This window comes from Ochotona curzoniae, unplaced genomic scaffold (assembly GCF_017591425.1).
Source record: "Ochotona curzoniae isolate NIBS_2020 unplaced genomic scaffold, NIBS_Ocur_1.0 scaffold_3208, whole genome shotgun sequence".
In the NCBI taxonomy this organism is placed as follows: domain Eukaryota; kingdom Metazoa; phylum Chordata; class Mammalia; order Lagomorpha; family Ochotonidae; genus Ochotona; species Ochotona curzoniae.
This window is the reverse complement of record NW_024467106.1, coordinates 24,052,979-24,125,067: the sequence shown is the minus strand read 5'-3', so window position 1 is coordinate 24,125,067 and position 72,089 is coordinate 24,052,979.

Here is a 72,089-nt window from a genome sequence, read left to right as displayed (position 1 = left end):
GGGAAGGCCTCTTTAGTAAATGTTGTTGGGACAACTGGCTGATAGCCTGTAGAAACAAAAGGATAGACCCACATCTATCACCATACACTAAGATCCAATCTACATGGATAAAAGACCTAAACCTACATCCAGAAACCTTCAAACTCTTGCAAGAAAATGTAGGAAATACACTGCAAGACCTAGGAGTAGGTTCCGACTTTCTAAGAAGGACACCAAAAGCAATAGCAGTTGAGAACAGAATAAACAAATGGGACCTCATCAAACTAAGAAGCTTCTGTACAGCAAGGGAAACAATCAACAAAGTAAAAAAGCAACCCACAGAGTGGGAGAAGATCTTTGCACACGATATAGGCGATAGGGGGCTAATTTCCAGGATATACAAAGAACTTCAAAACAACCAAAAAACCAAAACAAACAAGCCACTCAAGAAATGGGCAAGGGAAATGGGCAAACATTTCACAAAGGAGCAAGTCCAAATGGCAAACAAACATATGAAAAAATGTTCCAGCTCCCTAGCAATAAGGGAAATCCAAATTAAAACATCGATGAGGTACCACCTAACACCAGTAAGATTGGCCCACATAAACAAGAACACCAACGACGCTTGCTGGCGAGGATGCGGGGAAAAGGGAACCCTACTCCACTGCTGGTGGAACTGCAAATTGGTACAGCCTTTATGGAAATCAGTCTGGAGAACACTCAAACAACTCGGAATCTGCATGCCATATGACCCAGCAATAGCACTCCTAGGAATATATCCAAAACACCTGTTTTACGACAAACCAACATGCATCCCCATGTTCATTGCAGCACAATCAGTAATTGCAAAAACATGGAAGCAACCGAAATGCCCATCAATAGAAGATTGGATAAGAAAGCTTTGGTTCATCTACTCCATGGAATACTACTCAGCTGTTAAAAAAAACAAAATACAGTTCTTTGTGGCTAAATGGGCACAACTGGAAACTATAATGCTAAGGGAAATGAGTGAATCCCAAAAGATTAGATACCACATGTTCGCCTTGATTTAACCTGTAATTTATTGTTTGGTTGTTTGTTATTTTTTGAACGTGTCATTGATGCTGTCTCAACCCAGATGTTTCGAAGAATGGAACTTGCATTATTTTTAACATATTGTTTACCCAATACTATGTCAATTAATTCCATAATGTTGTATATTGATACTGAGGCCTTGTTGGGGCTTTTAACCGACCGGATCTTTACTCTGTTAGACCTATCTTCAGACCATAGAAGGTCTCCCCAGGAGGCCACTGAACTTATCTGGACAATAAGACGCTGAACTTTATGCTAGGCATGTGTTTGCAAGCAATGAATCTCAACTGAACTTGAACTATGGTTATGCAGCAAGGTGGAGGAATCCACCATGGGGGGAGGGGTATGGGGAGGGGTGGGGGGAATCCCCAGCGCCTATAAAACTGTACTACACAATACAGTGTAAGCAACAATAAAAAAAAAAAAAAAAATAAAAAAAAAAAAATAAAATAAAAAAAAAAAAATAAAAATAGAATTTGTCCCAATTTTAATATTCCATGAATTTTTGATGTTTTATTTGATTAAGTAAAATAATTGCACGAAAGTGAATTTTGAGCTATTGAAAATATTGTACACCAAAGTACTGAAGATAAATTTTGTCAAATTTTTAAGTGATCTCAAGTTTTAGGACATGGTTTTAAATGTTGTTGTCTCATTTACATGGTTCAATAAGGTGATTAAGGTATTTGGATTCAGGTACTTTCAACATTTTCAATAATGTTCTAATTATAAAACTCCTTCATAATGTGAAAGGTATGTTTTAGTATTAGAAATTGTAGTAGATACTTGCAAATAGTATTTTATAAATCATATACTAAAATTTAAATATGAAAATTCTGCTTATATACATAGCAGGAAAATTAAAGAATAAAGTACAAAAATATACAGAGCTGGGTGTTGAAATAAAGAAGGGGGGGCTGGCATTGTCACATATAGCAGGTTAAGTCTGTCTGTGATGCTGGCATCCCATACATGGGTGCCAATTTGAGAGCTGCTTGCAATACTTCCCATCCAGCTCCCCGATAATATACCTGGGAAAGCAGCAGAAAATGGGCCAAGTGCTTGGGCCCCTACACCTGTATGGGAAACCCAAAAGAAGCTCCAGGTTTTTGGCTTCAGCCCGGCCCATCCTTGGCTGTTCAGGCCATCTGGGGAGTGAACCAGCAGAATCAGCAAATCAGAATCTTTCTCTGACCCTCCCTTTACTTACTTACTTTTTCTCTCTCTCTCTTTTGCTCTGTTCTTACCCCATTCCCTCTTCTTCGCCTCTCTAACTGCATTACAAAAAAAAAAAAAAAAAGAAAATAAATCTGCGTCTGGTGCAAAGGCTTAGTGGCTAAATCCTCATCTTAAAAGCATGGGATTCCACATGGGTGCGCCAGTTTGACTCACTGCTGTTCCACTTTCCATCAAGCTCCCCGCTTTTGGCCTAAGAAAGCAGTAGAAGATAGCACAAAGCCTTGGGACCCTGCACCAGTGTGGGAGACCTGGAGGAAGCTCCCAGCTTTGACTGGACACAGTTTCAGCCATTGTGGCCACCTGGGGAGTGAACCAGCCAGATGGAAGCTCTTCCTGTCTGTCCTTCTCGCTGTAAATCTGCCTTTTCAATTAGAGTTTTTAAAAGATTTATTTATTTCTTATTGCAAAGAGATATACAAAGAGGAAGATCTTCCATCCAGTGATTCACTCCCCCAGAGACTGCAATGGCTGGAGCTGAGCAGATCTGAAGCCAGGCGCCTGGAACCTTCTCCAGGTGCAGGGTCCAAAGGATTTGGGCCAGCCTCTATTGCTTTCCCAGGTCACAAGCAGGGAGCTGGATGGGACGTGGGGCTGTTGAGATTAGAATCAGCAGCTATATGGGATCCCCATGCGTTTAAGGTGAGGACTTTAGCCACTAGGCCACCATGCCGGGGCCCAAAAATAAATATTTTAAAAAGCACCATGCAAGAAACAGATGTAATCTCCCATTGTTGATCCTGGGCAGTGATTAGTCCTTTCCCTAATTAACCCTTCAACAGTTTTCCACTTTCTATGGCAGAATCTTTACTTCTCATCTCTCAAAATTCAGTGCCACCAGCAAAAGTTCATTCAAGGACATGGTTCACTGTTATGCCGACTTCTTAGGTTAGAGAGGGCATTTCTTCACTGTTTAGAGAACACTTATTTCCCAAACCTTTCAAGGAAACCTTAACTTTGAAGATTTTCTTAACGTTTTCTGAATTTTTGAACTGCTATATGTGAATAATCAGTTATTTGTGTCCCTCAGCTTCCATTTTTTATCATACATTTATTTATTTATTGGAAAGTCAGATATACAGAGAGGAGGAGGGACAGAGAAGAAGATCTTTCGTCCGATGATTCACTCCCCAAGTGACTGCAACGGCCAGTGCTATGCTGATCCAAATCCAGGATCCAGGAACTTCTGTATCCTACACAGGTGCAGGGTCCCAAAGCCTTGGGCTGTCCTCGACTGCTTTCCCAGGCCACAAGCAGGGAGCTGGATGGGAAGTGGGGCTGCCGGGATTAGAACCTGCGCCTATATGGGATCCTGGCGCCTTCAAGGCGAGGACTTTAGCCGCTAGGCCACGCCGCCGGGCCCTCAGCTTCCATTTTAATAGAACTATTTATTACACTATTTTTGTCTTAAATATCTGGAGCCAGTCTCTCCTTCCTCATCACCCAATATGAGAGCTTTAAGACAAGAACAAGCCAGACACATAGCATAAGTTTGTTGTGAATGCTGAGTGGATGAATGAATGACTAAAGATAAATAAATCTTATATGTGAGGTGAAGTGGATCCGTGTTTCTAAGAACCATCACAAGGAAATATTGACTCCAGTAGAGCCTGTAGCATGAAGTCCAATATGATTCATTCCAATTACTCATCTGTGTCATGACCTAAGAGTCAGGAAACTGTGCCCAGGAGAAGGAAAACCCAAAGGAATTCTAAAGGATGCACTTAAACAAGCAGTGTTCATGTGAAAGTCTCTATGGACCATGTACTGTACCAACACTTGCTACTTGATAGAAATCCAGAACCATAGGCTCCAATTTGAAGCAATTATTTATATTTATATCTGAGAATCAGGTCTTTAAAGTAATGGCTGAGGAACAAAATTTCAGCCAGAAACCATGATTCTTTTTTTTTTTAAAGATTTATTTTTATTATTTTTTCATTGGAAAGGCAGATATACAGAGAGGAGAGACAGAGAGGAAGGTCTTCCGTCCGATGATTCACTCCCCAAGTGAGCGCAACGGGCTGATACTATGCCGATCTGAAGCCAGGAGCCTCTTCTGGGTCCCCCTCGCGGGTGCAGGTTCCCAAAGCTTTGGGCTGTCCTCGACTGCTTTCCCAGCCCACAGGCAGGGAGCTGAAAGGGAAGTGGGGCTGCCGGGATTAGAACCGGCGCCCATATGGGATCCCGGGTGCAAGGCGAGGACCTTTAACCACTTGTGCCACCGTGCCGGGCCCCAGAAACCATGATTCTTATCAAAAGTTTAAAATACAGATTTTCTGCAGTATTAACTATAATAAGCTTGGTTTCAGGACAAAACCCAAAACTTCACAGAAGCAGATAAACCAAATGTAATTAATGACCTGAAGTAGCTGTTCCTTATTTATTTATAACAATGTGAATGAGTTCTTCTCTAATCCATAAATGTATACATCCACTTATATAACTTACTTTACATACTTACAATGTCAATGGACCACTCCATTCATGGAACCTGAACACATACACCAAGGCAGAAATGTTTTAAGTCTATTGAGATGATAAAAAGCATTAAAGGAAGCACTCCAATATGTAATGGCTACAAGTATAAACTCCAGATGCAGGTCCCCTATTTTTAAATGCTTACTCTCTGATTAGCAACATAATCTTGGTCAACTTACTTGAAAAGCTCTGTTCCTCAGTTATAAATGGGGATAGCAACAGACATGGGTAGGCACGCAGTAAGGGACAAGAAGCTAAGGATGTCAACGTCCAAGCCACGTACACCACTCACATCTCATCACCTTCGTGCCAGTTCAACAAGGCTCAAGATCTGAAATACCCACTCCCCATCAGTGGCAAGGCCTCCTCTTCCTTCACGCAACAGATACTAAGATATCTTTCTGGAAACCATCATATGCACTGCAGCCTCATCCAAACAATGCCTCTTTTGGACATTCAATCAGAATAAAAAGATGGACTGCAGTTTGAACGGGGGTAATTCTCCTTCACGATTTTTACCTGTGTTCATATCTGATGGTATACTATCTCTTTGCCTTTCAATAAGCCATGCCTTTCTGCTCACTTATATCTATGGTTGCTGATTATATTCTAACACAGGGAAGACAAGAACCTGCACTAAGCCTAGCCTAGTGTCTTTTTATCGAGCCAGGGCTCTCAATCTTCACAACATAATCTGTGAGTTTTAATCGCCACAGCAATAGATAATCAAAAAAAATGGTAAGTTCATTTTGGGCACAAAGTTCCTGAAATTTATTTACATTATTTTCCATAATATGCATTTTCCATGTACTTTTGAAGTATCTTATCTATAAGATATTTATTATGGGAATGCCATCTGAAAGTTAACAATTCAATAAAGAAGTAGTGTGTTTCAATTGAAAGTTCAAGAATGTCAGAAGAGAAGCAGGTGGTCTAACTCTCAGACCTGGACCAAGACCTGAAATCAAGGTGTTGTGGGACAGTGGTTAGTGTATGCTCATCCAAATCTTTGAGGTGGATCTTCTACTCTGTTTACTGATTCAAACGCTAAGCACTTTCAGAAACCCTCTCACGCAGACACACCCAGAGATAACACATTACCCCCAGCTATCTGGGCATTCCTTGGTCTACTCAAGTTAATAAGATGTATCATTCCAAGAGGAAGAGAACAGAGGAAAACAACTGGACAATGGTAATACAATTGATCAGAGATAATAAGGGCTTAGAGAATGAAATCAGAGAACAAGAGACTTCCAGGATTATTAGGCTACCTTATGCATTGCAGCCCATTCTCCCACATTTAGTGTTCACTCCCATAATGTGAAGTAGTCATAATGCAAAAGTCTTGGTGTCAGACTTCAGAAAATTGAGAAAAAATACATTATATGATTCAGAGAGAGACTCTAAAGTAGCCACATTGCAGTTATATCGAAATTCAGAAAGAAATGAAGCTTTCAACCAGCAGTCAGAAATCATTTTCTGTAGAAGGTCAGATAATTATTTCAGACATTGCAGGAATTCAGTTTCTGTCATCAGTAGTCACCTCTGGTGCTTTAAAATGAATGCAGCCAAAGATAAAAGGTCTGGCTAAGGACTATAAAACTTTATTTTCAAATGCAGATAGTGGGCCAGATTTGGACTGTGATGCATTGTTTTCAGACCACTACCTAAACAAAAGAAAACACCACTTTGTGTGTGTGTGCGGTTACCAGGTGGTACAGTACATGAGAAGTAGACAAAACACCACTTAGCTTTGTGTTTCTCAAGAACACAGCAACGCTTAAGAAACCTGCTTAGCAAACCAGTACTAGAACTAACAGAGAGCTGGCCTTGTCAAGGCTCTATTGTCGGAAAGTCAAATATTTTAAAGGGTGTTTGTGCTTTGCTGTATGTCAAAAATTACAGGTAAGCCATGAATTATTACAGCAATAAAATCATGGAGAGGGTCTGCAATTAAACAACAATGGTTTAAAGATTGTTTTCTCCAAGGAGAGCTTCCAATGTGAAGTGTCAGATTGGGATCACACACGGTGTTCCCTCCTTTTCCCTTCTCTGTCTCATCCTATGTGCAGGCATTTACCTCCATGATGAAAAATTACAGTCATTTCATCTTGAAAGATATATTTCATCCACATGTGGTCCAAGTGATTTAATCTTGATTAGGGCTGTCTAAAGCCTTGTCAGATGGATTAGCAATTGGTCATGTATTTCACAGCACTGCTATTAAATCTACTGGGAATTAACATGCTAAATCCATAATCATGCTTTATGGCCTGTATAATCCTGGGTTAACTGAAAACAGAGTTGATTCATTTTTCACATGTTCACCAAAGTGAAGTCATATTTTTCCTTTAACCAGTAATTAACCTTTATGGCTTTATTAACTGCTTTATCAAATTTAAATGAAATGTGTGTTGGAAAGAGTTCATGGGAAGTGTAAACCACAATGACAGTGTGGCCCTGGTCATGTCCTGTTTCTTGGAACTTCTCTACTAAACATTCATATTACAAGTAGTTCATTTTTGCTTTTTTTTTTTTAAATCACAAGGTATCAGTGCTTTTAACATAATAGGTGTGATAAAATCAAAACAACAATGGCTTTGGAGGAAGACTTGAATTCAAATTTGTATCTAATTGCTTACTGGCTTAGTAGCTGTGTGACCTTGGGCAATTTACTCAATCTCTCTGAGACTCACTTTCCTTACTATCAAAAAGGTAAATGAATTGGTCAGGAATATCTGGGATAGAGGCAGTTTGCAAGAGATGATTTTTCTCAAGCATCTATCTTGTGTTATAATAGGGAGGTTTATCTACCAAGTTTATAGCATGGAAACTGAAGGTCATAGGATGTTGCCTGTTCATCCTTTCTCCCTTCCTTCTTTGGCCAGACGAAATAGGGATGAATCTTTAAGAGAAAAATCTGTGGTATATGCTGCTAATATCTTTCATTAGCAGTCTTCAGAGCTGTGTTAAACAGATCCTATGCATACATTAGAAAAGGGTGATTTTAGGGACAGAAATAGCCCAATTGGAACATGGTTTGATATGTGTGAAGAGGATGATAGGGGCTCATCACTTGGTTAACAGGGCATGAGTTACACATCACCTGTCCGTATGATCTCAATAAGGCATTCCTGTCCATATCACACCACAGCACACATTTGCATGTGGTATCCTGAGCCTTGGGGCTTTTAGTGGGCATTAGTTGGACAACTGGAGAAAAAGTTTTCAACTTGTGCTACAAAAGATATAGTCACATGAATTAGTCAAAGCTAATGACATATATATAGAACCAATGTCTATAATAGCTTTTTAAAAGTTTTTAAATTTTAAAAATAATCTTACATAGTTGATTAGGTTACAAAGGGTCAAGGGCTACAGGAAAGTGGGTAATACCATTGTTTCCACACACATATCATCATTTTTCCACCTGTATCTGCGGTCAGAGGAGAAACAAAGGAAGGAGTCCCACCCAGAGGAAGTGCCCATAAGATATTTCTTATGTTGATGTGGAGGAATGAGAGACCAGAGTCAGGAAAACCAGACTGGAGGCTCTCATAAGCCCTGGAACATTGCTGGGCAGGCAATGAAATTTGAGCTTCTATATAATGACCTGGGAATTAAATATGAACCTTTCCATTTCTTTAGCATCTAGATATTAAGCTCTATATTATTTTCCCATACACAAGTGTACGTTCACAGCACATAATCCGTGAATAATGTCATGGTGCACCTGACATATACTCCCTTTGCTTCACATTTTGTAAATTTTTCATAGCATGAAGAAGTTTACTTCATAACAAATTATGAAATGCTGAATTAAACATAAACCAGAATGCCAAAGGAGTAATAGCAGTGTGTCAAAATTTCCTCTGCTTTTGGTTAAATTTAAATAAAGTTTGCTGCTCTTTGGAGATGAGCAGTTAAGGCTTATACTGAATAGTTCTAACAAATGAGGAATATGCATAAAGAAGTATGTGAAATTTACTAATATTGTTGTTGAAACAATAAGTTTTACTATGTTCTTCAATTCCTGTGTTAATTCTCAGTCATTCTATCTCTGGTTTTGACACTTGATGTGACACACAAATTTTATATCTGCTTTTATGATAGATTTGTACTTCTAATGCTTAGCTCATGCAAATGACTAACAAGTCCTACTTGTGAGCGCAGTCCCACAAGATCTAGTGACCCTATTTCTATCCCCTCTTTCAATGGATGGGTGATTTATTTGTCACATCTTTACAAAATGATGTCTTTTATAGCTGACTGATTTTCCTCAGATCAATATTACTGATAAATGACTATCTCCTTCGATACCAATTGGTGATAACTCTTAATGTGTCTTACAATTGCAAAAGATTAATTTAAAATCATATTGAACTTGCCAGCAAAGTCACCAAAGAATATTTCCAAGTTTATTGAGTATCCAGCTCTGTGCTCCATAAAAACCATGTAGGATAATAGATTCTTTGAATGCCTCACAATGAACTACACATTTCATACATATTAATTCTGTTAGCTCCCTTTTTCATGCAGATTTACCAATAATTAGACATAAAAAGGTGGTGGTTATAATTTTCCAAGGGTTACAGAAACAGGAGAAGAAGGACTCAAAGTTGGACCTGGGTAAGATTCATATAAAACACCCACACCTTAAATCAGAATTCATGAATTTGATATCTTACTATGGCTCTTGATTCCAGTTTCCTACTAAAATAGTCCTGGGAGGCAGGAGTAATGTCTCAAGTGATTGAATTCCTGCCACCTACATGGGGGACCTGCACTGAGTTCTTGCCTCCCATCTTTGATGCCCGGCTCAGCCAGAACGTTACAGGTGTTTGGGCAGTGAAACAACAGATAGAAGTGGTATCTCTCTTTGAGCATTAATTAATAATAATAACAGCTAGATTTGCTTGAGCTCAATACCTCTGCTTTTTATTAGCCAATATAGTCGGGTTAATCATCTCCTGGAGGGGATAAAATGAAGACCTATATACCCATCTTATTACCAATGCCTTTCTTACCTACCTTTATCCTCACACACAATTTAGTGAATACATGTTGCCTAAGTAGACGCACAATCAACAAAACATCAACCTTTGTGTTGCTGTAACTGCCACTGTGGTGTTTCCATGTCTCTGTAGCCTCGCCTGCGACCTTTCCGTACATGTATGTCTTCTAGTACCCTTGTCTACAAATGCACCTTGGCAACAAAGCAGCTGTCACTTAGAGGAAGGACTGAGCAACTAAACCAAAATATCTGCTAACACTTCTCTGCGTTGAGCTGTTTCTTCTGAGCCCCTTATTTTCCATCCTGAAGATACCTGATTCTCAGGTTTCTTGTCTTTTGTCTATTATGCTTCTGTGATCTGATGTAGTCTGCTAAGTAAATCTGTTTCCTAAGCATTCCTCTTTCTATGCTCCTCACAAGCATAAACTAGCAGGGCTTTAATGTACGTACTTTAGAGTATTTAATTGTCATGAAAACAAAGTCAGGGAGGATTAAATAAACAAAGGAAAGAGACAAAGTTTGAAAGTTTGAAAAGTTTGGAAGCAGTCACATCAAAATTCCTAATTGGGTTCAACCTGCTTAATTGATGATTCTCCATCATCAACATAAGAAAATTAGGAGAGGTATAACATGTTTCCCATAGGGCCAGCATGGTGGCATATCAAGTTGCTTGCAGTACTAACATCCTAAGTGGGCACTGGCTCATTTCCCAACTGTTCCACTTTCATCCAGTTTTCAGCTTATGGCCTGGAAAAGTAGCAGAGGATGGGCCAAGTCCTTGGGCCCCTGCACCTGTGCAGTAGAACCAGAGGAAGCTGACATCAAACAAGTGGCGCTCATGTGCTCACACGTGCTCCATCACATAACACCATAACCCATGCTTCCTTACCCTGTCTCGTAAACATTTGCTATTCACCAGTGCCAAATTGGTTTCTTCCTTAATCAGAACAAGTGAATGCTACTGTCTTTCAAAACTCAGTTTTCGTTTCATTTTGTATGAAAATGAAACTTTCCATGACTCTCTCAGGCATAATGAATGGTTCCTTCTAGCATGCTCACCTGACAGGATCGCATCTGCCTCTCAAATCTCTGTCTCCTTGCATTAAATTCATGTTTTTATTCATGTGTTTCCATCTTCAGCGAGATGTTCTTGGTGGCAAGGACCATGTTTTGTTATCCCTAGGTCTCCTTGGCATTCCCTGCAAGAACTTAAACTCAGAAAGCTCCCCCAAATTTGTTCAATGCATAAATGAATACATGCAGATAAATGAATCACCGTGCGAGGGAAGAAGGCTAGCAATCCTCAGAACCACATGGCACAGATCCCAAGGCCTAGAGGCTGTTAGGAAACTCCTGTATTTATCATGTCTCTGTACACATTGTATTGCTATAGAAACCTGGCAGTTTATGCTAGTTTTTTCCACCTAAAGATGTGTAAGAATTTCCTTTCCCATCAAGGAAAGGCACTGTGTCAGGCTGATGAGTGTCCTGTAGCCAAGCAGCATCCTTCACAAGGTGATTGCCTGTCAGCTTTTGACACATGATGGCAGGCATCACAGGAAGCAGCTTTCACTGGCACCAGGGAGAGTTAGTGAAAGAGTAGGGGCGTATCTCAAAAAATTCAGGCAGCATGTCTGGGAACTTGGAGGAGAGGAAATCGAAGGCCTTTCTCTTATGAACACAAAACAGGTTCCACCTCCAGACTTGGAAAAAGATAACCTTATCCAAGAAACCTGATGTCCCTAACTTCTTAGGTCACTACAGGTTCCTCTTAGTTTATTTTTCCCCCTCTTTCTTCCTGCATTCTGGATCAAGCAGCCAAGGTAGTCAGTGGATCATTTTAATATAAGCCCTATCAAAAGGCAGATGCCAGTTCTCACCTTAGGGGGTGAGGAGGGTGGGATGAATAGATGGGAAAATGGATTAATAATGAGCATCCCCTGATCCATTGAAACTATAGCTAAGAGGGATTCTTTTTTTATACTTCCCTATTTTCAGGTAATGTGACAACTCATATCTGAAAAATAGTTATCACACTGGATGGTACTGTGATTCTGCATCTGGCATTGTGGCAAGTAGGTGAAGCCACCTCCTGGGATGCCAGCATCCCAAACGAGCGCCGATATGAGTCCTAGCTGTTCCACTTCTAAATTAATATGCTGTTAATGCACCTGGGGAAGCAGTGGAAAATCAGCCCCAAGCCCGCGTGGGAGATCTTGCAGTTCTAGGCTTCTGGTTTCAGGTTGATCCAAACCTGATCACGGCAGCCATTTGGGATATGAAATAGCACATACAAGGTTTTTCTTTCCTTCTTTTTTCCTCTCCTTGCCTCCCAATTCTTTCCCCTCCCTTTCTCCCTTTCTCTGTAAATTTACTTTTCAAAGAAAATCCCTCAATTTAAAAAAAAAAAACAAAGTGAATAGCAATTATTTTGGGGTCAGTTACACTTAAGTGGGGGTCAACAACGATGTCTGTTTTTAGGAGTTACAATTCAATTTGACAAGACAGGCATGCTTACTGGGAAGTACAGAACAGTAAAAGGTGATGCAAGGGAGCAATATTTTGAGCAAGAATGGCTTCTAGGGAGCAACTGAATGTCAAATTACAAGAACCTACGCAAATGAAGTAGATATGGACATAAAGAACTGAGTGCACAGAAATGTCTCTCTCCATGACTCGACTGCCAATGCAGAAAGCAAAGGGTCAGGTCTCCCTGTTGCACTGACAGCATAAATCACGCTCTGTTCCCTGTGGGCAGGGAACTGATCACATGGAAATCTATGAGTGTCAGGAGGCTGCATAGGCCATAGTTCATTTCTGACAGTGTCAATCAAATCACTTCATTTCTATGACTTCCATAAAAATAAAACCAAAACCTGAAATCTGAATATAACAATATCCATCCAGAACTTTTTTTATGTGTTTAACAAAGATCTGGGAAAAGTGAAAACTGCCTAATATGATAGCTAACACATACTTGGTACTTAACGAGTTAAATTAAATTTTGACATATTCAGAACTTTGCATCAACACTCATCTACATAACTTTTCATCATGGCAGAATTTTTTTTTGAAGATGTATCTATTTTTATTGGAAAGGCATGATTTCAGAGGGAAGAGAGAAGGAGAGAGAGAAAAAGATTTTCCATTCACTTTCATTCTCTTTCAATTGACTGCAGTGGCCAGACATGAGTTGACCCAAAGCCAGGAGCCAGGTGCCTCTTCCAGAACTCCCATTTGGGTACAGAATTCCAAGGATTTGTGCCATCCTTACCTGCCTTCCCAGGCCACATGCAGGAGAATGAATTGGATGTGGAGGAGCCAGGACACGAACTGTCATCCATGTAGAATGTTGACACTTGCAGGTGGAGGATTGGCCAATTGAGCTATCATCATGGCTACACTGACGGAAATGTTTTAAGTGCTAATACTGGAGTCAATAGCAATATGCAGCTACTGAGAACTTGAAATGTGGCTGCTGCAAATATGAAGCTTAATTACTGATTTCATTTCCATTCACTTAAACATAAATAGCCACATAGGGCATGGTTAACATATTGCATAAAACAGCTTTATCTTCTTCAAACTCTTCACATAACTAAAATGTTCAGCCAACAAATATAAAAAAATATGGTATTTTAAAGATTGGTGATATGTGATATTGATACACTGATAAAGATTACAATACATAATAGTCCACTGTTCTACCCTGCATTATTTAAAAAAAAATTTTTTTTTTTTTTTTTACTTGTAGGGCACAGCAAATGAAGTAGAAACTTGGGTGTGAGGAGATAAAGAGGGGAGGGGAGAAAGAGATCAACCTTCCACCTGCTGGCTTTCTCCCCAAATGGCCACCGAAGCCAGGCCAAACCAAGATGCCAGGAACTCTACTGGTCTCCCACATAGAGGGCAGGGATCCAAGCACTCAGGTTATCTTCTGCTGTCTTCCCAGGTGCGTTAGCAGAAACCTGGATTAAAAACAGAGTATCTGGGACTTGAACCAGTGATCTTGTATGGGAGGTTGGCATTGCAAGCATCAACCTTCCACACCCAAAGCTGGCGCCTATCATCCTGCATTCTGACATGATTTGATTTAAAAAAAATAAGAAAAAAATTTTAATATATATAATTAAACATAAATTATATATGTTTATGATATATAATAAACATAAAACATGTACATATGATTTTTAAAATTACCTTTCAGCATATATATGATATCATTTATTTTGAAAACTCACATTAAAATGATATTTATTTACAGAGAGAAAGAAAGATGGAGAGAAGGGCCTAAGCCATCGTCCACTGCTTTCCTGGGCCATAAGCAGAGATGGGGATGGCAAGTGGGACGGCTGAGACATGAACCAGTGCCTAGATGGGATGCTTGCACTGCAGATGGAGGATTAGCCTGTTGAACCATGGCCCTGGTTAATGATTATTAAGTATGTGGGCTGTGAATATGTTCTGCAAACTAGTTGTTCACAGAAATATTTGTAGTGCATGACAACGGACTGGAAAGCGCATAGCTTCAAGACCAGAGACCTGGGAACAGGCGTGATCTAGTTCAGGGACACTGACAGGAAGCTCTTGATTAATTCCAGGGAAAGCGGCTCTTTCACATCACTCATTAGTCAAAGTTAATTATGCCCCTAGGATGTTCCAGGCACTGTTCTTACTGGTAGTTATTTGAAGTCAAAGTACAACTTCTATCTTCAAACTGCTTATAATCTAAAATGCCTGAGGAAGATAAATAATACAATGGTACTTATGTTTAAATATATACCAGTCCCATGTTAGCACAGATGAAAGGTAGCTACTCGGGCTGAAATAATTATGGAAAGTCTCTTGGAAGAGAGGATAACTGAGGGTCAGATGTTTGGCCTAACTATTAAGATAGCTCTTGAGAAACCCATATCCCATATTGGAAGCCTTGGTCAAGCCCTAGTTCCACTCATGATTTTACCTTCCTGTGTGGGAAGTAGCAAGTGATGGTTCAAATAGTTGTGTTTATGCCAACCACATGGGACCTGAGTTGAGTTCCTGACTGGGGGACATGTGAGGAGTAAAGCAGTGGATGGGAGAGAAATGGAGGAAGTACAAGTGGAGATTAGAGAGAAGAGGACAAAAAGTAGCATCTTAGAGAAAATATTGAATCCCAGAAAATGAGTGCTATTTAGTGTTCAGAGCTTTGGAAAAGTTAATGTCAGGAATATATGTATGTTTATATAACATATGTGTACAAATATGCTATGTATATATATAGCAAAGTGAGCCATATAGACAGACTAAAAGGAGACTAACATGCTTAAAGTCTTTGGACAACAGTGTAATGTAGGTGAAAAGGGAGTCCAGTGGACACTTTGTTATTTTGCAATTTACAGATTGTCCTTAATACTAAGGGAGTCATTTAGCAAGATAATGACATCATCAGATTTCCCATCAGTGTGGTTATTTCAGCAGCAAGAAGAGAACACACTGGGCCAGAATAAACCTGAAGACAAAGTTGTTAAGTGTGATGAAGGGGGAGCTGTCAGGAATTCTTTGTAGTTCAGCATACTTCGGCCTAGGAAGTAACAAGGCTATGGGCAGAATGGAGCAGGTGTAAGGCATCTTATTTTCTCAAGCTTGGGCATTCTTTCCTCACAAGGTTACTCTTGGAGCCTTGTCAGATGTATGGAAACTCCCAAGCTTTGAACTGGCCAACTGCCTAGTAAAGATAAACATATGAAAGATCTGTGTTTTAGCCAGGCGGTCAAGGGGAACTTTGTAGAGGATTGCTAATCTGAGGATGAGGGGAAGGCTGACCACCTGCAAACCCAATTACCCAGCATAAATAGGGTAAACAAGTAAACAAGATTGTTAATTTGTCACTGTGTCTGTAATCACTTGCTCTCCAGGAGGCCTGTGTCAAAGAGGATGTGACTAAGGCTTACAAACTCTTGGATGTTATGGACAAGCACAGCAGATTCTCCAGGGTTCGCTGGAGGCTGTCCTCCCAGCTGGTAAATAAAGGCTCTAAACTTTAGCATCTCTGTGTCTGCTGTGGTCTCTGTGAGTGTCTGGTTGTGGTCTCATAACCTTAGGAGGAAATTTCAGTGATCAAGGAGGAAGATACCAGGGATTTAGCATGAGACAGAAGCCGTGAGGATAAAGAAAGGAGAGTTGTTCTGACAATCATTTCTGAATCTCCATCTGCAGGACCAACAAGCAATTAGGACAATGATGGAAGTGAAGACGGTCACTTGGGTGTCTGATTTGGTCAATCAGGTAAATGAAATTACCAAACAGAAGACCAATGAAAAGAAAACATAAATTAAAGAGAAATGATGAGTTAATTGAGTTTAGTTTTTGAATTTGAGATGTGTGAGTTACAGAAGTGCAGATGTTTCATAAGTACTTATACATGAACCTACTGTGTAGGAAGCTGAGCTTAAGTTATAAATCTGAGGCTTATTACTTGCTTGTGAAAGGTGAACTTCTCCGGAGGGACAAATACGGACACTAGGTAGAGGTCAAAGTTAAATAGGGTGAGTTTTAAAAATAACATGCATGAAGTAGAAGCAGATGGAAGGAACCCACACAGAAGACTAGAAAGCCAAAGCCCAAAGCAGAACACAAAGGGAGCAATATTCTGGAAGTAAAGGGGAGGAAGGAAGGAAGGAGCATCAATGTCAAATGCTGCTGGGATGCCACGCTAGAAAAATACCCAGTGTTTCCACATGATAGAGACCACTCGACATCCTTCAGGGTGAGGACTCTATGTATGATGAACCTATGAAAACAAGAGAAACAGTTCCTCCCAAACAGATACATGAAATTAACCCTGGATAGGCTGCCTTATGACTGAGATTTCTGAGCAAATAACCCACACTGTCATTCACTGTGACATGGAAGGTTGCCCACGCTTGTGTATCAGAGCTTGTTCGCCAGCCTGACAAATCTTATTTGCTAAAGAGCAACTCGAGATTGCATGAGATTGCATTGTGTTAGGCCTAGCAGTGCAACAACCTGATAATTTCACATGGTCCTCAACACACAAGCTCGTCTAACTTACCACAGCTATGGCAAATTTTTCTACTCAGTATGATTCTTCCCCTGTGGACTAAATAATACCATTGAACAACATTCTCAATACCAAATCACTATATTTATCTATCCAATCATCAATTGTTTAAATATTTGTTTAATAGCATCTAGCCCCTTATTACCCTAATTAACTATGTAAAAATCACCAAAATAAATAAGCAGACCTTCAAAAACTACTATCTAGAAGTATGGTCCCACATCTGGAATTTTCAAATTTAAAAACAAACAAAAAAAAATGATCATTGCAGGTTTTAATAGTAATGACAATGTGATTTTTGTTGAAAATAAGTTCTCTGGGGCCAGCATTGTGGCCCAGTGGGCAAAACTACTACCTGTGATGCCAGCATCCCAGCTACTCACTTCAATTCAGCTCCCTGCTAATGTGCCTGAGAAAGGAGTAGAGGCTGGCCAAGATGCATGGGCTCCTACACCCACATGGGAAACCTGGAGGAAGCTTCTGGAACTTGGCTTGGTTTGGTCCAACCATGTCTGTTGTGCACCGTTGGAGAATGCAGAAGGCAGATCTTTCTGTCTCTCATCTGTCTCTTCTGTAACTCTGCATATCCAAGTAAATAAATCTTTCAAAAATTAATTCTCTGATGAACAAAATATGCTGTATTGATAGCAGAGTGAATGATATTTTGCTCAGTACTTTCATGAAGACTTTGCACTTGAGACATTTACAACAGTCTTTATGTTTCTCCTACTTTACACATATCAGGATTTCCAAATCCTGGTCATTCTTCCTTGTCTACCTTTATTAATAGACCATATGCTTGTGGTGTAGATCTGAATATGCACTTGTCTTTTGAACTGAAAGTGTAAGGTTATCTCAGATGTAAGTAACTTGTGCTGGTGTATCACTATGAAAGATATTTAAAAGCCCTATGTGAAGCCTGTCTGAACCCTGTCTGAAGCCACATGGACATGCATCTTTCTCAGCCATGTAAGCAATATTTTAAAAATGGAATAAAATAAAGAAAGGTTTTGAGTCTTTGGAATAAAATAAACAGGAGGTGTAAGAAAGGTTTTGAGTGTTAGGACTGAATTCTATTAAATGCTGCAATATGAGAGGTCTTCCGAATTGCTTTACCTTTCAAACATAACGTCAAATGTTCCATAATGTTATCTATGTAACTAACACAGGGAGATGAGATTACCACACGGTTTCCTCCTTCTCTATGCTTTTTTAATTATACACAGGGTGTATGTTTTGCTCTAACAGGCAAAAAAAAGAGTTCATTTTAAAAGTGAAATTATCCTTTCTGTTTTCAGAAATAATGTCTTTACAGTTCTGAGTAGGCCTAAATTTATTATAAGAGGAAAATGTTATAGCTTCAAGTGAGATTGTAACCGAGATAACGTCTTCCATTGCGATTTCTCTTCTGGAGAAAGAATGGAAATGTTTGAATTGGGAAATGTATTTATAAGTTTCTTCCAAAGTCTGGATCGCCCGCATCCTACTTCCCTTCTTCAATATCAAAATGATGTGCACTTTTCTATAGTACATTCTTACCGAAGCTTACCTTGCTTTGTCTCTGTCACTGCACATTCCTGATAAGCAGGAAAAAATGCAAATACATGAAAATATTTAATAATGTAGATTAGTAAATTCCAGCTCTCTCCACTATGGAATGCACCATGGATATAGTATTAATTTTGCAGTTGGTAAAAAAAAAATAGCAGAAGGTAGAGCAAAGGAAGTGTATCATGTGCAAAAGTCAAAATCAGGTTCTCAGTAGATTAAAACAGCACATGCTAACCCAGGATGTGGCAGCCTCTGACCCCAGCACTCTTCATGCTAAGGAAAATCATACCAAACTATCTGGAGATGAACGGGTTACTTGTATGCCAGTCTGACCTGAAGGATTCCCACCTGCCGGATCCCACCTGAAAGATTCTATTCATTCTTTGGTACCACCAGCAAGGGTACTGAGTTTCATAACCTTTTCTAATTTGGCAATTATTTCTGTAATACTTTTGAGTCTTACTCTCTGCTGCTGAGCATGCACATAAAGTAAGCACTTCGTTACGTGAACATCTCCCTATTTATATTGTGTTTCCTACACTCAGGAAAATATAGCTCCTGATTCTCTGGCCTCGAGGAACAACTCTGGGCCTGCAACCTAATGATAATCATTACATATTCATTTAATTGAGTCCAAATCCCAAAAGATTGCTTCCAGCTCCCTGCCTTCCAGGCCTGCAGGCTACTGCTTATTTAACAAGCTGTCAGGTTTTAACAGATGGACTTCAAATCCCAGAAATCCAGCTCTAAGTCTTTGCTTTTTAGCTACAGTGCCAGTCTTCCACATAGTTTTCCATTAGGAAAAAGGAAAAAAAGCTTTTAATCATAATCTTTTTAAACTACACACCCAACTCCTCAGGAAACTCTTTCTCCATTTAAATTTTTATATATTTTTTAAAAATGTCTGTTTCTGACATTGATATCATTAAATTATAATTACTGATGTCTGTCTCCCAAACCTTGACTACTATTTTAGCTTCCCAGGAACTTCCAAAAGTCACTCTACAAAACCCTTACTTTACAGTCCTGTAACGTTGACCCTTAGCACAACACATGCAGTGAAACTACAACTGGCCAATCACTGCACTCCTCATATAGTTGGAATTTCAGAACTTAGTAGTCAGGGATTAAATCTGGAATACTTCCTCATTTTTACATCACTTTTTTGTGATGGCTCATAAAAGACTTTCTCGTTTGGTCAGCCTATCATGCCTCAACAACATCTGCAAATTGAACCTCAATGTGACACGAATTTACTTTCCTTACACAAAATGTTAAACTAAGTAAATATGGAAATATATAGATAATGGATGATAGATCCAATAAGAGAATGAGATTTGTTGTGACCAACAAATAGTAAGGAATTGGTTGATGTGCAAAACAGTTAATATTATTATTTGATAAACCAGGATACATAAAGCAAACAATCCAGAACACAAAGAAAGAAAACTTGTAGTTGAAGAGAAAGATGTGGACCAGCAACCTACTTGATTATGATATCAAAGTCCAAATACTCAGGAACTGCTGCTACAAAGTCAGCTGTCTCACCACCTGATGACCCCTTTCTCACATTCTCTTGCAAACCAATGCACTCAGAGGTGTTAGTCACACTGCATCATTCTCTTCTCCCTTCAAGCTAAGATCTCTAATAATGATCTTTCCGCCTTACAGTTAACTGCCTTTAAGATCTCTAGCTTCTGTTCTGCCATTCACACCAAATAGGACACATTGACAGCCTAACCACAGGAAAAATTCAACTCACCATCCCAAATTGTTTCATTTGAGAATATTTGATGGTCCCTTGGCAGGGTATGTTGTTAATGCAACATTCCCACAGCAACTTTCTCGTTATTCTTTTGGGCTCTGCCCAAACTGCCACCTTACTAATGAAGCTTTCTGTGAGCTACCTGTGTAAGAGAGTCACAAACCTTCCTTTATTCACGGTATTATCTATCCTCCTTACTGTGATTTATTTTCACTATCTGACATTATTTTATGTATTTTTTATTGGTTATCTCTCTCTGCTGAGATAAAAACTTCATGAATATAAGTATTTGATTTGTTTGCTTCTGATTTCCCAGGTCTATGACAATATGTGATATTTAGTAGTGTTCCACAAGTATTTATTGAATGCGTGAATAAATTAACTCAAGAGTAAGATAAGACATCAGCTATTCAGCCACTTAAGAAAGCAAGCGACCAAAATTAATGTAGGAATTCCCAGATTCTTAGGATTAACTCTTCATAAAGAGTAGATCCCATTAAACACAGACCATTTCAAAAAGCAACTGGAAGCTCTCCCTGTATTGAGGGAATACAGTTCTTATACCATGAGAACAGGATAAAGCAGAAAACCATAAAGATGCAAGAAAACCATAGTCAAACACAAAGCAAAAAGAAAACATACCATGATTTTGAACCTTAAAGAAACAAAACCATCTTGTTTGATTTCAATGCTTAAAATATTCAGCCCTCAGCAGCATAGTTACAGTGCCACAAAGCTGTTTGCTGCCTATAACCTCCTGTTTTTACTAGAAAAGAAGCAAAGTGCATTGATCCCCAGGCAAACAACGAACTCCTTGGCGGAGAAACCCTGGTTGTTTCTTTGCCCACAGCTTCGGGAACTGTATTGATAATATATAATCACTAGCCACCTGTGGATATTTGATTTAAATGGATTTAATTTTTTAAAATTCCTTTCTAGTTACACTAGTCACATGTTACATGCTCAGTAACCGCCTGTGGCTCATGACTATCATGGGATGGATGAAGGGATGGATGAATGGATGGGTGGATGGAGAATATTGAACAGCAATGAAATAAGAAAAAGTGAGCCAACAAAGGTGTCCTAGCATATCTACACACTTGGTCAAGCAACAAAGCTGCTATTAAGAATAACTTAGGGGTCAAGCATGATAGCTAGCGGCTAAAATCCTCGTCTTGCACACACCAGGATTCCATGTGGCTGCTAGTTCATATCCCAAGTGCTCCACTTCCCTTCCAGCTCCCTGTTTGTGGCAGTGGAGTATGGCCCAAAGCCTTGGGATCCTGCACCCACGTGGGAGACACCAAGGAAGCTCCTAGCTCCTGGATTCTGATTGGATCAACCCAGTTCCAGCCACTGTGGATATTTCTTAGCAGCTGTTTCTTAGCTGTTTCATCTGGAGAATGAACCAGCAAATGGAAGATATTTCTGTCCCTCCTTTTCTCTGTAAATCTGATTTTCTAATAAAAATAAATAAAACTGCCAAAGAAAACAACAACTTAGGCAAGAAAGGTAGTTTTTATGTGTTTACATGAAACCACAAACTTGATTCTTCATTTCACACTGTTCAAATCCTTACTTGGAACTTAAGTCCATACTTCTGACATTTTATTGGATCATTATTGGAAATATCTGATGGCCTCCATCTGCTTTTTAGTATAACAATAATACAGAAGCTGCAAAGTCCTTCCAAATGCTTTGCAAAACAGTGTGCTTGTGGGATCAGCACTATGTACAAGTTCTGAGCTTTTTCTATAATTTGTTACCATTTTCTCTCTTCTATTCGAGAAGATTCATCTTCCCCCTTTAAATTGATAATCATTTCAAAATATAACCAAAATTTTAAAATTTCTAGGTTATACTGTTCTGTGCTTTATTTCCCTCAAGACTGCATTTCTTTCTCTGTGGAATGCCACAGTATTTGGTTCCATATTGAACAACTGCATCTTTATAATTCAGAAAAAGATGTAGTTTATGAATTTATTTAAAAAAAATTGGGACACAGAAAAGCACATCATATAATCAGAGAAAGAATGTAAAGTCAGGTGGGCAGCTTGAAATTATTCACAGAAATACACAAATACTACATGTCAACCCTTCTCTCACGACTAAATCAGTTTACCATCAAACCACTTAAATTGAGGACCTTCAAATTTGCAATTATTTACATATGAAGGGTTAATTTTCATACTGAAAAAAGTAGATATTTGCATATAATATTGTGAAACATAAATGCACCCAAAAGGAGAGTTACATAGTAACCTAAATAACAATATTGGGATGGAAGGGGTAGTACAAACTAATCAAATCTCTCATCCATCATAGCCAAAGGTTTTAGATATTATCCAAAATTAGCCATTTGATAAAATGAATTTTAGTATTTGCATAGAATCATTGTGCCTACAGACTGCTTGGGGAGAGGAAGACAGCAAAATCATTTTTATTTATTTGACATTTATGATGGGTATGTATTACTTTAACAAATGTAAAAGTGCCAAAACCATTCGTTCTTGAAAATCTTTCATGTGGAAAAAAATTTTGAAACAGAATTTAAACTGTTGCAGGAAAATAAATAACACAAAGACAAATGCAAGGTGTGTGCCATGTGTACTACTCTGTAATTCCTAATTGTTCATTCCCCCAATGCCTCTGTGAGAGTGATGAGGTTGCTTTAAAAAGGCTGCAGAAAATGGTATTAAAAACATAAATTTATTTTGCGGTAAAATGAATTTGAAATCCATATATATGAGGAGTCTTAGAAAAATTCATGAAAATTGCATATTGTGGGGAAAGAAATCTACACATGGACTTCAAATCTTCTTGTGTGCCAAAGCAAATTTATCATTTAACTCCATTTTTCCAGGCAATTTCTGGAGTGCTGTCATATTATACAACAACACTCCTGAAATTTAGCAGCCTGGGCGTAGATGGCTCAGATTTGGATTTTTAATAGAATTCCTATAGTGGTAGGGGCACCCAACATTCTCTGTGCATAAAGGCAAATGTGTCAGTCTTCTCAGGGGAGGAATCACATTTCCCACTGAAGAGCCTCCATTCTTGTTAAAGAATAAAGATTGAGAGGTGGACGGAAAGCTGCATTATTCTTTGATCATACTTGTTTGGCTGCAGGTGGGCAAGCAGATTGACCTGTCCATCGCAGCTCAGTAATTCTTCACTCCTTCACTTTTTGTTTATGACTTTATTTCTTCATTCTTGGCAAGAGCAGAAAGTAAATCATAGCATTTCTTGGCTGAGACGCACAGTGAGAGAGCTGTGACCCTTGCGATATTGTTTACTTTACTGCCTCCTGATATACACTCCGTCACTTTTGTTGGACATGCTTGATAGCTTTTATTCACACGGTTGACTGTTCCGTCTGCTCTGCCAATTGACGAAGGGGTAGAGACTGGCTGCTGTAAGCTACATTTAGTAGTTCATTCATTAAAATTTTATGAACATCTATTTTCTACCAGAGACTAAAACCGTTATAAATTGGAGCATATCAGTTACCCCAGCCTTAAGAAACTGATTTTCAAGTAAGGGAAGACAGAACACTGAGAATAAGTACTTAAAGATATATGGATAAAGCAATTAAAGAAAAAGAATAATTCTGTGTAAGAGAAAAGTGAAAAAAAGACACAAAGAAGTTTCACAATATTACACATATAGGAAAATTAAAGTGGTATATTTATATAAGCAAAGAGACTAGAGTGACAAAGCTCCTGTATATTGATTCCCTCTGCAGAAACTCACAATAGTTGGAGGTCAGGGCCAGGAATCAAAAGTACAACCCAAGTCTCTCCTATGGGTATCAGGAACCAGGTGACTTTGTCTGACATTGCTGCCTCAAGGGTTTGAATTGGTAAGAAATTGGAGCCAGGAATCAGAAAATGGAACTGAATCCAGGTAATCTTGTGTGTGTGTGTATGTTTTAATTTAGGTATAAGTATTGATTCATAAACATAGAATGTATTGTGACATATAATATAAATTACACATTACTAGGACACATTTTTATAATTCTTTTCACTCGTATTTTGTTCCTTGTTCATTTTACTGCATTCCTTTATAGTATTTCTTTTTCTAAACTTATTTTTTACATTTTATTGCTATTATTTTATGATACAGTTCCGTAGGCCCTGGGATTCCCCCATTCCCCTCTCAAATCCCCTCCACCCAACTTCCCCTATATTATTACAATATTATAGTTCTTCATAAACAATAATAAGTTCATCATTGTAGGCACAGACAATGGCAGAGTCCAGCATGCTATTGCCAAGATATATTCAACAGTTTCACTGGGAGTCCATCTTTGATGTGGAAGTAGAGATGCTGCATTGTGTCTGCACATCTGGATATGATGGTTTCCATCACACAGTTACTAAATATCCTCTTAAATGAAAAGCCACAAAACAAAATCAACAGGAAGAAAAATAGATATTTACAATGCCTATGAAGTTAAATAACATGCTAGTGAATGGATGTGTCACTGAAGAAATGAAAAAAATTAAGAACCTTCTTGAAGAAAATAATGCTACTGAATCAGTGAAGAATTTAATATGAGAAAAAACACTGTTTTGAAGAAATGAAAATAAAAACAAAAAAAAAATAATTAAGATCCCCGAGATCTAGTTTCTGCTGCTCATTGTTGAGGAGATGTGTCTCCTGTAGGCAATAGAACCCAGATAATCTTATGTGGGACATGAGCATTTTAACCACTCAGGCTGCACACTCACTTCAATAAAATTATACTTAATATATCCTTGTGGTAAGCAGTTGGGTAAGGCTCACAGAAGGTTTTATGACCCAATAAGATACAAAACTCTGAAATCGGCAACCGTCTCACAGTTATAAACCATAAAAGCATCAGGCTGAGTGTGTGTGTCAATGTGCCCTCAGGTCACTTCTTCAGGACCAAAGCCTTACCCTGACTGCCAGGAGTATTACGTGCCTGAAAGCTGTCTTTTCCTTGAACATTTCTTTCATTCAAAGGAAGCCTATTAGCCAAGGGTGTGCCTCCATTCTCAGGGGAGTAATCCGGTCCATCTAATACGCCAGCTCAGGGGTGCAAAAGCTTAACTTCCTTGCTGCAGATGGTGGAAATCTTAGGCTGAACCATCTGAGTTACAGACATTTCTAAATGTGGGAAGCTGAAAATATCCCCCAAAGGTATCGGGTCACAATACCTTTCACATACACATTATTTTACATGGTAACCAGATTTTCACAGATGTGGCTAAATTAGGGTTTTGACATTGGGAGATTAGCCTAAATTATCAGGTGGCTCCCCATTAATCACTGAAGAGAAATGATGTGGTGACAGATTGACATGATGCAGCCACAAACCAAAGGCGACCAACAGCCACTAGAGAAGCCAAGGGATGGACTTCCCACTAAAGCCTTCAGAGCGAGTACCGACGTCTTGACTTTTGCTCAATGGCACTGATTTCAGACATCTTGCCACTAGAATGTGGAAAATAGAAGTGATGGGGTTCCTTCAAGTCATTCAGTTTGTAGCAATTCGTCACAGTAGTCACCAAAAATATACCATTTGATCGATTAAGGCTTCATTACAACTGCTTGCACTTCGCCTCTCCCTCGGTCACACCTGTGAAGTGTATTGAGTCACATCATGACTGAATCAAAGGAGAAAAAGATCATCTTCACTGATGCCAACTAATCTGCTAAAAGCCCAACTGAATTGGGACCCCCTCATTCTCTCCAGCTCAGACAGCCACACTCCTGGCCTGGGACTGGAACCACGCTGCCTTTGCAGGTTCTAGAGGTCACAGATTTGGGGACTTCTCAGCTTCCCTAACTGTGCAAGCCAATACATCATAATAAGTCTCTTCTCGTGTGTCTGTACATTGATTCTTTTCACAAGAAAATCTTAGTATAAGAGGTTAAGATCAGATAAGGAACAATATGAACAAATGCATAGGAGAACCCAGTGACTTTGGAGAAGATTGGGACATTTGGGGCATCGAGATTAATGGTGCCTTATTTTGTGAAACTGTAATCAGGGTATTTTTGTGGCCTATATCCTACTTAATTTCATATGTTTTTAGAGTATTTAATTTTTCTAAAGAGAGAATGGAAGGGTGGAAGGGAGGCAAGCGGGGAAGGATAGGGAAGAGGAGAGGAACGGAGGGGGAACGAGTGAGCAAGCACACTTGCATGGACTATTCACTACCCCAAATGTTTACAAGGCTTGGGGGCACAGCCAAGCTAAAGCCAAGGATCTAGCAACTTAATGAAGCTCTCCCATGGGGGTGTTAAAGACCTACGTGCTGCCTCACAAGGTCTGCATGCATGAAACTGACATTAGGAGGCGGATCCAGAAATGAAAATCTGGAACTCCAGGAGGCAACAGTAGCATCGCATACGACATCTCATCTGTCAGGTCAAGCATCTTCCTCTCAAGGTCACTCCCAAGACACTAGAACAGTGGACCCACCTCATGTATGGCTTTTTTCCTGGCTATGTGTTTGGCCATTATACAAGAAAAGTAGGGTTAATGCTGAAGGACTGACTGGGGTAATATGGTGAGATTCATGGATTTTAAGATCAGTTGACTGTATTGTATAAAGAGACTTGGAAAATACACAAGGAAATTAGTAAGAGTAACTTGGATGACAAGCTTTGCAAAAAGAACAATGTGATGTGAATAGAATATGTTGTCTCCTGGGCTTTAAAAGAGAATAATCTTATAAAAAAGCTATGCTCAGTTCATGCTGACCCTAACAATTTGGGAAGGAGACATTGGTTCCTAGGGCATTGTGTGTCCCTGATCACGGCTGGCCAAAGTTGCTGGGTACTGGATCACATTGCCTGGGTTTGAGTTCCACATCTCTCACTTATTCCTAATACATCTTTAGACAAGCTTTATGAATTAAGTCTGAATTTTCTCATGTGCTTCATAGAGACAATAATTATATCTGCCTCATGAGGGATTATTAAAAAATTTAATGCATTGATATGTGTTAACCACTTATCAGAATGCCTGGCAAAGGCTTAACATTAGTTATCACTGACCCAGCAGCTTCCTCAGATGTTCTGTAGTGATGAGAGCTGATTTTCATTTATCAGAGCTCTGGGATCCCATGGAAAGAAGAAAATAGGAATGTATTTATGAAAGTTGGTGATTCAAATTGGAAAGGATATATTGCCACCAAGGACTCCACACCCTGCTCTGCCTCCAGCCCCAGCTTCCTCCTTTCCTTTTCCCAGTGAGAATGCTAAGTGAAGGACATATACTCACTGTGTCCCTGGAACTAAAAGAGACATGCATCCCTGGTTATCTGGGTGAACCCATGCAAAACATATTTCCTGCAAAATCTACTTGATTCTTTGCTTCAGGCCTCGACCTGATACTTCCAATAACGGGAAACTCACAGCATGCTTATAGGTTCATGGTCATGAACAAGTAAAAATACACTTATATAGATATATAACAGATAGTATAATGGAGACCTACTTGCGAGTGTTAATAGAGTTAAAAGAAAGGACACACTAAGTCGCTTTGCGCCAGATAAGCAAAATTCACCAGGACAATTATACTATTGTGAATCTTACATGGTGTTGCTTTTCTTACCAGTTAGAGAAGATACGGCAGGTTTTAATTAAGAAATAGTCAATAAAGACAACAACAAAACCTCAGAAGAGCGTCAGCAGTATTGGGCCTGGAGTGGGGAGAGGAAGGGCAGAACCATGGGCAGGAGAAGACTGCTGAATATTCTGCAAAATATCGCCAGTCTTCACAGCATCCTGAGGCAATGGGACACTCGGAGATTCTCTCAGATCTTAGGGACGGCTGCTGAAGCCCACTGGTTTAGCAAAGTGCAGTGATGCTACTGTGGTTGGAGGACAGGACTGTTGCTTTCCTTGGAACTGTAAATCCCTGCCAGACTTTAAGTCATCCTGGGTTTACTGTTTATTTTCTTCATGCTTACTTCCTCTATATGATCCTACAGACACACTAATTCAGAAGACATGCTTGCCTGCTACCCCAAGCCATAACAGGAAGTGAAAAGATCAAGTTAAGACAACTGTTCTATTTTGTTCTTAGTGTGTCTAGAAAGGCAAAGTGTATGCTGTCAGGAAAGAATTGCCCTATCAATCTCTACGAACGTTTCTGCTCCTGTGAAAAACCAGTGTGCATTACTCAACATATGTGGCTATCAATCTCGTCTAGCTTAAGCAGAGGGTTAGTCTGGTAAAATTTCCTAATACAATAACCAATGTTAAAATTTCACTTCCTAAAACAGAGAATTTTAATTCACAAGGGCAAATGTAAAGTAGAATTCAGGAATTAAATAGTCAAAGCGCATCATATTTTGCAAGTAAAATGTGTTAGTGGTGCTTCACAGATTTGTTTCCCATGAATTCATTAGATGTTAAAATAAAATCCAGTGCTTTTTTTTCTTAAAGTGGATTGCATGTTCATAGGAAAATATTGACAGTTAACGGATAAAAGAGAAAATTTATAAATATGATACCTTGAAATAACTATCATAAATATTTCACACACTTCTTTCCATTCATGTATGTGTATATATATATATATATATATATATATATTATATTACTCACTTATTTGTCCTCATTTAAGTTAGGCCAGGAGCATTTTCCCATAGCAATAAATGTTTTCTGAAGATAGCATTTTAATAGCTTTATAAGATTATGCTATGCGGCTAGCCCATAAATTACATAACTATTAACATATGGTTGAGTTCTTAGGTTGCTTCCAATTTTCTGTATTTTAGAAATTCTGAAACATTCATTCTTGTTTGTAAGTAATTCTGCAAATGTCCATATCTCTCATGACTTCCTATGAAAAAAGTCCTAGAATTGGAATAATTGGGTCAAAATGTAAATTACTCTAGGGCTTGGCATAATGTCACAGTTGGCTGGTTCTCCCCCTGCAGGCACCAGCATGTTACATTGGCACTGGTTTATATCCCAGCTGCTCCACTTCCCATCCAGCTCCCTGCTTATGGATGGGAAAGCAGCAGGAGATGACCCAAGTCCTTAGGCCCCTGCAACCTTTGTGGTTGCAGGGAAACCCAGAAGAAGCTCCTGGCTTCAGATTGGCTCAGCTGTAGCTGTTACAATCATTTGCAGAATGAACCAGTGGATTGGAAAGTCTGTCTTTCTTTCTCTCTGTAGATCTACCTTTTCAATAAAACAAACAAGTATTTAAAAATATTTAAGTCTATTAACAATTTTGGCAGTTATTACCAAATTGCTTTTCAGTAAAGTTTTGCTAATTTATAGTTACTCAAGAGTACATAGATTAATGGACAAAATATTGATTATTATGACTGCCTGCCTTTATAAAACATAAAATGAGGGGCTGGGATTGTGGTGCACTATGTTAAGCTACCTCTTGTATCACCTGTATATGATCATCAGTTCGAGTCCCAGCTACTCCCCATCTGATCCAGCTCCCTACTAATGTACTGAAGAAAGCAATGAAGAATGGTCCAAGTACTTGGGCCCTGTTTCCACCTGAGAGACCAGAAAAAGCTCCTGGCTTTGACCTGGCCCAGCCCTAGTGTTACAGCCATTTGCGAAGTGAATCTTGGATAGAGGAGTTCTCTCTCTCTCTCTCTCTCTCTCTTTCTCCCTCTCTCTTTCTCACTCTCACTATTCTGTACACTAGGTGGACTTGGGTTTTCATCAAACTTAAACACAGATAACGAAACAACATTACAGACATGAGAAAGATGACTGTGCTGAATTTTCACAGGTGAAATGTGCACATGGTGTTTTCTAATATACTTATCTTGTTTTCTTGTGGTTCAGACCAAAGAGTGAACTCCCAGATCCTCTTAGAAGGCAAGTTACTGGGATTATTTATAAGAACCAAAGTATATGCATTTGCTCATTCTCAATAGTAGAACCAATGCAAAAACAAAATGGAATTTATTGCCAAAAAACAAATGCAAATGTATTCATCCTTTCTCAATCCAGACTCTTAGCTTATATAAAGTCTCTAAACATTCAAGAATAAAAAGCTCCACAGAACAAGCAAAGCTAAATTTCACAGATGAATTAAAAGATAACAAGGCAACAGTCAGGTTCAAGATCTTCCAAACTGCTTGATATAGTTATTTGTGCTTTGATAATTATCCTTTCAATACTGGCAAACTGGAAACCTTAGGAAAGCAAACAGCCACATATGGCTTCCACACTAAAGGTCACCTAAGGCAGTTCCTTAAGTCTGTTACCCACAAGGTCCATAGTGTGTCATTTCCAGCCCCAGAGGAACAGACTGGCATATGCAACACTCCAAGATGGCAGTTAGCCACAGGTGTTTGCACACACTTGCAAAGAGGCACAGCTTGTCATCGGCCATTTCTGGAAATTGCACACAGACTTTGTGCATGCTGCCCCCACGCCAACTCATGCCCCTTGGGGATGACTAGGAATTTAGAACAGCTGCCATCTGCACAAATCACAATGACAGCATTTGGTTCTGTTCTAAAAGTATAAATGCACATAGAGCCCCGGGGAAGCTAAAATTTGACAAACAACTACAAAAACCCTTCTTTTGGAACTGAAATGCTTCAAAGAAAGCTGGCTGATGCCAAAGCACACTGTTTATTAACATTTGGATCTCTGGTAGCAAAAATGTGCACTGTGACTTGGTCACAAAACACAGAAAGCGGAGGAACCCTGAAAGAAGCAAAAATGGTAACGTATGTTGCATGAGGTTCTGCTCATAGTTCCTATATGCCTTGCCCTGATGAAGAAGCAGTTACTGTTTGAATGCTCCCATTTGTTTACATGCAGTTATTGGAACAATTCCTTGTTCTCCCCATGTTGGAAGTATTAGAGTAAATTAAACTGAAGAGCAAGCCTGAGAAATCCCTGAACAAACAAACCTAAATATATTTTGGAAATGACCTCAATCTTGCTTGATTTCCAAATACAAATGTAGGTTATTTGAGTTACTTCTTATAAATACCTAAGAAAAATAAACCATTTCAAAGCTGCCAATTTACTAGAAACTCTCTAGTAGGATGCATGCAAAAAAGGGCAATTGTTAAATAATAATCAATTTGGGGGAAAACTTCATAGAAGAGCTTTTCAAAAAGTTTGGGAAAAACACAAACTATAAAAAAAACCATTTATGGAAATCAAAAAATTTTACAACAAAAATATCTTAATTCTGTCTTTCACAGAACTTTTTGAGGTACCCTAATATAAATAAATGTTTCTAGATAAAATGTATTTGTATTATGTATAAAACATATTATAAATAGCTACATGTAGATACGTAACTCCTAAATTAAAAAGGAACAGGCACATCATAAGAAATTTCAAAAAGGAGATAATGTTTGTTGAAAGATACATGGATGGATTGATAGGATTAAAAGAATGTACATAAAGTGTCAAATGTCAATAAGAAAGAGGGAATATGACAAAGATACATATACAAATGGTCAAGAAACAAAAAAAAAACAATCAATGTAAGAAGTATGCAAGGAATAGCAAAGGAATAGATTTTCACCTATCAAAAAAGATCTTAATGAATAATAAAAACTATTGTGTTCAGGGATGACATATTCACTTGCTCTGTTGGTAAATTGCTATAGCAATTTGAAAGGAATTTATAAGTTTTCCTCAAAAGCTTTAAAACAACAGCCATGCATTTTGAACAAATAATTCTATATCTATGTCACTATCTAAAAAAGAATCCATCAGTAAATTAATAAGTTTTTCTGCTCAGACATCTCAGAATCATTTGTAAGTCTCTAAAATTGGATATAATTTATATGTCTGAATATTAGACATTTATCAAGGAAATTATTTCATCTTTCAAGCTACCCTATGAAGCTTTTTGATAAAGAAGAGCACTCACACATCAGCATTATGTAACATAAAACTGTAAAACAATTGTTCTTAATTTTATTTGTTGGTGCTTACAAATTTACCTTTCTACAAAGAATGAAGTTCAGTTTTAAAATCAAGTATGTGAAAGAATGTTGTGGTGGGATTTTTTTCTCAGAAATAAGAACTGAGTTTACAAACATCATTGATTCAAATAAAAGAATTAGTATAGAAATGTCAAGAGCAGCACTTTAAATGATGTTTTAAAACCTTGGAACTATGTCACTTACACTTTTCAAAATTTGCCTATTTCCCCATGGGACTAATTCACTTATTAAAGACATATTTTTTGATCACCCACTATGTACACGCCACCATTTTAAGTCCTGAAATAGGGACAGTAGAGAAAAAAAAATCATCATACTCCTGAAAGTATATGTTCCAAGAGTGAAAATGATAAAGCCAGTGGGTACACAGCTTGTCAGAGTCAATAAAGCAGAGGTTAGAAATGGAGAACGCAGTCACTTTGCTTTGTTGATGCTAGAATAAAAGCCGAAAGGAAGTGGGGAAAGGGGTTACGCTGAGTTCAGGGAGCAAGGAGGACCAGAGCAGGTGTATTTGAGGGTACTGACCCTGAGAGGTCTGCTTGGTGGGTTGGAAGCAACAAGGAGACAAAAGAAGCTGAATGGAGGGAAACATAGCAAGGTGCAAATCAGAGAGAGAACCAGTTCAACACAAAGAGATTGAGTCAGAACAAAAATGATTTTATTATAAAACCTTACATCCAAATTCAACAAGAAAGCAGTGAGTTGTACAGACTGTGTAAAGTTTTGTTTTTGTCGCTGTTGTTAGAATCAGGAGGAGGGAATTCCCAAGGGTGATGATGACCATTGACAAATTATCCAAGGATCGCTAGCCCCAGTCTATTATCAGGTGAGAAGTTATAGGAAGAAGGTGAGAATAGAAAGGTGGGGCTGAGTTTCCTTGAAATCTAAAATGGTTCAGAAATGATCTGCATAGTATACATATCTTTAAAATAAAAGATAAAATCCAAAAATGTTAGAAAATGTAAGTATGTATCTTTCTTGGGTAACCAGCCATGGAGAATGAATAGTTTCTGTTTAGCTTTTACAGCTAGTCAACCACATATCAGAGTCCACCAGCCGCATACAGACTTTTAAAGGCTTGCCATAGAAATGAGGAACCTGAGATTTTCTGCTGGATTCAGAAATGATCCAGATTATTTGGCAGCTTGACTTCTTCAGTTTGCATTACATTTGCATTTTAATACAGTGTCAATAGACTTAACTATCTTCTTTGAACATCTTATTTCTTTCCTTTACAGAGTAGTTATTCTGATCAGAGGATAAAATAACAACTTATATTGAAGTCTCTGATGGAAATCAGGCCAACCATTTGAAGTAAATTTAAAATGAAATTCTACTTCAAGATGTACATGTAACAGAGTGAAATGATATACTGCTGCTGTTTCAGAAAAGATGAATTACTGTGTAAACTGCAAAATAAAAAAAAAAAAAGAACTTCAAAATAGTAGCAGTTAGAAAACAGAATCCAACCAGTGGCGGGGGAGAGGGGGAAGAAGCCCAGACTAAATAGGCCTTTTGTCTTTTACACTGTAGAGGCTTTAAGAGGAGTGCATATTTGTTTGTTATTTTGTAAAACATTATGTACATCTTTTGTGTCACAGACTGTGCCAGCCAGTGGGTAGCTCAGTCTAGGAGAGCAAGAACAAGATGAAAAGTAAACTAAGCATTTTACAAACATGGTAAAAGCAGCTCACAGCCCTAGAGAGGAACATGCCATAGGAACATAACAAAAAGCAGAAAACTGGGAAAGATATCTCAAAAGAGATCAGGATCTCATAGGTTACTGTGAAAATCAGGCTTTCTCAAGGTGGTACAGTGGAAAGATTTCGGGAAAGGGTCAAGAGTCCCTGTTTCTAGTACGAAGCCTACCACTAGCTGAACTCGTGACTCGATAGCGTGTACGCTTGGAAGACACAAAAAGAGCACATACTACGCAACAGAATGCCTTACACAAGCTAGGTAAAAAAAGACTTTAGGTTAGGCAGCCAGGCTGAAGTCAAGCATACTCCCTTCCAGGAATGTTTGGAACACCGAACTACCCTGTCCTTGCCTTAGTATGCAAAAGGTCAACACCTGCCATGATGTGTAACCCACGTTACATGCCATACCTCTGTGCAAAGCAGAGATGCTGCCTTCTCCCAGCCTCCACATGTAAGATGTATAAAAGTCCATGGCTATATACTACAGGTGCCATTTCCCTCACGTGGTCATCCAGTGTGGAAGTGATCCTTCAGGCTCTCCCCTGACTATTAAACTTTGCCTGGACTGTCTCTCTCTCAAGTGTGTCTGAGCACCTCTGAACCCAACAAAGACAAGGTCCCCAAAAGAGTGCAACTGTTGCTTTTTATTATTATCATTACTTGCCCAGGTTGGACTGGGGATCTGCCCGAGTTTATTGGTCTGAAGAAATGCACTGCTGACAGCCCTCACTGTCTATGGACTTTTCCAACTCTTCAATAATTGCTGAAACCAAAGAGTAATCTAATCAATTGATTTTCAATATATAGTTTCAGAATCTCCTACAACATAATCACCCAGAGTCCTCATTAACACTGTTGTAGCTCTGCTGGTTAAGCTAGCATCTGAGATACTAGATCCCACATTGGATAATGGGCTCAAGTCTGGACTGCTGTTTTGATCTTTCTGCCACTAATGTGCCTGGGAAAGCAACAAAGATGGTCCAAGTGCCTAGAAGCCAGCCACTCACATGAGAGATCCTGATAGAGCTCTTAACTTCTAGCTTTGGCTGGATGCTGCACTGGCTCTTGTGGCTATTTGGGGAGAGATGAAGATCTCTTCCCCCATCTCTTCCTCTCTGTATATCCCTGCCTTTCAAATGAATAAAATAAATCATTAACAAAATCCATAACCTTGGCTCTTACTTCTTGGTTGATGAACCCAACTCTTGGAAGTAGAGTCAGATATCTGTATGTTCAAACATTTTCCAGGGGTTTCTTTCTTGCCAACTTATTCTGGTCTACTAAATCCAGCCTTCTTTCCATCTAAAGAAACTGGAATAACATTCACATCTTCAGAAAAGGAAAATGTGGGGGCTGTGACTCAGTGCTCTCAATTCCAAACCAAGTGCTTTTTCTACTCATTAGTTGATCAACCATCTCTGATTTTTCTGTTTAACCTAGAAAATTCTTAGGTTTTCAAGAATTAGAGAATTTAAATAGTGCATACTATAATATTTTTATAATACTTCTATTTGTGAACAAAGTAATATTTATGGAAAAAATACTGAAAGGAATACATACAACCAGTCATCAGCTATTTGTGCCTTCATGGGATGAGACTACTGTTGATTTTATTCATTTCTTTCCAGCTTATATTCTAAAATAAACATATTTTACGACTAAAATAGCAGAAAATTTAACCAGTCTGGAATAACATTCAAATAGAAATACCTATGATAATATCCAAAGCCTCCAATGAACAGCATTTTCAAACATATTTATCAATTTTTTTTCACTCTTACTTCCCAGATGGCATGGATATGCACAAAATTCTGTGACTCCATTTGATACATGAAACTATCTCTTGATGGCCAATCTCTGCCTTGCTTTTCCTGAAAACATGAAGTTATTGAAAACTCTGACTTAGGACCGTAAGATTTGGAGAATTTCAGTTTGGGGGGAAAGGGAAGATCACCATGGGTGATAGCTCTTCACATCTGAGACTCCTTATACCTGCTCAGAAGTCTTAAAGGCATGCTTTAATCTCTCAGTCCAGAATTAAAAATGGATGAGAATTAGAAGAAATGTATTCTTCCAGAGTTGAAACCAAGATTTAATGAGTTTGTTTTTCTTCTGGTGACTGCTTCAAGAATTACCAAAGTGACTATTTTTAAAACTTTTTCAAGGATTGTAATATACTACTATTACATATAGACAATAAAAAAGAATGTTAATCATTCATAGTCCACTGTTAAAATGTATTTTTTTATAGTTTACATATTGAATTATGGTAGTGCACAGCAATTTTGAATCCATTTCATTTAATGCTATTTTATTTTAAAGGCACACACAAACACGGGGAGATAAAGAGAAAAACACATTTTAACCATTGATTTACTCCCCAAATGTCTAGAACAGCCACACATGGGCCAGGTTGAAGTCAGGAGACTGGAACTTGATTTGTGTCAATAACGCCTGTGGCAGTCATCCAAGCACTTGAACCATCATTTGCTGTCTCCCAGGATGCACATAAGCAGAAAATTACATTGGAAAAGGAGTAGACAGGACTTGAATTATGCACTTTGATATGGGGTGTGGGTATTTCAAGAGGCAACTTAAGCTATGGAACCAAATGCTTATTCCAGAATCCTTGAACGTAAAAAAGACTATCATACTTAACTTTCATGTTACTAAATAAGTTTTTGATATCATTAACTCAAGATTCCTGACACTAAAGTCATTATATTATTATGTTTTATTAAAACTATGAACTCAGTACAAATAGTTCAAATATTGAAACTCATAATAAATTTACGTGTTCAATAGGTTAGGCTTGCTGTTTCTATAAGCCTCCACCCAAACTCCACCTACATCAATATCATTGTTCTTTATATGATACATACCTAGGGGAAAAAAGATAAGGACCAGTATAACTTTACTTTCAGTCCTAAAGAACATTTCCACCTCATAGACTGCAATGTATTAGGAAAAAAATCATTATTAAACAATCAAAAATACAAAAATACAACTTTAAAAAATTATTTATTTTTATTAGAAAGGCAAATATATAGATAGAAGGAGAGACAGATCTTCCATCTATTTGTTCCCCAATGCCCCAATGGCCGCAGCTAAGCCAACCTGAAGCCTGTAGCCAGGAGCCTCCTCTGGGTCTCCCAAGGCCTTGTGCCATCCTTTACTGCTTTCCCGGGCCACAAACAGGGAATGAAGTGAAGCGGTCAGGACTATACTATACTATTTTATATTGTATTATGAAAAATAATAAGAAATATTAAAATTAAGATGCTATCTCAACCTAGATAAATTCTGAACTCAGGGAAAGAGAAAATCAAGTATTCTGATATAAATGATCTAGCAGGTAACTGCTGGCAACATCAGATAACAAAGATCTGGTTGTTTCTAACTATGAAGAGAGTAAACAACAAGCCCAGGAAACTGGAGTCCATGTCCCCTATATTCAAGTAAGGAATTTATCATAACTATTCTGATTGCAGTTAGAAATCTTTGTATTAGAAGTCCACAGTTGTTACGTTAGAATTATTCTTATTTTTTCTATAGTGATACACGACCTTTACATCCATCAAGTAGTTCATTTGCTACTTTGAGAAAAGATAAAACTAATTCACAAAACAAGAGTGCAAAATGAATCTCTTCAAACCCCGAGTTCAGAAATCAGCCACAGCAAGAGCGCTCTAAGCTGCTGAAAGCAACAAACACTAGAAATCAGAACTCTGGTCCCCAGATCCCTGCTGGCTTAGCTGCCCAGACCACCATTGTTTGTGGAGCTCTATGTCGGACTGAAGAACAGGCATAGTCTGAAAATTGGGCTTTTGGGGGCTTTGGCCTTCACACACATGTCATTAACTGGCCTCCCACTGGCAGTAGGATCTAGTGTTTAGACACAAGGGCATAGCAGCTCTGTCTAAAGAAACAGAAAAAGAAAGAAATCCACATTTCCCCACCTAGGATATATCTAAAGTGAGCCAAAATATAATTCAAAGAATACTTCTTTCTTTCCTAGCTGAAGGTGGGGAGTGGGGTGAGGAGGAGGAAGTATAGGAACAGGTAAATGAGAATAGAGAGAGGAGGAGAAAAAATAAAGAGCATGCAAGCTGGCTTTAAAAAGTTTTAATCTTTTCCACAGTGCCAGAATGCATGGACATTATTCATCCTTCATTTCAGAGGCACTTTGACGGTGGGTTTTATTTCTCCTTTTTTTCTTTTTTATGCCACCATTAGAGTGGTCTGAAACGTGCTTCATTAGCATTACAGGACGATTCTGTACCGCATTTTGCTTTTGCACCTCAAAATCCAAGACTTTCCCAAACTCTGATGGCTCTAAGCTCAATTAATGAGTCATAATAAAATGTGCTATTTCTAAGACTCAAGGGATACAAGTAAGGGATTATCAGATGCAAATGAACCAGCTATAGACAGATTAGCCAAAGAAATAACTTGAAACACTACTTTTGGAGTGCCTCAAGCATTAAGATAAAACTCATTAATAAGTTGCCTTTCAAGATGTCAAATTACTCATTAAACTGCTTATACTTGACTCTAATTTTGCAAAGACCCTTAGATATAATTTATGTCAGTTTAATATAAGCATTCATGTCCTTTAACATATACTGTGTTGAGACTTTTTAAATACTAGAGACAGAAAAATGGGAATTTCTTTCAGGTAGTTCCAATCAGGTGTATATGTAAGTCATATTGGGGGCATGGTACATACTACGCCATCTCAGGATGTAGGATTTCTTCTAGTCCATGTATTTCTAGTTGGTGTTCCCATGAATCATAAACAGAAGAAGGGGCAGTTGTTGAAGCACACGTTAAAACCATGTAAATATACACAACAGGATACAATTTGGCCATAATCAAGATAAAATTCTGTCAGTTGTGACATCAATTAACCCAAAGAGCATTTTCACATTTAAAACTCAGACACAGAAAGACAAATATTGCATGGTCCTGATCCACCAGAATTAGAGAACTCAGTAATATTTACCAGAGGCTAAGGAGAAGAAAGGAGGAGGGAGATAAGGAGAAACTGGCTAAGGAATACAGAGCAATAGTTGGAGGGCAGAAATAAGTTCTCATGTTCCGGTTAAGGCACAATAAGGCGATTAGGGTTAATATATTTTATGTATCAGAAAATCCACAAAATTCTGGATGTTTTAATACAAATTACACATGTTTGAGGTGATCGATATGTTACTTACTCTGATTTAGTTATTATTAGTTAAACCTACATCCAAGTACCACATGTTAACACATAGATTTGTCCAATTATGTGGCATGTGAAAACTTTAGAAAATTCTACATTTAAAAGCCTCTTCTTTAGAACTCTCCTCACCTAAACTAAATTCATCAGGCTACAAAAATGCTAACACATGCATCCAACAAAATTATACAAAGATGACAATTTGTACTTAACATCTTGCCTAACACATTCTTACTCATGTTTATTTCCACTTTTATCTTCTTCTCAACACAGCCAACCAAAAACAGAAAAAATAAATTGGTTTCAGTTTTAAAAAGACTAGCACACACCCTTTTGCAAAGTAAGCACCTGAACTCATTCAATATTATCATCAATAAGGGGTGAGATGGTGGACCACAGGTTAAGCCACTGTTTGCAACGCAAGCATTCCATATGGATACTGGTTCAAGCCCTGTTACTTCACTTCCAATTCCTCTCCCTGATAAAAAGTCCAGGAAAGTAGTGAAAGAATCTCCTAGGCCCAGAAACCCACGTGGAAGACCAGGCCCTCCCTCCCCACCACAAAATATGCCTTTCAAACAAATAAATCTTTTAGAAACACACTTTTAGCAATATCAAACAGTTTGGTAACTCATAGAACAAAAGAGAATCGTTCTTAAGGGAGTTTCTGAAAGCAGAAGAAACACCTTATCCAACCAGGAAGCACTCTGCATGTGGAAGTAGTTAATGATGCTTCAGGAACATACGTATTCTAGAAGACTGTCAATACCACTGTCAATCAAAATCTTAATTACACAGTCAATTAATTATACAGTTGAGTATGCTTTCTATTTTATTATATGTAGAGGCAATTTATTTTAAAATAAGCCTGGCTATAGTTGCCTATAAGTAGCTTTTTCTTAAGAAAATAGTGTGAAGGGCTCGGTGTGATGGCCTAGCGACTAAAGTCCTCGAACGTGCCAGGATCCCATATGGACACCAGTTCTAATCCCAGCGGTTTCACTTCCCATCCAGCTCCCTGCTGGTGGCCTGGGAAAGCAGTCGAGGACGATCCAAAGCCTCGGGACCCTGCACCCGCATAGGAGACCTAGAGGAAGTTCCTGGCTCCTGGTTTCAGAATGGCACAGCACTGGCCATTGCAGTCACTTGGGGAGTTTGTCATCACATGGAAGATCTCCCTCTCTGTATATCTGCCTTTCCATTAAAAATTAATGAATCTTGTAAAAAGAAAGAAAATAGTGTGAAAAATAGTGTTACCATTTAGAAAGGTAAAATAGATGAAGCTATGGGGTCAGAGTTACGATGTCCTGCACTGAGCGTGTGGGTTCGACACCTGGCTCCAGCTCCCAATCCTGACTTCCTGTCAGTGCCTGTGCTGGCAGGCAGCAGGTGGGGAACCAGCTGTTAGGTTCTCTACTTTCTACCCAGGATGCTTGGATTGAGTTCCTGAGTCCAAGCATCGCTCTGCCTTAGCTGTTACAGAAATTTGAGGAGAGAACCAGTGGCTTGGATATACATTCACTCATTCTCTAACCCAGGCATGAAAAAAAAAAAAAAAACACACACATCAAAAGTCTCAAGTTAGACCCTTAAACCCTAAATTCTCTTTCTAGATCAGGAAGACATTTTGCACTTGAAAATATGGAAATGGGATTTAGGAAATGCCTTAACTTCCAAACAATGATATAAATATTAAAGTTTAAATAAATTTTTCACGCACGAAGCGTTCAGATCGAGGTTTATCTAATTTGGCTGGATATTGTATTCTCTTAGGAAGCATTCTAAAAATAAACTCTCAGGCTCTCTGCCAAGATCCAGAGAGTCAAAATTGAGGGTGGAGTCTTAGGGTTCCTTATCTTTTGAGAAAAAACTGTCTTTCATGTTTTGGGATAAAATGTTTAAGGCATTTGAGAGTGAGAGGGCCCTGCCACCTGCTGGCTTACCCCACAGACGCCCATTGTGGCTGGGACTGGGCTGAAACCCACACCTCAGCACACTATTCCAATCTTCCATATTTGAGATACGAACTGAAATGTTTGAGTGATAACTTGCACTTTCCCAGTGTCTGCATCAGCTGGAAGCCAGAAATCAAATTAAGGCACTTGAATATGATTTTAGATAATCTAACTAGCATCTTAATGGCTAAATCAAATACTTGCCCCACATGGGGAGTTTTAATTGATGGAGTTAAAGCAAGGAAGCATCAATTCTAGGCCACACAATGACTTACACAATTCATGCTAGGTGAGAGGGTGCGGGGAGACCAAGGCAGCAGGCTGCATGTAGCTGTAAGGCAGACATCTGGATCTTTCCTGTTCAAGAACCAAGTTGGGGAGGGCACAGAACTAGGAACTTTGTCAAGGTTATGACGAAGCCCTATTTCTGTAATGAGAAAAACCCAACTGACGTTAACTAAGTTGAACAGATGTAAAATTATGAAAATCAAAATGTAATAGGAAACAATGATAATTTTATAATTTATCTGGTAGAACATTATACCGGTAATAATCAGAATATTTGTCCAAATGCTTTACTTACTGTTCATAGGATATTTCATTCAATGTTTCACACTATAGTTGATATGCCAATTTCAGTGATTTTTTTTTTTAATTTAATGGGAAAATGGAATTAAAAGACACGTTTATTTTGGCACAAGAACTTTTGGAGTCCATGGATGTTCTCTTCATAATATGCATTCTCCAGGATCTTTTTCGAAGACCTTTCATATATTAAAAATACAACAAAATGGTAGATCGAGCAATTGTACAAATTCTACAAAAGCCCAAATTTGGAATGCATGTATTGAAAAAATTGGAATGCATCCAAGCCAAACAAAATCTTGGCCACACCTTCAAGTGGGTGGCGCAAGAATTGCCCTGCCATTTCCATTTCACCGGTTGAGAGCCCACCAACGGGAAACATCTTCCCCACAGGTTCCTGCTCAGACAAGGAAGGATCAGGGAATGCTTAAAATCCCAAGACCTTTCCAAAAGCCTTTGATGTCTCTTTCTCCTTTTGAGAGGCACCCCACCTCCCAGCTCTCTCCCAGGAGTTTCTCCCTTCCCTCCTCTACATTCTCCTAGTCGCCTTGCAAGTAAAACTGCAACTGATTCCCAACGTTTTTACTTCTGTACTAAGCTGAACAAAGAACCCACCACACTTTTCCGGTAACATGCATAAAAACACACAAAAAGGGAAGTAGTTTTCAGAAGGACACAAATTCTGTGAAGTACTAAAATGTGAGAAGCAGGATATTGTATTTTAGAGGAGAGTTGAAGTCATTACTTATTATGAATATATATTGAGATAATAAAGGTTGAGCCATTGGCGTATATATTCATGAAATGGACAATTAGCATTCTGTTTGTTCTATATTTAACTCTGTAGGGTCTACTAATTTACAATTAAATTACAAAATCCACTAGGAATAATGAGCTAATAATTACAAAAAAACCTTTGAGCACAGATAAAAGGCACCAAGGGAGGACAAACCTTTATTTGCAAACATCAAAACATCTGAGACTTTAATTGCATCCCGTGCTAAAATGACTTGTAATGGGTTATGGGGACCAGCTCATTAATGTTTTACTATGGGATTCCTAAACAACATGCTAAAAGTCATTCCATTCATCAAATTTGAATATACTTGACAGAATTTTTTTTTGATAATTCTATTCTAAAACATCAGCTTACCCCTTTTCATTGAAAAGCAAAGAATCTAATTAGTCCTGTAGTGTAGCAGACACTTGAGTTCTCAGAACTTTTTTTTCACCTTTTAAATTGAGCATGTTTGAGGGATAAAAAGTCTAGGGAACAGAAAGGAAGAATAAAATAAAAACTTATTTGTATTTGTGTGTAGATAGTTACAGCACTTGGCTCAGACACTTGATTTTCAGTGTTAGGTCCCTAAAAAGCATTGAAAGAAGTGTTACAATTACTCTTACTATAGCATTTGCCAATCAAAGTGTTCCAGAAAATGTAGGAAAAATTATATGAATGTACACATACACATGTTCATATACATATATTTGTATTTGTACACATATAATGCAAATTATATATTTATATTTGTGTTGTGCTAAATTTGAAAACTGTCAAACCTACAGAAAAGGGAAAATAGTAGAATGAATGCCCTTTAATCATAATGTGTATATTTTGATGATTTTGTGAATGTTTAAATATAGTTATATATATTTATAAAATATAAATATGTATAGAAAATAAACAAAGGAAATTCTTCAACCTACTAATAATGAAATCATGGCATGATTCCTTTCCCTATCATTCATAATGTTTGAGAGTAGTATTTTTATGTTTTGGGGTTTTATCACAATATATGCTATTTCATGGTCATCCTACTCTTATTTCAATAGCAAACTGCCAAAATCTTTTTGGACACATTATAAATTCAACATGAGTAGTGTCAGTTACACACATAATCCAGTTGATGTAATGACAAGATGAAAAGCATTAGCTAAATTCATGCAAGATCAGGTGATGACGATAGCGTCATAGTGACTTTTGGGCAAAAAGGATGGCAAGACACTAATGAAACAATATGGAAAAAAAAAACTAATTTTGTCCTGAAACAGGCATATAATAATTAACTAGATTCTATTTGAATAATTTTTGCTACTTGAACATAACTAGAGGCTTGAATTTCAACTCAGATGCTATCGAAAATAAAGGTAGTGACACTCTTATACTTAACTATGAAAGAGTTCTTTATAACTACTCTCAGAAACATGATAAATTATGTTAGATTTTATAAGCAGAATGAGATTGGGGGATACTAGTTTCCAAGAAAATAAAAAGGGCAACCCAAAGAGCAGAATGGAAAGAGATCTGTTTCATGCCATCTTGGAAGACACAAAGGCACTGGAAGTAAAGTGCATCCAGGCAGCAAAACTCTGTTAAAATTCTCTCTTATCGTGTAAGGAGCATAATATTAAGTATAATTTGAGGAGCATGGAAAATGATAGGATGATAATTACCTTGAACTCCGGCCATGATATAGGATGTTTCTCATCGCTAAAATTAAGGTCACAAAATTTCTCACCTCAGAGAGTGTGGGAGAGTATAAGGAAGCAATGGAGGGAGGGAGGAAGAAAATATTCTATCCTTATGTTTGTATCTAATAACTATATTTAATCTTCTACAAGCTAATTAAAATTAAAAATCTGAAAACATTTCCAAAGTCATAAAAATATATCACTTTAGAAGATTTTTGCATATAATAATTCTCAAAATTAACATTATATTGAATTGGAAAATGTAATTTTCCCCACCAGGATGGAAATTGAGAAATACACTAAGAGGTTCGTGAACATTCCTTTTCAGCAAAGCTGGTGAAATATAAGTTACAAATTCCCATCAGGAATTTTTTCTTGAGTGGGGAGTGATATTCTGGTTGCTCTCTAAAATGGATTTTGAATTTTGCATTAGGTAACATTTAATCAAAGTTTTCACAAATTTTCTCTCTGTAGCTTCTTGATCTGTAATTGTGGGAACATAATAGGAAAGACTGGTAGGGTACAGAAAACCTTGGATTCTATGACTAAGTCTCATGGGCTTCATTCCAGATCCAAAAAAAAAAATCACCACTTCTGCTGTTTCGAATCTACCAATGTAATTAGAAATTACAATTCTTTTGGCCAGGGTATTCTGATGTGCAACTATGTTTAGTATCCTCCAGACAGGTGCCAGCTCACAATTTGAAGATGTTATCACATCCATCATACGTTATTTATAGACCTTCATTTATATTAGCACTAAGCAGTTCTGAAACTCTCATCTCTCCTTAAAATGTGCTGGATTAGGAAAGCTCCGGAACTGCATTCAGACAGGCTCAGGCTTAGGAAATCCTAGAGCCAAATAAATCCCCCAGAGAGTCAGAGCCTGAAGAATTTCCAAAGAGAAGGGAGCAAGAGTATTTCCATCCTCCAATGCTAACATTTCCATCTAATGCTCATTTTTCCGGGACCCCATATTTTTGTGTAACAGCAAAACTTACTTGTAATCAGAATTGTCATTTTGCCATAGAATGAAGGATGTCCAGAGAGCATTGAACTATTCCCAAAGAACAAGACTCCTGAACTCAAACCATAAAAACTTAGATTTTTGATAATTAGCTCACATGACCTGCAAGGATATCCTCTACCAGAGGTTTATTGTTGGAGTTGACAGCTAAGGACCACATGTGCTGGGATCACTTATGGGCATCAGTTTGTGTCCAGCTGCTCTACTACCCATCTAGCTCCCTGCTTGTGGCCTGAGAAAGCAGCAGAGGGTGGCCCAAGCCTTAGGATCCTGCACCCACATGTGGGAGACCCAGAGGAAGTTCGTGGCTCCTGACTTTGGATTGGCTCAGCTCTGGCCATTGCAGCTGTTTGTGGAGTAAATCAATGGACGGATCTTTCTGTATCTCCCTCTGTATTAAAAATAAATCGTTAAAAAAGAAGAATAATACAAATTGAACAACTCTCTCAGCCAAGCTTTGACAGCAAGTATCTGGGCAAATGGAGACTCTAAGGTGGACTAAGTCATCCAAAGGACCTTGGAAGGAATTCTTTATCCTTGGAGCAATGAAATCAACAGCATTTCAGGACTATTGAAATCACCTGAGCAAAATTTTCAGAGTATGCTCCAAATTGGGGACCCTGGGATGACTTTCTTTAGGTAGCTCTCACCCAGACCCAGGTACTGATGTAGCAAGGATTTGGGGTGCAAATTCTCCACTTCTTTCCCTGCTAGGCCCAGACACAGTAAGAAAAAGACGACACCAATGACGAAGATGACTGAAAGCAATGGTCTTATTCACCTTCCGCCATTACTTGATGCTTCCTACCTTAATTGATAGTCCAAATGGGCATGCACCCTTCACAACTATGTAATCATCATCAAACATTAATTTTTTGAAAAAGAAACCACACACACACACAAATGAAAGCAAAGTCAGGCATGCCTCTATCAATCTTCTGAGCCAGCTGTATGAGCAGCAGATATTCACTACAGTAAGCTACAAAAAAAAAAAAAAAGATAGAAAGAAAAAAAGAAAGAAATGAAAGAGTACCAAGTATTCAGGAATTTTCAAAAAAAAATAATAATAACTATGAAAGTATCCAGTAGATTTTTGAAGTTAAAAGGATATCTTTAGCTCTTTAGCATTCCTAAGGAATAAGTCGGAGACATCCAAGAGCTGTATCCATGAAGGGTTATAGCAGATTAAAGTTTGGATCTTTAATATCACTTCCATCAAAATTTTAAGAACCAATATATTGCTTAGCTTGTGAAAGGGGTCTTCAAAAATTTATAGAAGTGTATATAGGAAAAATACTAAGTATGCCTTTTGATGTCTTTTATCAAAATAAACTTATGCTTAAAAATTTCTAAGAGAGACAGAAACAGAGAATATCTGACCATTGATACAATCCTCAAATTTGAACAGAACCAGGGGCTGGGCCAGTCTGAAGCCAGTAGCTTGGAATTCAGTCGCTGTTTCCCAGGTGAGCGGCAGAGACCGAACACCTTGAGTCACCTCCTAACGCTTTGTAGATTGTGTATTAGCAAGGATATGGGATCAGAGTAGATATGGAAATAAAACTCAGGCACTCTAATATGGGACATTAGCATTCCATGGGATACTTGTCCCAAAATTTAACATTTAAGTAATTTTACAATAGCTTATTGAAGCAGTGTAACACATTTGTTTCTCTTGTGTTTAGTGTGGATTGCAGAACAAAAGTAATTTTTAGCAGAACTGTTAATCATTTATATAATTTGAAATAATTCCACTATATATGTATTAAGAGAATTCACTAGAAACAAAAGGCATAAAAATGTAGGAGAATATTACATGAACAGATGTTGATGTGAGAGTAAGAGGAAATAATACTGAGTAACATAGCTTGTCTAGCTGTTCCCTCAATTATATTTAGTAGTTTTGGAGACCAAATGTTTGAAATTCTGATAGTTTTCAGTTTTTCTGAACAGATATTTTATTGGTGAAAGACTTTATTCAAATGTCAAAAGAAAAAACTATGTTAAGGAAAAAGTATATAGGCCTTTTGAAGTAAGATTGACTGGCTTGGTTAAGTTCACAAGAAGAGTTTGCAATGCCTCTGTTCACTTTAACTGCTCTTAAAGGTTTCAGGAAGTTTTCAACTCAAATCAGAGCAGTTTAAAGGAAGTTTCTCAAATTGCAAAGCAGGTTTTTAGAAATCAAGACACTTTCACTCCTTGATACACACATTTTGAAATGTTAAAGTCAGGATAAACTTTTATCCAATGGCTATAAGGTATGCGTAAGGTCTTCAGAAATACTTCTGCATTTTTTAAAACCTGGTTTCTGAATATTGTAAAGAATTCAATAGTTTTCATTTCTGTTAGTCTGACTATAGATGGCTTTACCAGGTGAGGGACAACATAGTGAACATAGCTATGGTTGGGAAGGGTGGTTGAACCTTACAGAGAAGTACAGAGAACTCAAGAAATGCTTCTTATTAAGGGACACATTGAGAAACAAGAGCACAGCCAGTAAACAAAGTAAAGGGATAGCAGAGGACTACTCTGAAGTCAGGGTAGAAGAAATAACATTCCTAAAGGAAGGAGTAGGGCTACCCTGGCAGGGGCAGGTTACTAAAACAAAATCTATGATGGCCTAGGAAGCTGTGGGATCCCTTAAATTAAAAATTCAAGTCCTTTTTCTTAGAAAAAAAAATAGCAAATTTAGAGAATCAAATGATCCCAGGATGCCCACACTTATAAACCCACATATGTATTGTTGAAACCAGAAAATAAATTCTTCCAAAGCATGTTGAAATGCTAAGACCAGGAGAGAAAGAAAATATTGATGGAAAAGACAACTATTTTTTTTTTAAACTTCACCAAATTGTTTTCAGTATTTGCAAATCATTTACTGTTTGGGGCTGGGGCTCAAACCAGCATCTCTAAAGGATACTGGCATTTCAGGAGGTGGCTTAATTTAATGTGTGCCACAATGGTGGCTTCTAAATTATTTTAATTTATATTTCTTAATGATTTTAAGATGTATGTATATATTTTTATATATGCATGTGTGTATGTATATGGGGATAAAGGAGAAAGAGAAAAAGGGAGAGTGGAGAACTTTTGCTTGTTACATAAATGATATTTTCTTCCAATGATGCGATCAACCTGAATTTGGTATATATTTGATTTTTAATCGCTACGTTAAATTTTGGGTGACTTACTTAGGTCAATGTTTCACCACAAAATCCTTTATTCGGTTGATTCTATCAAATATGACACATGATCTTTTCATTGCAATTAGATTGTATCTCTGATTTAATTTTACTTCACTATATTTGAACATTTGTTGCTGAAATTTTGTATTTGATTCTTTCTTTAAATATACCTGAAGTTTTAATACTTCAATGTTTTTATATAGCTCTTGTTTATATGCTCACTTTCATTATTTTTAAATTTTATCAGTAATTTTAGAGTCTGTTATATTTTATTTTGCTTTATTTCCTATAACTTTCAGATTTATTTCATAATTTCTAATTTGTGACTGTGAACTCATCTTCTACTTCAGATTTTTCTTTTTTTTTTCTTCTATTGCAGTTTCAATTTTCTTAGATTTAGGAAAGTACCTGAAGCAGAACTATAATGTTTCAGTTTTGTTGAAACTTTAAACATTTTAGCGCAGCTTATCCATCTTTTTTCTAGCATTCCTAGCTCTGATTCCCATTCCAATCAGAAGGTATTGCACCTCCCTTACAATTTGTCTAGATATTTTTCACATACTTTAAAGTTAGTATGGACCTCTTTTACCCTCTAGTGACTCTAAATCCAGAATAATTAAAATGAACAAATCAACATGCAACCATCTCCACTAATTGAAAGACTTTTTATGTGCAGTAATAAAATACAAAGATAAAAGGCAAGATCTAATCAGGTAAAAGCCATTAATGGAAGATGAACTGTCTGATCTTTAATTTAGGTGTTCAACTCTTGGTTTCTATGTTATCTGAACTAACTGACATTGGAATACAGCAGTTTTAAGAATATTTTTATTCTTTAGTCCATCGCATCTCTATCATATTAAGAGACATATTAACACTTGAAATAGTCTGTGCCTTGCACTCTACTTGTTTTCTCAGATTAGCTGCAAAATCTGAAAAATTGGAATATTTCTTGTCAATATCAATTTATTGGCTGGAACTTAAAGTCAAACTACTCCAATAAAAAAGACCACTTACTGTTATACTCAATAAAGTATAAGCACAATAACACTAATATGACAAAATTTAAACAATATCATTCATATTTGACTGCCCAAGGTAGAGGAACACCTGCCTAAATTACACAGAAAGGAATTAGATTAGGTAATTTGACTTAGAAAAACGTTCATTGCCAGAATTCTTAGCTGAAGAAAATCATAAAGTCTCATTTGACAGTAAGCTGGCACTTTTTTTGGCACATTATCTTCATTTTGACACATTGAAATATAGAAACAAGAACCGTACACTGTATTGCTGCTTTTATTTATGTCAGGATTAAGAACCATGGAGTTTTCAACTCTAAAAGAGAAACATAGGAAGATGATTGTGTAAAAATGACCACTTCAGTAAATACGAAAAGGCTTAAGCATTTGGCTTGTATTTAAAGAAACACTCTATAATGACATTTGGGAAAGTTCCCTTTAACAAAAGACGTTAGAGCCATTTTATTCATCCTGGTATGCTGGACACATGCAGCAAACTCATTTACCCAACTCATTTACCCAGCTCATGCTAAACCCTTGCTATAAGCAGGCCCTGATACATGTTTTAGACCTAACTTTAAGTAAATTTCCCATGCTACTCTTTCCCCTTGGCACCTCATAAAATTCACTGATCAAGAGCTCAACATCGAGGGACCTGAAATTCCTTGATTTTTTTACCTAGGAGTGTGAAACTGTGAACAAAGATAACCAGAGGCCATGGTAGCAGGTAGCACCTGCTGGGGCATCCATTCATCCACCCTGATATTCATGCTATTTCCAATCCCCTTCCTCCAAATGTGGACTCACCTACTTTCCTGAGTTATAAAGTAATCTCTGTTGTTTTTAAGATATATGTATTTGAAAGGCATTGTCAGAGACAGAGAGAGAGGTGAGAGGGATGGGGAGAAGGAGAGAGGAATCTGTCATCCCCTACTTCATTCCGCATATGGGCACAACACAACAACAAAACCTGGGTCACACAAGCCAGGAGTTTCTAACTCACCCACTTGGGCCGTTTACCACTGTTCTCGCAGGCACATGAGTAGGGAAACGGCTTCCACTTACGAAGGTGGGGACTTTAAACGCTGACATCTCTTCTACTAGTAACAATGACTATGGCTTCTGCCTGACAGATGCTCTTTCTATGGCCTCCGCACTATGCATAGTTTGATGATATGACATCGTGTTGGAAATGCATGTGGTAAGGTCTTGAGGCAAACTGGCCCACATTTCACATAAGCCCTGGTCTGACAACTCAACTCATAGGAACTGAATCCTAGCCTTCTTATACTAATGAACTTAAGTTTTCATCTAGTTGATTCTTGAGATAATTATAGACTACCAGAGCAAAGGACTAAGCTAAGACATGCCTGGATTTCTCACCAACAATAAAGAAATGTTTTTATTTTAAAACTTTAAGTTTGGGGGCTTTTATTACATAACAGATAACTATTGTACTTGGATCCTTCAAGATGCATCTCAAAGGCAGCAGTGTTCTAGAGTAGTTCTTAATCTGACACTTTTGAGTCTGCAAAGTTCTCTGGTTCTCTTCTTTAATTAACCTTCATTTCACGACTCTCCTTTCATTCAGTAAGATCATTATCTTCCAAAGTACTTTTTATAAAAAGCAGATTTAGTTTCTATGAATTAAATCTAAGCAGCCTCTACCTTTTATTATTCATCTTATGCCACATTTAATCATTCATTTTTTTCAACTTAAAAATGATTCAGTGAAATTGATAACTTTCAATTTTACTACACATGAGCAAATCTTGATCTTAGAAATATATGCAACAAAACCATAAAAATTTGTACAATTTTGAAGAATTCATGGATTCCAGTGATGTTTAAGATTTCATATTTTGCAAATTTATTAAAAATGGGACTTTTTTCTGTGATTATTATTGAAATTCTCTGGTTGAGACAACTGCCGCTGGAGAAATATGGAATATCATTCATATAGCCTGTGTGTCCATAAAACAGAAGATATTTAGGTGTTTTGGATATAAAAGCCATAACAATGTAGATATACTCTTGTAGGTTTTCACTTAGGAAATAAAAAATCATAAATGAGTAATTTAAGAACACTCAAAAACAAAGAAAAATCAAGTTAGCAGCCGAGCTCTTGCAATTCCTCATATTTTCTCTATGCGCCTCTTCAAAGTTTTAAAACAATTTTGTCAAGTGGAATGAGAAGATTGCTTACAAAATTCTTTCATTTGGAGAAACTAAGCCAAAATCTTTACCTCCCAGTACCGAAACCATTTTGTGTTGTTGTTAAATATTTATTACTATTTTAAAGCTAGAGTAATACAAAGGAAGGACCAGGAAACATCTTCCACTTTGCTGCCTTACTCCCCAAAAGCCATGAACCTACAAGTCCATCCACATCTCCCATGTGAGTGACAAGGACCCAAGTAGCCCAGTCATTTGCTGCTTCCTAGAATTTGACTTAGCAAGAAGCTGGGTGGAAGAAATGCTGGGACCCCAACCAGGCACTCTAGCAAAGGGTCGGAGTATTTCAAGTGTCAGCACTCACCCCTCCTTTTCGTCTCTCTTCAAACCTTGGCTGCTTCATGAAAGGTTATTGCCACTATATAATATGGCTATTTTTGAAATATAGGACTCAAAATATAAACTGAGAAACCATTACTTCCTCCTTATTCCATGCTTGGGGAAAAGTATGTCTGCCAAGTTATCAAATTATCTTTAGCTATAATAAGCTTCTTCCCAAAAAATCACAAAAAATGCACCTTATGAAAAAACCATACATGGATTTCAATATTTTTTTTTACCAACAAAAGATAAATTCCTTTTTCAAATCCAGTTTCCAAAAAAATTTTTGAAGCACCGCTACCCCCAAATTCCAGTGTCAGAGATTGGAGCGTTAGAGTTGAGAATGGAAAGTGTTAATCAGAGGTGATGATTTGGCAAATGCTATTGCAGTTCTTTATACATGGATGGCTTGCCTTGAGTCACAGCCTATCAGAGATCAGATAGCTCTTGCATCCTCCTCCTCATCTCCATTGAGTTACACATTGGAGAGTCAGTAAAACCTTTTTGAGGGAGAAAAATTAAAACTAAGGGAACTCCAGAATTCTCAATGTTCTTACCTTCCTCTGCAATTAAAATTCCACACTATAGTTTGAGGACAAAAGGCCAGAGAATAGGAACACATTATTCTTCACATAATGCTAATAATTTGTTTACATGTTGTTGCTTTCTTCAAATTTTGGTAATAGATAACTGCTAAAAAATGTCGGTGACTATTATTCCCCGGTGGTCTTTGGTGTAGTTTTGTGACATAAATGATTATGCATAAAATTCAAGCCAAAGTTTTGAGACAACAAAGAATGGAAAAAGCAAACAAAGTTTTATTCTCTTTCTCTGACACTAAAAATTGCAGTTGGTCTATATCTTTTCTCTGGATCCAAGATGCATCCCTTGAACACACATTGTATAGGAAAGAATAACTACCTCCTGCTCCTATTGCAACATAGCATTACATAATCCTGTTCAATTCCAGTGCTTCTTGGCATCACCAGACCTCACCAACAATAAGTCCGGGCACATTGTGAACATCAGAAGAGTGAAGCAAGTTTAAGTTTAACCATTTGGTTAGAGAACATTTCTTTGTATATTTTCCCTGAGAGCTATCAGTATGTTACGATATTATATTTTATATCTCCAATCTTACTTGGCTGACTCCTCAATACAATAAAAATGATATCAAAGTGAGAGAAATTATATAGTAATTAGAGAAAAGGCAAAGGTAGGATATTCTAAAAGAAAGCATTTCGGGGCTCTCTTTCCATAGATAAAGAAATAAAAGAGTATAAAAGGATTGCTGAAACTAATCTTCGAGTGACTTTTCTCTCAAGGAACTGTTACTTCAGCTTTGAGTCAGAAAATCTCCCCCAATGTTTATTAAGCCCATCGCTGACGATGCTCTTTCTTTTATTGCATCTTTCTGGGCAGGCTGTTTGACAAAACAAGTGATTTTGAAATCTTACTGGCTAGCAATATATGCCACTTTTTACTTATGAAAGTTGAAAAGGTTGAAGGGAAAGGACATATGCTGCTCTAAAGAATTTCTGACTGCAAGGGCCTCCTAGTGTGTAGTCCCTTTGCTCCTTGGGGCTTTGTGACATTCAAATAAACATGATCACTGACACATGAGAAAAATGAGGTTTGCACATACCAAGGCCCCCACAGGGGGATGTGACAAAACTGCAAGGTCCCCACACTGAACAGCTTTATAACCTAGTTCTGGATGTGGTACATATTACTTTCACTAATAGCTCAACGCAGACTCAAGTAGCTGAAAAATTAAGAAATCTAAGTGTGAGCACAGGAAGGGAAAAAATGAGGGAGCCGGTCTCATGATCATTCTCCACCATCTTTCCACCCATTGTAACTCAGTTATTCACATTCATTCCCACGTTCCTGTGATTCACCAAAATATTGCTAAAAGTATTTTTAAAGAATGTTGCTAAAACCCCTGAATAGAAATTTATGATTAACATGTTTTACATGAGGATATTTTTGCATTTCCTTCTACTATTTACAGCAAAGTCCTTTAAACTTTTTTATTATTTATTTGAAAGGCAGAAAGAAAAACCAAGCTTCCCCTATGCTGATCACTTCTCAACAGGCCACAACATTCAGTTCTGGAGCAGGCTAAAGCCAGAAGGCTGGAGCTCCATCTTGGTGCCCCAAAGGGGTAGCAAAAGCCCGGAGTTCTTTTCTGCCGCCTTCCGAGGTACATTAAGCAAAGAGTGAATCAAAAGCAGAGTATCTGGGACTTGAACCAGCACTTGGTTATGAGGTGTCAGCATTGCAAAGCGTGGATTAATGTGCTACACCACAAGATTAGTCCCTATGGCCAAATTCTGAGTGGTCAGTTTTCCTAGAAATCTTGATAATATAATGGAATCAAGAGGACTCAGATGCTAGAATATGAATTCCAGTTCAATTCTTTTCTGAAGTTCAGCCATACAAATAAAGAGAAATTTGAATCACAAGTATACAGAAATTGTGCCATCCCATTGGAGTGAGGGAAAGAAAAACTGTAGTGCATGTAGAAAAAAAAATTGAATTGCTTTGAAGGGAAAAAAATCATCTGGTTGTCAGGACTGCTGATACGTAACTACAGTCAGCAAGTAAGAAGACAGGAAATGGAAAATTATTGCTTCCATTTTCTAAGGAAACTATCTGAAACTTAAAGAGCAAGGAAATCCTCTTAGGAAATGTTTTCACGTAGCCATTAAAATATGAACTGTGGGAGACCGTACACAAAAGGAGGAAGACATTCAAACTCGCATCTATTCATTCAAAGTGCAGTCAAGGAGCCATGGATCAAATTAAGCAGCACATTGAGAAACATATTGAAGTGTTAAAATCTCACCTGGCCTTTTCACAAGTGTATTGAGAGGCTCCAAAGTAAAAAAGAAATGTATTTCCTGAGTCAATGTAATCAGATTCCACTGCTATGGATAATAAAGATGCAAGGAGGATTTCTCAAGCAACCCAACTAGAAAAGGTGTTTGAAGGTTACAGAATTCAAGGAAAGACAATGCTTGAGGGAGAAGTATACGCAGATACTCAAATGGAAATGAAGGTGCAGGTTTGAAAAGCAAAAGGCATAATCTGCCTCGTGCTTCAGTCTGTTCACCACTGGGGCGGACACGCGGAGCCAGGAAAGAATTGTTTCATATGGAAGAGTCCAGGGAATTCAGAGTGGAGTTCCAGCTATTGTTACACAGTAACATACACGGAACACAATGCAAAGGCTCTGGGAATACGGAGCTCCTTCCAGTGTCACAAAGCTTCAAGGAAAAGAAAGAATTGGGAACACTAGGAAATACAAAGTCACTCATTACACTGTCACTGTTCTGAGTAAAAATCTGAGCTTGAGAAGGAGTAGATATTATTCTTAATCAGGGACTACAGTCAATTAAAAGCCAAAACTCCAAGAACTCCAGTCTCAGGGGGAAATGTGAAGTCGGATGAACTGTATCTGCCAAAAAGGCAAAACAAAATGGCATCAATGAAGGAAGTGTGTGAATGCCACCTCACTCACTGAAGGAGGGGCTGTATCAAACTTCTCCCAATTCATGTGTAAAAGACTGTGACTTTGAGCCTTCATATCCTTCGTTTTACTTGTTTTATTATTGCCCCAGAATATATGAAGCAGAGAATTACAATTAACGTCTCAGAATTAAATATACAATCATTGGACTCAAAGAATTGGTGGGCATCCTGTAAAAGCTAAAACAAAGAAATTATCTTTCTTAAGAGCTTTTACTTTTCCTTCTTCATTCTTTCCTGAGTTATTACAGCATCTTTGATGTTATGTAATATATGTATAAAATATAGAAGACCAGGCCGGAAACAGAACTGACCCAGCAATTGCAACAAGCAGCATGTGCATAAGCTGATTGAGGCGACAGACGGTGCCAGACCCTGTACTGGCAAGCACACACAAGAATCAGGTCTGGGATCACCTTACACAAAGTTTCTTTGGAGATCCCTCCAACTGAACTGCTGATCTCAGAACCCCAACTCTTTAGAGACTATGGCAGCCAGTGGATTCTGAATAGATTTCATCAAGATTGGAATGGCGAGATTGGCAGCAATTCAGAACTGTTGAACTATCAAAACTGCTTGAGCAGGACCCTCGGAGCATGCCTTACATCGGGGACCTGGGATGGGTGGGAGGCTGGGTGGGGCTTCTCCCTTTGCTTTTCCCCTGACCCGAGATACAGGAAAAAAAGTGATGATATTAGTGTGGAAACAATGGTATTACCTACTTTCCTGTAGCCCTTGACCCTTTGTACCCTAATCAACTAAATAAGATTATAAAAAAAAAAGAAAGAAAAGAAAAGACAAGAAAAGAAGAAGAAAATAAGAATCAGTCCTGAACATCTCTAATTTTTTTAGCAACACCATTTTTGGTTAAAACATATTTCTATTGGACACACTTAGATTTTAGGATATGCCAACACCCCATGAGTCACAGAGTTTAATGGATGAAATGTGGGGCTGGTACAGGGAAGCTGTGAGTGGCATGTGATCCTTCTGGACCTTTAGAAGAACGAGCTTGGCATTTGTACTGGAGGGAGTGTGTGCAAAAGGAACAAAAGCTCTGCCATTTTAGAGGGAGCCCAGGGTGCCACTGGAGGAATCCCCATTCTTTAAGACACCTGACTTCTTAGACTGAAACTTGGTAAAAAGAAACATAAGACACTTGTGGAAATAATCTGGAACTTTATAAAAGAGACAACTGCTCAATTCAGTTGTGTTCAATTTTGTAGTAGTAAAAAGGATTTTATAATAACATGCAGGATTCATATTTTTAAACGGTGCAGTATGGTGACAAATTTGTAGCATTTTAAACTGCTGAGCTTGCATTCTCTGGACTCTGGTGTTAGCTGCCACATCTTGTATAAACTTGTCTAGTAAATGGGTGGGAGAAGGGAAACAGAAACGTGGATAGTTTATCCTAATGTAAAAGATGCCCTTGGGATACCTCATTAATTGTGGCACTGACCCATTTTAGAGGCTTCAGGGCCAATAACAAAAGTAATTTTTATTAAGGCCTAAGGGGATTATCTGCCATTCTAAATGGTCCCTGTCAGATAATAAGCTCCATGGAAATCAGAATTAGGAAATTCTAATTATGTTGACATAGTTATAAAATGTGGATTATATCATATTTTTGGACCTATGTTTCTGAAGACTGCAAATGCTCAGTTGACAATTCCTATCTGAGCAAGATAAGAAATTAAAGGAATGAGATTGTATACATCTTGTAACCACAGGCGTGATGAAAATGAAGATGCTAGGCAGGTAGAAAATGATTTTTTTGAGAGATGAAATTGTGCATGCTTTGTTTCTTGTCAATGTTGATTAAGAGACCTTTCCTATAACTGTCAATAATTACTGAACAAAAGCAGACTCTCTGAGCAGCTATAGTGTCTGGCTACACGTGTTCTAAATAGAAGAATTAAAACATCTAATGTCATCAAGCATTTCTGTGATAGAAAGTTACATTTATTTAAATTAAACACTTGAATTAAAGCATGAATTTCCTCATTCCTTAAGCAGTCTTGCTGAACGGATTTTAATTCATTTCCCACGATTTGCTTTATCGTTGAATCCCTTCTTAGAAAGTGTTGGCCTCCTGCAGTGTTTTCTGACTGATCAGACCAGCACAATATGCAACCTATTTTATTCACATCTTCCCCAAGAGCCAAATTCAGCTCTTTTTGCCTTCATCACTTCACTTCCTGATAGATATTAGGTGCTAAGACTTTCAAATCATGTGACCATATATAAACTTTGAAAAAGCTTAATGGGAGCAGGCATTTAGCCTAGAGGTCAAGATGGCTCATGTGTGTTTACATCTCATATTGCAATGTCTAAATTCGACTCCTGGGTCTGGGGCTGATTGTAGCTTCCTGGAAAATACACTGTGGGAGGCTGTGGGTGACAGCTCAGGAAGTTGGGTCCCTACTATCCCCATGGGAGACCTGGAAGGAGTTCCTACCGTCTGACCTCAGACTGGTTCAGCATTTGGGGAATGATTTGGACTTGGCCTTTCAAATAATCAAAACTATGAAATAGAGGTAGTAGTGGATGGGGCTGAGTGGGTGATACAGCCTGTTAAACCATGGCCTGCAATGCCAGCATACCATGTATGCACTAGCTTGAGTTTAGCTGCTCTTTCAATCTACTTCTCTACCTAGGAAAGTAGCAAAAGATGTACCAAGTGCTTGAGCCTTTCCCCCTCTCTCTTTCAAGTGAATAAATCCAAAAAAAGAAACAAACAAGCAAGCAAGCAAGCCGTGGATGGGGCCCTGTGTGGTGGCTCCACTGCTAAACCTCTGCTTGCCAATGCTGCCATCAACAATGCCAATGCAGGCATTGCAGGTGGCAGCTTAATCTTGTGTCCCATGACACTAGCCTCTGTAGTAACTTCTGTAACTATTTCATACTACATTGGAATGCCCCCGCAGATGCACAATGCAACCACTCAGTGAGATCTAACCACTACTGATGCTCCATTCTAACCTCCAAAAATTTGGATTTAGTCGATTTGAGATTGTCCTCGACAAATATTGTAGCATAACACTTCAAATAGACACTGAAGGCACTGCAAATATACACCGAATAAAATGGCAGGTGTTTGCGAATTCCAAGAGTGGAATGTTTCTCCTAATGTTTTATTGTTTTGGAAATTATGGGCTAGTTACATGGCATTATGTGGTTAGAAAGCCCAACTTCATATTCAAGTCCCACTAAACACCTCTAAGATCATGAGTCTTGAGAGAATAGAAGCCTCAGAGCCATCTAAGCTCCTTACCAGAAAGGAGATTCATTCCTCCAGGAGACCCCCTAACCCCTGTATTCCCAAGCAAGCTCAATTCATGCTCTGCATTCTTTTCCAACTAACCTACCAGGAGAAAATCAAGGTCCTCCTAATTTGAAAAGCTAGCTCAACTTCAACCTGCCTCATGGCCCTTATCTGACATTTGCTTTATAAAAACAATAACTGCATTCTGACTCAGCCACATGTTCACTCTGTGTGGACACCAACAGCTGGCTGCCTCTATGCACTTACTCCCTTGAAATAAATTCACTTTTAATGTGAGTTTTATATGCCGCTTCCTCTCTGACTCTAAAACTATTACCAAGGGTTTTCACCCTAGTACAGTAGTTGTTTCACCCCTTCCCAGCCTCACAAAAGCTGGGAGCTGGTCTTGTTCTGTTCTGTATGCCCAGCAGTGAACTCTTTATCTGGTACAGAGCAGGTGTTTAATAAATGTTTGATGAAAGAACAAATGGGAATTAAGAAACCTTACTATGAGCAAAAACCTTTTTGCCAAGTCCATTTTGATAGGAGAAAATTGTCAGGTTATGCAAAGCTGTGTGGAAAGTAGCAACTCTAGGCTTCAATTTTAACTTCCCTGAATTTAACATTGACTATTATTTTGAAGGTAAGATTTTAGGAGCTGTCATATCAGGGTTATAATTCACTCAAATCTCATTTATTAGGTGTGATAAAACTCAGGATTTAAGACCCTGCCTAATTAACTAAGTGTGCTTTCAATTTCAGTCCCTGTTACCTACAAATATTTGAATTGGCATTTAATGTTTATTTTGAGTTATCAGTGCTATTCCTAAGCCTTTGTGACTCAATTAGAATTGCTTCTCATTTCCTTCCAACTTCACCAAAGGAGAAGCCTTGACTCTCACAAAAACAGGAGCTGTTTAGGTCAAACATTCTATAATTGGAATTGGTAATTCATGTAAATTCATTCTTGCTGATTTGCATAGCCCAGGTTTGCCATTTACTCCCTCTGTCCTTTCATCACTAAATGACATATTGAGGAAAAATTATTTTGCTTAAAATAAGTGGAATTTCTCTTCCTTGCCTCATTTCCCATTCCTTGATAGCATATTCAATCTGTGTTAGCTTTTGTAATAATGGAAGATTGAATTATAACCCTTGACTTCTAGAGGCCTTTGCATTATTTTTCAGTTACATCAATGATCGCTCCCTCAACTTTAAAGTACTTTGTTAAAATGAGGATTCTGCCTGGGTCTGTGGTGGGATCTGAGAGTTTTCATTTTTAACACGCAAGCAATACTGCTGCTGCTGCTAATGATGGTGTGGGAATCACAATTTTAGTCTAAAGGTTTTAGGTGATTTCCAGTCATTATAGTTATTTGAATTTGTTCCTCTGCACTTCTTGATATTTACCTCATGTTATAGCAATTCATCTAACCCCCGGACTTGGAATTTCCTTCCTTAGGCAAAGCCTCTAGGTCGTCTAGAAACTGCAGCTTAGTCCGTACAGCCACCGCTCCTGTGAATATTTATTATAGAAATAGAATCATACCTGTCTCGCATCACTAAAAGAGAATTGAGGAGCCACAGGAAGAAGGGTGGACATTCAGAGCAGGGATGTTCCTTCAGGAACTGTTCCACAGAACCAATCCATGTGGAACAGGTTTAGCAGCCAATGACAGACCTGCCAGCTTTGATCTTAAGACTAGCCTTGTGAATAACTAGCACCTGCCAGTCGAAGCTTACCAGATGCCTCAAAAACCAGCAGTGAGTTTTCTTTCACAACCTGCAAGGATTTCTCTTTATTAAAGTACCCCACATTTGTTCTCCAAACATCAGAGGACATGCTGCGTTTCCATATGTCTTGGGTTGCAATCCTGTTCTTTATTCCAAACATTCCTAAATTAGAGATCTGTTTGTATATCTTTTTTTAGATCTATATTGCATGCCTTGGTCTTAGAAATACTGCACCTCCAGTGAACTCCCATTAACAGGAAGCAGACATTAGTAACAGTGAACATTAAGACAAATGAATTACTATGAATCCCAGAGTTCGGTGTGTTTCCTTTAAAACAAGACACGTATTCAAGTTTTTCAAACTTTCTGTAAATTCTTGAGAAAAAAAAATAATTGTAATCAAAATGAAGTTTCTCTGTTCAGTTCTATTCTAGCTGTGGGTCAGTTCATCATCTCTCAAAATCAGCGGGCCTCCACTCCGGGTGTATTTTCACCTGGGGAATTTTAAGGACAATGATGCCTGTATCCAGTTCTTAGGATTCTGGTTTGGTTGAACGGGGCTTATCCCAGCCAAATGCGTGATTGACATCTGCATCAGGTGATTTGAATGTGTAACCCATAACAAGAAGTGTTTTATTAGATGATTCCCTCTCCTGATACATAACCTTTATATTTAGGCTCCAGAAATCCTTTCCAAGATCCTGATTCACCCTTTCAGTTGCCGAGACTCTAGCAATAAGTGGTTCTTGCTAAGAACAGTAATAAACTCTGCACAAACACACATGACGCTTCCTGTGCTTACATTTATGTCAACACAGAGCAATAGAAACTGGGATTGTTACGAACTTGCAAAAAATGAAACTATGCTGGGCATTGTTTTCATGTAGCTGACTCCTTCTGGTTTCACATTCCCAGAAGAAACGGTTCAGAGAGAGAAGACTGAGGTCAGAGTTCAGGTCAGAGAGAAATTGGTGAAAGCAGGCGAGAGCACAGCCACCCTCAGGACGGCACAACAACCTCATCAAGAAACAACTTGGAAAGCTAAAAACACTCAGCAGCAATGTCAGTGACTGCTCAATGCTGAGAAAACACCTGTGGAATCTAAGTCATGACTGGTTGTTTAAATCTAGGACTTCTCACAGAAACCCCAGAAAGATACCACAATATTTAAGGAAACTGCTCAGGGCTACGATCTATACTTTGGGACAGAGAGAAAAACTTTACTGGAGTCCCTCTAAGCATGACGAAACAATCAACATTTTTCTAATGTTGTAAACTCAGAGTCTCTGCAAACTATCATCCAAGGGTGACCCTTATTCAAGAGAAAAACAAGGACTCAAGATGTTGGGATTAACAGTCATAAAACTTGGAATACCTATCAAACATACTAAAGAGTTAATAATAAAAGATGGTTATAACAGATGAAGGAAATTTCAAAAAACATAAAAACAAACCTAATGGATATTTTAAAACCAAAAAGTACAATTCTTTTTTGTAGAAATTGAAGACAAACAGAAATTTCCAAACTCATACATGGAAATTCGAAAATGAAAACATTAACAGGTTATTAATGGCTGATGGCATTATATCAGAAGCCTAACTTACAGATAATATGAGTAAAATATGAGGGCTGCAATGGAGAATCAAGAGAGTCATGGGGTATTTCCCAAATGTGATGAGAATGAACCAACAGATCTAAGAAAGTCAATAAACTCCACATAAGACATATTCAGAGGGAAACCGATCATTCCAGTTTGGGTTAGTCATAAATTTTTGGTTTTTATTATAAGAGATTTATTCAACATGCTTACAAGGAGAAGTGGGCAAGACAATAAGAAGCTGAACTACCACAACAAAAACTGTAATCTTAGCTTTATATTTGCAGAGGCAGTCCCTTCTTGGTTAGCATGAGTTTTACCATGACCCAATAGGTTTCTTAGGTGAGTAACCTGTATTTCTGGAAGGAAATGGGGAGTTTGCACCATCCTTATTATTTTGAGATCTGCCGTATGCCCTGGGACAGTCCTTCTGTTTTCCTGACAGACCAACAATGACGAACCTTTGACTTTTGGGTGAAGGCGTCATCCTCCATAACTGCTTAATGCTGGACAAGGTCGTCACATTGGAACTGCCTAAAATAACTGACCTAAAAACCAGTAAGGTAAAAAATGATCTCTTGATGTTACTCTGATAGCTCACCATCCATCAAATCTGCCTGCTCACTTTTCAATATCCTTCGTTTAAATAGTATCACACTAACCCTAATGCTCAAAATAAAGTTCTCTAAGTCATCTTGCATTAGTTTTCTGTGTCTGTGGTAACAAACCACAAATGCGGTGATTTCTAATAACACAACTGTCTTACCTTATAGTTCTAGAAGCCAGAAGTTCAAAAAGAGATCTCACCGTGTCACAGCCAAGGAGTCAGCTAGGGTGTCGCTTTCTTTGAAGGCTGTCCAGGAGCAGTCACGTTCTGTTCCTTTCCAGGTCGTAGCAGCCCCTTGCATGTTCACCGTGACCGTATCCTCTGCCTTCCGTCGCAGCAACACAAACTCTTCTCTCTCTGATTACCTCTATTACTGCCACATGGTCTCCTTCTATCACGAGTCTTTTCTGATTGCCTTGAGTAAGAAGTCCTGAGATTCACTTAGGACCTGCCTTAAAAATCAACGTTAATTTCCTCCACCTGAAGATTCTTTACTGACTTCTCTCTGCAAAATTTCATTTTGCCAGGTAAAATAATTTTCACAAATTCTAAGGATCTGGGTTTTGATATGTTTGGTGGCCATTATACAGCCGGCCACATCAATTTGCATTGTTTCATTCCCATCCGAACATTTTCACAAACAAATGAATTTTGGTTCTATTTGAAAAATAGATCTTGAAGCTCTTCATCACCACTGTTTTCTAAGACAAGCTAGCACTAATTATCATCCAAAGAAACACCCTCTGGCTGAACTGCACGTGCTTTAGATCTCCTTCCTATTATCTTCCCCCTTCCTGTTGCTGAATGATCTTCTCATTTAAGAGGGCTTAGATAACATCCCAAATGTCCCCATTTCACAGCGTCTGCTTACAGCACTTGAGGCATTTTAAAATAAACATATGGATTTATTTTCTCTATCAATGAGATCCTATCAGGAAAACTGAAATCCTTTTTTTTTTTTTTTTTAGATCTTAAACAGAAGAAATTGGCCTTGCCAGTGTTGCAAAGATGGAAGAATCAAAGTGAGAAGGGAAACCTGAGGGAAGAAGGAGGGTATCTGCCAAGTAAGGGCAGGCAGACGTCTCCCCAGGGTGGGAAGCCACACGGGAACAAGCGATATTCCTTTTTCCATCACAGAGATAACCTACAAAGGTGGAGAGAGGAAGAAAAGCATCTTGTTTCATTTGCTCTTAATAGAAAACAAAACCAAATACAGCATTTCTGTATTGCCCCAAACAGGGTACATTTGTATGAGCTGTATCTAGTATATGAACAGGAGTCTGTTTAAATGGAGTAGGGCAATACCAGTAGGTGAGCATTGATTTTCAAAACTTGTTAGTCCCTAGCAGTAAATATGTTTGGAAAAACCTTCCTTTAAAAGCCTCAGATGTTCTCTATTTTTCTCTCTGAATCCATCTATAACAATTGACCCTGCTGTTCTAAATGCTGTTTTTAGAGTTACATTTCCAGAAATCATTTTTTTTTTAAATGTAGAAGTTTAAGCAGCATGAACAGACTGGGGTGAATTTATCTTGTTTCCCAACAAACAAAAATTATAAATGGCAAAACAACTTTGTAATATTGCAGAAAAAGATCAAAATGTATCTCTTCCCACCACCAGAAGCCTTGCTCATTATAGCAAAGCCCAGTGGGTGATCTCAGCTGGGACTGTGGCCTTTAGAACAAGATGTTAAATAATTAGCACTACCATAGCAATGGGAGATGAAAATGAGCTGTAACAACAGATCACCTCCTGCAAAGGAAAATGCTACTATGAATAAAGTGCTGGGACTTGGAAGATCAACAATTAGGGGTTACCTGCTACTAACCAGAAACTCTAACAACATATTTGTGTAATTGGTAGAACATGGTATGAAGAATCAAAACGCGTGCTCCTAAGCCATGTCTCTACTTTCTTAATAAGATGTGATTCGGGGAAATATAATCTCCCAACTGTAATTTCCTAAGGTTTAAAGTATAAATGAAAGCAAAAAAATTGCTTTAAAAATTATATTTAAATATTTGGATGTGTTAAAAGTTGTGTGTAATGTTGGTATATAAATCTTTCTGAAGAAATGTAGAATTTGATGCTGCAATATTTTTAAATTTATTTGCTTGAAAGGCAGAGATCTAGATATCTCCTATCTGCTGAGTTATCCCCTAATGCTCATGATATTTAGGGCTGGGTTAGGTCAAAGCGAGTAGCTAGGAGCTCAGTTTGAGTCTCCCAAGTGGATGGCAGAGACTCAAACCCAGAGCCACCATGAACTGCTGCATAGTGACCATGAGGCAGGAAACTGGGATACAGACAGGAACCAGAACATCAGCCTACGAACTCTGACATGGGATGTGGGTATCCCAAGCAGCGTCTCCATGGAGATGCTAAATGTCCCACTATTTAAATCTTTCTGGTTTTGCACATGTTCGGATAACTTAAACAACCAGCCACTTGAGGAGTTTTGCTGTAAAAACAATCCAGCAGCTGTGAAGATGGTGTTTTGCAGTATCTGTTTGGTATTGTGGACACCTGCATCCTGTTCTGCAAATCACAAATTATCCCTGCAGATTCTACAGGGAAGTTGACACAGGGAGCCAAATCAGCGGGTAGAAAACATTACTTTGTTATAACGTGGCTGAGTACCTGACATGTACTCCTATTGCAAAATGTCAGTAAAGTGGAGTCTGAAGTCTACAGCTCTTTGCTTGTCTCCCACTCAATTTCACTTCTTGAAATTTTAACTGCCTACTGACAAGACAAATGATGCAGTTACATAGAAAACTTGCCAGGACTGGATGTGCAGGTGGTTTTGTAGAAAAACTGAGAAGTGGCAGTTATTCTAAGAGTACCTTAGGATAAATGATGTGAAAGACAAAAAATAACATTGTTGAAAAATATAACATTGATTTCTGTTACTTATCGTGGTGCTCTTGCCTACTAACAAATGCAGGCAAGTCAACGGCCTATATTTGTATTAGATGAATAACTTCTCATTAGAAGCTGCCCACAAAGCCCTTCCCAGGAGCTAGATGTGCTATCTCTGATGGGTCGCTCACATTTACTGGGTCCCTGGAAGAGTGACAGGGCATGATTCTGCAATGAGGCTCTTCAAAGAGGAAAGCTAGATTAGCCTCAGTGCCAATTACCCTTCTACTGCTTCCCAGCACCATGTCTGCTCTTCTTGGTCTACTCTGTGAAACAGAGCCAGGCTCACTAATTTTTCTTTGCTGTATGAGACACTGTTGAGCTTTGTCAATAGAGAGTTTGGAGACAAAAATGAATGGAGCAGGAAAGAGAGCTTCCCTCTTTGTGGTTCCACAATGTCCAGCACTGCCTTGTTCTTGCAGTGCAAATGGCTTCTCTGAGCCTGGTTCCTGCAGCATAGCAAGATTCCACAGCACATGGTTCCCACAAGTGCGTAGCTTTCCCAGCACCTGCTTCCTGCAGGCTTGTGGTTCTCTTGTTGTAGGATTCTACAAGGTAAAGCTTTCTCCAGGAGCTAGCTACTGAAGTGCCCAGTGGCCCATCTCACTCACAACCCTCAAGTCCTTTAGTATTCCCGTCTCATGGTTTTGCAAAGGAATGCTTCAGGGAAGATACCTTGCTCTACATAGATCACCCAGCACCACAGATGATGGCCTTCCAGAAAGTTCCGAGGAGGCAGTACCCAGTGATTCCTCTGCCTCTCTGGGCCCAAAAGATTTTAATATTATCCATAAAGAAGTGATATGAGGGGATACTCTTATCTGGCATTCTTTAACTTTTTAGTTCTTACTTCCCTCTAGCTACTCCTCTGGTGCTGCAACCTCCTTCTATCATTACTACTCTTTTTATTAAAATGCCTATATTAAAATCGCTGATTAGACTTTGACTGATACAGCCAGGTTGGTGCTGTCCAGGCATTACTCCAGGGAGAGAAGGGCAATAATGCTTGCTGAGCACCTGCTTTATATTTTGGGACCTTGATGCTCAAAAAAAATATTTTTTTTTGGCAAGGTCCCCTAACTATTAAACCACAGAATTTTGGATTAAACTTGTATTTGGCTAGATGAAAGCCAGGCATTTTTCAACATTATCTTGACATCTCTTTAATTCCTTAGTTAGCTCAAAAATGTACTACTTATTTTTTAATGATTAATTTATTTATCTTTATTACAAAGGCAGATATACAGAGAGGATGGGAGACAGAGAGGAAGATCTCCCATCCATTGATTCACTCCCCAACTGACCGCAATGGCTGGAGCTGAGCTGCTCTGAAGCCAGGAGCCCCAGGAGCCTCTTCCGGGTCTCCCAGATGGATGCAGGGTCCCAAGGCATTGGGCCATCCTGGACTGCTTTCCCAGGCTACAAGCTGATTGGGAAGCGGGGTTGCTGGGATTAGAACCAGCACCCATACGGGATCCCGGCTCATGTAAGGTTTGAGAACTTTAGCTGCTAGGCTACTGTGCCAGGCCCCTACTTATCTGTTGAATAGCTCCCATTCTAGTTCTCTTTGAAACAATACCTGCATTCCTCTGTGTCGAGATGAAACGGATTTTTATTAGAATGTAAGTTTTCTTTACCACCAGCCTAACCACCTTCCCCTGGTTTGTCTGCGAGGACCCATTAGGAGCAGCACGGACGAGCTGTGCGGCGCTAACCTTCACAGCCTGCGTGGCCGTGTTTCTTTTCTTGACTGATCTTCTTTTAACTGAAATTGATTTTTCAAACTTTTGAGCTTCTGCTTGATTCCCTGCTTTCTTTCACTCCCATCTTCCTTTACAACATCACAAACTTTATTTTATATGCCTTGGCCCAGTGGGGGTGGTTCCTCAGATGAAATAACTTGTTTTCTTTCTCTGGCTCTAAAATCATCAGAGGAACCGGTAGCATGAAAGAGAATTGTGCAATGTATTTTGAGGATCATAAATTACTCATTGAAAAGAAAATGATGGATATGTTTTTCTATTCTCTGAATATATTACACATTTTCTCAAGGTTCTGCTCAAATGTTTTTTTTTTTTTCCTCTATAAAGTTTTCCTTCCCTTGAACATCCTAAGCATAGTTGGGTGGTCCCTCATTTGCAACTTTCTCACGCACCCATTCTCACCAAAATAGTACAAGACCTACAGATCATCAATAAACACTTGTGAAATGAATATTAAAATTTCATATCCTTTTGCCTGAATGAAAAGCATATGCATAATGTTAGAGGATGTTGAACTTGGAGGAGAATTTAGAAATCATTCTTTCTGTTTCATGGATAAGCAAATGAGGCTGAAGAAGAAAGCGCCTTGAGAAAAACCCAGCGCCAGTAAACAACACGACATCTGACTGGCTCTAGTTTTCTTTCCGTGGTTCTACCTGTCCCTTCCGTAAGCTGCAGCTGAAAGTTACTGATCTTGTGCTAAAGTTGGAACCAAGTAGGATACTTTTCAGAACAATGCATTTGTAGTTATTTAAACAAGTACATTCTTCCTCATAGGTGGATTTCTCATAGGAAGTTTGCAACTTTAGGTATTTTAGGTGAATATCTATATTGCTGTACTTGTGGTCTCCTTGTTCTGTATTTTCAAATAAAGTTCTTTTAAGTTTTCTTCAAAACTCACCATCCCTTGACCTTGAGGTATTATGTTAATTAAATAAGGCAAACAGAAAACACAATACTGCATAATTATACCTACAGGAGACAGAAAATAGAATTGTGGTCATGAGGGACCAAGGAGCAGAGACACAAAAGAGAAGAATGGGATTGTTTAATGGGTCTAGAATTATAGTTCTGCAAAATTAAAAGTGTTTTGGACATTGCTCATAAAACAATGTGAATGTACTTAACACCGCTGAACATTATACTTGCAAATGGCTACAATATTATGTATATTTTATCATAACTTTTAAAAGTAAGCAAAACTCCCAAATCCTTTTCCCAGGGTCATATCTAATGAATCCAGTCCTCATCTCTCACTCTTGCTCGCTCGCTCTCTCCTTCCTCTCTTTCTCTCGTTTCTAGACCACTTATACTTGCACTCTGTTTATCAAGTTATCACTTCGTTACATGCACCAGTCTCAAATTTCAGAACATAAACTAAAATTGTTCTTTTCCTATTTTGCCCTAATATTATATGGAGAGTCTCAGTGGGCAAATTGGAAAAATCAACATAACCATAACAGATTTTAGAATTCCTAATGCCATAAAAGAATTCAGTAATTCTACTTTATATTTTAACTAATATAATCTAGCTGGGTGTTTATGGAAATGAATTTAGCCAGGCTCATTTGTTTTTCTCATTTCACATTTTTTAAAGGAAAGGTATAGGACATGTTGGAGTCACTGTGTTAGTCCAATTTCAATTAAGGAAACAGAACTCACCTTGTGTTGTCAGCATCTGTAGGATTTTAAAATAAGGATTAAGTTCTTACACTCCCCAGGGAAGAGCTGAAAAAGTTTCTATCACAGAAGCCACCATTGGTAATTTCAGTTTGAACTGCTGAACTGGAAGCTTTTTACCTCTCCCCAAGCAACTGCTATGAACCACACATCTACCTGTGGTATCTGCCTGAATCAGCATTCAGACAATAGCGATCTTTTAAAATATATTTATTTTATTATTTTATGACACAGGCCCATAGACTCTGGAAAGTCCCTTACTCCCTCCGCAAATTATTCCTCCCCCCACACACTGATTTCCCCTGTATCATTATAATAGCATAGTGCTTGATAAATAGCCCCAAGTCCATCATTCTGCTATTTAAGTATATCCTGGCATTATTGGTATGGACAATGGCAGAGAGTCCAGTATCCTATTGTCAAGATAGATTTAACATTTCAGTGCAAGTCCATCTCTCTGGATATGGCAGTCTCTATTACACAGTTACTATACATCCGCTTAAATGAAAAGCCATAAAACAAAATCAACAAGAGAAATAGAAATTTACAACAACATGAAGTTAAATGACATGCTGCTGAATGATCATTGTGTCACTGAAAAAACGAAAAAGAAAATCAAAAACCTTCTTGAAGCAAATAATGCTACTATGTGACCTTTGATTCAGTAAGGAAATTGATTAAAATTTTTTTTGAAGGAATGAAACTAAAAACAAAAATATCAAACCCTATGAGATGTAAAAAAAACAGTACTGAAAGGGCTATTGATCTTGTATTTTTCATGAAGATTGTTTTTTGTTTTTTTTTTTTATCAGAGAGAACATATGATATTTGTCCTTTGGGAATTGATTTATTTCATTGAGCATAAGGGTCTCTAGTTAGGACCATTTGGTTTCAAATGGTAGAATTTCATATTCCTTAATGTCTGGGAGTATTTCACGGAATACTCCTCTTTGGACATGCACCTGGGTTGTTTCCGTGTCTTTGCTATTGTAAGTTGGGCTGATGTAAAGATAGGATTACAGATCATTCCATATGCAGATTTCCAGATTCAGCGTGATCCCAATCAAAATCCCAACAACATGCTTCTCAAAAATAGAAAAAATGATACAAATTCATGTGGAAATACAAGAGACCATGAATTGCCGAAGCTATCCTGAGGAATTAAAAAGAAGCTGGAGGAATCACTATTCCAGACCTCAAGACATACTACAGGGCGTTATCATCGAAACAGTCTGGCCCTGATATAGAAACAGAGAAGAAGGTCAGTGGAACAGACTGGAAACACCACTATGGAGTCCACACGTGACAACACAACTGAAAACAATACGAGGAAAAGGCTTGCTTTTTTCAACAAATGCTGTTGGAACAATTGGATAGCAGTCTTTAGAAGTAAGAGGCAAGATCCCCACCAGTAACTTTATGCAAAAATTAGCTCTAAATAGATCAAGGACCTAAACCTGCCCCCACAAACCATCGAACTATTTGAGGAAAACATGGGAAGCACTCTCCAAAATACAAGAAATGGGAAATACTTCTCAGAAAAGGTCACCACAAAGCACAGGCAAGCAAAGTATAAATAAACAAGTGGGACTACATCAAACCAAAAGGCTTCTGTACAGCAAACAATTAACAGAGTGAAGAAGGACTCGGAGAAAATCTCTGCAACACTACACAACTGATACAAGACTAATGTCCAGGATTTACAAAGAGCTTCGGAAAGTCAATGACAGCAAAACAAGCAACCCTGTGAAGGAATGGATGAAGGAAATGAGTGGACATTTTTCAAAGGAACAAATTCAAATGGCTAATAGACATATGAAAAAATTCTCAGTCTCCCTAGCTATCAGGGAGATATAAATGAAAACCACACTGAGGTGCCACCCAACTCCAGTGACACTGGCCTACATTCAGAACTCTTAACAATAGTGACCTCTTAAAACCCAGATTCCAAAAATGCATCTGAGCAGCTCTTCATTGGCCCATTTCGAATTTGAGTCATATAGCAAGAGCGTCATAGAAAATGAATTTACTCCTTGCTCTCTCCTCGCATTAGTAGAGGAAATATTTGGAGGAGGTGATGGTGATGCGTGCTTGGTCATGAACAATTCCGCACAGACCAAATACAGTAAATAGAATATAGTTTCTCCTCTTCATAGATATTTTTCCTTACACACATGTACTTAACCTTTTTGTTTTTACAGACACACATGTGTCTCACCCTCTTAGGCTTTTTAGCTATTAGCTCTTTTATTGATGTAACCACATAGGATCTCTCTCCCTATAACTTTTCAAATTCCCATACTTATCTCTAGTCCCGGAACAGCAGGATCTTCCAAGTCCTTGGGCTGCTAACACCCTGTCCAAGAAGTGGTTCACATCTAACAGTCTCCAGTGCTCACAGGAAGGCACACCGGCCACACTACCATACTGCACACATCCTGGCCTCACTGCTAAAGTGAACTATGTCAGCGCTTAGTGGCAGAGCCACAAGTGATGGTCCACTGAATGATTTTGTAAACATGCTAGATACTGACACATTTTTACAAAGAAAGGTCTAATATCTAATTACAACCAGAATGATCCCTAAGAAGGTTGCAATAATTAAACCGCTGTCTAGAGCTTGAAATAGACTTACCCTACCAAACCAGTGCTTCAAGGAAGTATTTTTTGTTTGTGCCTAGAACTCAGTAGACAGCAATCTCATCACTAACCATGATGATCCATGATGCTCAACAGGCTCTGACCTTGGGCATCCTGTGCTGCAGACTTCACTACAATCCAGTTCTTGAAACCCACTGTGCTCTCCTACTTGTCTGAAACCTCTGCCATTCCAGTTCTGCCTCATTATCCCTTGACCTGCTCATTCTTCCAACCCATGACTTCTGTACTACAGTCTTATCCTGTTTTATCTGTGTATCATTTCCCAACAGTAGAACTTAACAGCCGTTCTCACATCAAGCATGGCTGAAGCCTGTTTCTTCACATATTTTGTGGTACAGGTCAAGTCTTCCTAGCATCCAACTACACCTTCAGAGGTTTGTTCCTTATCCATCCAGAGCTGATCTTCCACTCCCAACCAGGCAGAAATTACATAGAACCCCAAAATGCTACAATTGAAAAATGAGTCATCGGGGCTGGCACCAACAATGCA